We start from the raw sequence: 72089 nt of genomic DNA on the forward strand, positions 1-72089 counted from the left end.
CTCACTGTGGCACTGATCTTTAGAAGGTCATCCCCAGGGAGCCCCTTGAGGAAATCTTGTCAAATCTCTTTCTTTGCAGAGCTTAAGGAAGCCCAACAGTTTTCCCAAGATCACGCGATACATTATCTCTCTGATAGATACTAGACTCACTCTAAGAATCCAGAGTCCAAGTCCAGTTTATGAATGGTTGGTTCAGTGAAGTATGGAAGACTTTTCTCTTCTTGTTTGTAGCTGTAACTCCACAGTGAAATAGCAATCAAGAAGACAAAGGGAGAGGTATAGAGTCTAAACCAGAAAAAAAAACTTCACTTTTTTTTACATTTGTGTGTGTGCACACACACACATACGAGCGCGCGCACACACACACACACACGCACACACACGCACCTTTTAAAGTCTTCCCTTTAAATATACAATGCAAGTCCCCAAATGTCCTAGTTAACTGTCAACTTGACACAACCTAGAACAAAGTCTGAGAGCAAAGTCTCAACTGAGAAGTTGCCTAAGTCAGACTGGCCTGTGTTTGAACATGGCTATGGTGAAATGTTTTGATTATTAATTGATGCAGAAAGGCCCAGCCCATGGCAGGCATTACCATTAGTAAGCAGGTAAGTGCTTGGCTGCATAAGAAAGCTAACTAAGCATGAGCGTGCAAACCAGACAGCAAGACAGGAAGCAGCATCTTCCATGGTTTCCTTCTCTGAGTTCCTGCCCTGACTTCCCACAGTGAGGGGCTGTGATCTGAAAGTATGATCCCTATAAACCTTTTCTTCCCCTAAGTTGCATTTGGTGTTTGTCATAGCAACAGAGTAAACTAGAATGAGTAAGAATGGGGGTAGGAAGCACCGAGCTGACATTGATGAAAGGGACTATGGGAAGTGGGGGGGGGGGGGCAAGGCTTCATGCTGGAGACATTGCACACCAGAGGAAGGGACAAAAGGATCTCATGCAGCTCTAGAGAGCGCTACCATGAGACGAGGATCTAAGGTTGTCCTCTCCAGCCTCTTTCCAGTCCCGGCTTCCATGTCTCTTATTCGAAGCAGGGGCCCAGTGTTTCCAGCTTGAACTGCCATGTCAGACAAGGAAGGGCACATGAGTCTGCACGGTCAGCCCTCCACAGGCCCAGCCTTTATTCTCTTTTTCTGACTGTTCATGCCTCCCACACTGGCGGCCACCTTCTCCGTGCTTTTCTGCTTCCTCCTCTTGCAGCACAAATCGCTGGAAAAACTATGCAACGATGACCTTTGAACCCTTGATCCTCCTACCCCACCTCCTGATGGCCAGGACATCAGGCGTGTGCCACCACACCAGGTTTTATACAGTGCTGGGCATCAGTCTCTGGACTTTGGTGTGAGCTAGGTAGATGCACTACCTACTAATGACCTACCGCCTCAGCTGTGAAGATGGCCTGTAGCATTTTCCTGGTTCTGAAAGGTCCGACCCTTTGAACATCATCATTCAGTGTGGACAGAGTCTGGGGAGCCAGGTTCTGGGGATTGAGTCAACCCTCATGCTTACACAGCGGGCACTCTGATCAACACAGCCCTCTCCTCAGCTCTCATCTTTATTTCATTTATTTATATTTTAATACATTTCTAGGTAATGGGTAGCATGATTTGAGTCACATTTAGCAATCCAATTTCCACCATATCATGAATTTTAATATACAAGATGTGCTTTCTAAAGGTTCTGGTCTATGGCCTCCAGAGTGTTCATGCCTTTCTTAGTAATAGCAGACATCGCCCTCAGACCCACGTGGTTCTCACATTATATGCTTTTATCCAAAACTACATATGGTTCTCCTCAGTGGGAAACAATTCTGTTCAATGGATTAAACTGCCATTTTTGCATTCATGTGGAAGTTCTTAATCCTAGCTTCTTTGTCTTCACACTCATGACCCAGCAATCGAGGCTTATCACCCTCAGACAAAGCTCTTCCAGAGCTGGCTGGGCCCCGGGCCTTAGCTGAATTTTGGTTACATGAATTCCAACTTGCCTCTTGTTCGAAGGTTCCGACTTCTTGTATACTGTGTCCGTCTTAGTTTCTCTTGCTGGTGTGTGACAGCATAAACCTCTCTAGGGTGTGGTCTCTTGTGGTTCTAGACCAAAGCTGCATCCCAGTAAGGACTGGATGACTCCATGTGGTGGTAGGGTTTATACAAGTCCTAAGGCACTTACACAAGCCAGGAGCTTGTGTAATACCCATAGGCTGTATTGTGAGGACCCGTCTCTGGGACTTCATTGGCTACTCTCTGGCACCATTAGGCCCAGGAAGTAGGAACTAAGAGACTTGAAACAGATGATCAACTATGGAGGTGAGATTTAGGCCCAGGCACTCTACACCCAGAACCCGGGTACCAAGTCTTGATACTACTCTGTCTAAAGTAGCCATGGATTAAGAATGAATGCATGACAGCATTTAATCAAAAAAGGAGAAGGTCACAAATGAAGAGAGAAAATTCGGGCTAACACTGGGGCTCATGGTCAATCTTCAAGGCAAGAGACTCAAGGGTATATCCACTCATCTTGAATTTTGCACCATTTGTAGGTTCACAAGCCAAATCAGGAGTGTGTCTGGTTTTGTTTTTTGGGTTTTTTGTATCTATTTACTTTTTCATCATTCTCCTCTAGGCTGATAACAAGATAATGTGGTCAATTTCATCATAGCTTTCCTATCGTTACTTTCCCTCCAGGCATCATTGCTTCTGTGTTCACAAAGTTAGAGGCAAGGCCCCCCAGGGTTTTTCTAAATGTACTGCACTTTCAAACTGAAACTTGGAGAGGTTTAGACAGTCTTATTTTTTATTCTGTATTGCAGCTAAACCTATGTCTCTAGACACTCAATATGTGAACACACACACAGGATAATATGAGGTAAAATCAATGGAAAGGCGATGCTTGCTAGTAGCTGAGCCTTTGGCCCAACTCTGTGGTTCTATCAAGTTGAGCTTTATTGCATCTGTCGTTTTATTATCCTGGACATTGGACTAGAGGAGGAAGAGGAGGAGGAAGAGGAGGAGGAAGAGGAGGAAGAGGAGGAAGAGGAGGAGGAGGAGGAAGAGGAGGAGGAAGAGGAGGAGGAAGAGGAGGAGGAAGAGGAGGAGGAGGAAGAGGAGGAGGAGGAGGAGGAAGAGGAGGAAGAGGAGGAGGAAGAGGAGGAAGAGGAGGAAGAGGAGGAAGAGGAGGAGGAAGAGGATGAGGAAGAGGAGGAGGAAGAGGAGGAGGGAGGATCTACAACTAGACACTAAAGCATCATTCAAGAATAAGGAAAGATGGATCTAGTAATATCTACCAATCCCTAGAATGTGTTCATTCCAGGATGTACAGTGGAGAAGATGGGGAAAAGAATTGGTAGTTACTACTCAAAGATGTAAATTCTCTCCACCTTACTGAAAAGTCTGTGGAAAAGACCATAAACTGAGGTCCCAAGTTTTGAAACATTTAAACATCATTCTCCTTGTTCAAACGAGTGATAAAATGGAAAACAATGAGAAGACCCGAGAGAAGCCAGAGAGCTTCCTACAGAGGTTGGGAGTTCTTCGGCCTTGACCACTGGTGTTCATTCCTACACCTCAGGGACACTTGGGGACAGTGATATGCATTCCTACACAGCAGAGGCAGTCGGGGGCGTACAATTATAGGAAACCACCATCTTAAATTAACCAAAAAAGCAAATGAATTTGTTAGATTCTGGGGTGCCTTCTATAGAATGGAGAACATGGGTCTGGAAGTAGGTATGAACCACAGGTCCCCAAAGGCACACATGGTCAAAGCCACTGTGAGTCCTTGCTGTACTGTGACCAGCTTCTGTTAGAATTGTCACCCCACATCATCATCCCATCCACGTCTCCACTGTTTCAAATTTCCACAGATAAGCAGGAGCACTTAAGGAACAAGTTTAGCTCATTAACCAGGAAGCAGGAGGATTATCTGACCTCATGGCCTGCCCCTTGCTGGAGGCTCCATTGGGTGAGCTAGCTGAGGCAGTGCTGGCGAGCTCGCCTGAGTAGCAACAATGAGGGAAAGCTGGGCTGGCTGACCATCCCAGCTACCACCCAGGCCCAGAACCAAGGCTGTGAGTTAGCTATGAGTTAGCCCACCCATCCCAACGTCCACCACATCTATGAAACTGGAGCGAATGAAGGGGCCGAACCTACAGATCCAAAACTGCAGGATCTCCAAGACACAGGACAGCAATAAGGAATCCAAGAGGAGCTCCAGAGAGAGCCCATTATCACTAGTGTAGCAGAAGGCAGAAGCCTCAAACCAGGCCAATGATCCTTAGCAACGAACACTTGCAAGTAAAGAAGAATAGACTAAAGGGAAAACTGTGTGACTCGATGGGCCACACTATAGTTTTTTATTTTTTTTTTATTTTTTTACTTGCTTGTTTAGTTTTGAGTTTTCTTTTCATTTTGTCTCATTTTGATGGGGAGGTGGCATGGACAGAGGCTGGAAGCGAGGGGACAGGGAGATAAATAGGATCAGGATACATGATGTGAAATCCACAGAGAATCAATAAAAGTTGAGAAAAAACAATAAAAAGAACAAAAACCAAAACAAAAGACAGAAAACAGAAAGGTACTATTTGAGGGTGGGGGAATCAGTAGGAAGGAGAGGAAAAAATATCCCAGCAACAACCTCTGATGAAGAGTGAACATCAAAGAGCTGAGGGACCAGAATTAGCCAGACATATGTGTAAGTACATAGCAAGTGACCATCTGTGTCTCTCACCAGACTGTGGCCCCGGGAAAGCAAGGCCAGTACCAGCTCGATCACTAGTGGATTCTCAGGTCCCAGCCCAAGAACAAATACCCAAGAGGTACATGATTAACACACAAAGAAATGTTGTGGGCCAGCGAGATGGCTCACAGGCTAAGAGCCCTGCATGTTCTTACAGAGGACCAGGGTCTGTTTCCAGCACCCCCGGGGCAGCTAACAATTGTTTATAACTCCACCTCCAGGAAACCCAAAGTCCTCCTGTGGAGTCTACATACACTTACACACAGGTAGTAAAAATATACGCATTCAGGCACATACATATTTATATAAAAGATATTTAAAATATTTTTGAAAAAGAGTGTCTGGGATGGAGATTCCGGGATAGAAATGTAAGAAAGTTTCAGGATTTAAAGGGGCTATATTTTTTACAAAGGGAAAATAACAGAAAGAAGAGAAGCATCCAGCCTTACAGGAGAAGGAACAGAGAAACCCAGCTTAAGGGGGAACAGCGACAGTGTCTATAAACAAGAAAGGCTGAGATCATTGAGAACTTCCCAGGTCTACAAGCACAGGGAAGGAAAGGGGAGATGGGCAGTGGCGCAAGCAGGCAAAAGAACCTTGGTCTAAGTACTGCCATTTCGACTTCAGACTCCACTTTACCTGCAAGATGAAATAAAGTTCAGGTTCCTAAGGCCTAGGGGAGCTGAGAACTTTCCAATAGCTGACCAATCTCCTCCCTACACCATAGAAACAGGCATTATGCATCTTTAGCTCTCTGGGAACTTTATGGCTGTTCCTAACAGCTGAAGGAACAGATGAGTCTGATTGGTTGATGGACCAAAGAAGCCCCTAATCTCTAAATCCTGATTGGTGAAAATTGTAACTGTAACCTAGCAACAGATGTTTGTGATTTTTGTGCTTATAAACCCCACTTCTGCTCCTGCTCAGGGCTGTCAGGAGAAACAAGGCTCCTGAGTCCTCGTCTTGCAGGTCTGATTCATCAGTGACCTGCTTATGTGGTGATTTAATAAAACCTTTGGAATCTGTAAGTGTTGTCTCTCTCCTTCTTCATGGCTCGTAAGGGGCTAGGTGTAACAGAGGCACCCTGTTGCCTAGGTAAGCTTCCTGGAGGAATCACTGAGGTCCAATGAGCTCCTCAGGTCTCAGGTACATCCAAACATCTGTGTACACTTGTGAAACCATCACCATGTCAGACACAATCAACACAGTGAGCATATCCTTTCGCCTGGCTTCCCATCATCCTCTCTTTCAGCATCTTAATACTATTTTCTCACCTCATCCCAGGGCACGCACTCAGCTGGCTGTCACCATTATCTGCATCTCCTAGAATTATATATATATAATATTATATATATTAGTAATCTAGTAGTTTATATATGTGTGTATATATATAAACTACTAGATTACTAATTAAATTATTAATATCGAATATATAATGTTCACTACACATATTGAATTATACAGGTACTTAGACTCTGATTTCCTTCTGTTGGCACCGTTATTCTGAGACATAGCCTCGGTGTGCATCAATAATTGATTTCATCCTACTGCAGAGCCATAATGACTCTATGGACACACCTCCACTTGTTTATCCATTCAACAGACGTGGAAATTTGGACTGTTTCCAGCCCGCAGGAGTTACAAAGTGACAGGTGGGGTGTGTGGAAGCCCAGGAACGGCATGCTTGTGCCAATGTGTGCAGCTCTTTAAGACACTGACAGACATTTCATTTGTTGTTTGTGACTTGGCGAGCCCACCAACTGTGTCTGAGAGTTCCAGCTGCCCGCTCAGCCTCACAGGGAGACAGTCGGCTGTTGGCTCTGAAGGACAGGAAGTGTGATGACAGGGTTCTGATTCATGTTGCCCTGAGGAGCAACTCATCTGTGTGTTTCTACCTATACTCGACTGCATGAGGTATCTGTTCTAAAGATTCAGCTCTACCTGCCTCTTCTTACAGAGACGCAGGTCTCGTGTACTCCAGAATCACCTTGAAAACCTATACATATCTAAGGATGACCAGGAACTCCTTCCGCCTCCATCTCTGGAGTAGGTGCCGAAATGATAGGCATGAGCTACCAGGTCAGATTTAAGTGGGGCTAGGAATGGAACTCAGTATGTTGTGCACGCTAAGCAAGCACTTTACCAACCAAGCTGCATCCCCAAGCCTAACTCTGCCTTTTGGGTGGGGAGGAAGAGTTGTAGGACCATTCATTAAGTATGAAAGAAAAATCTCAGCACAGGCAAGCTGTAAATCCCATCAGGTGCTGGGATGAGGGAGATGGAGAGGAGGAGAGAAAGGTACGCCTTTTGAGTTAGGATCAGCAATGGAGACTTGTAAGCAACTGTAGCCAGGTGGCAGAAGGGAGGATCTTCAGAGAAAACACCAAGAAAATCCAGAAGCATGCTCACAATTTGTATCTCTGATGGAAGAATACATTTTTTCTACTTTCTTTTAAAAAATTTAATGTATTTTTTGAGAATTCATATGTGAGTAGTATATTTACATCATTCCACCTTTCTCTTTCCTACCTCCAGCTTCTTCTTTTTTTTTTTTTTTTTCAGTGCAGAATTCTACCAGAATTTTTTTTTTGGTTTATTTTTTCTATATTTAAAAATTTCCATCTCCTCCCCTCTTCCTCCCCCTTCCCTCCCCTCCCCTCCACCCATACCCCCCCTCCTTCCCTCTTCAGGCCAAGGAGCCATCGGGGTTCCCTACTCTATGTTAAGACCAAGGTCCTCCCAACTCCCCCCAGGTCCAGGAAGGTGATCAACCAAGCTGAGAAGGCTCCCACAGAGCCTGTCCATGCAGAAGAGTCAAAGCTCAGCGCCTTTGTCCTTGGCTTCTCAGTCAGCCTCCACCGTCGGCCACACAAAACGGTACACCAAAAAGTTACACTTCTGAGTTAGAACTCAGAAAAGCTGTCAGGCTAAGCAGTGAGAGCGCCAGACTGCTGCCAGTGTATACTTAGCTGTGTGCAGGTCTGTGTTGTAACTGTTGGGTGCAGAGACATCTTATGAAATTCCTGACACAAGCCCATTTTCTGCAGCAACAGGCGCATCACCTGTTGCTGCAGAGTTACCATAAAGCTCTCACTGTTTGCTGGCTCTGCGCTGCTTGCTTCAGCTTCCTCCATCTCTCCACACTCCTTGGAGGAAGATCATGACAATTACCAAACTTTACAGACAAGAAACCCGAGTTACCTCACTCAATATGGCTTTTTCTAGATCCATCCATTTGCCTGCAAATTTCAAGATGTCATTCTTTTTTTACTGCTGAGTAGTACTCCATCATATAAAAGTACCATATTTTCTTTATCCATTCTTCAGTTGAGGGACATCTAGGTTGTTTCCAGGTTCTGGCTACAACAAATAACACTGCTATGAACCTAGTTGAGCACATGTCCTTGTGGTACAATTGAGCATCCTTTGGGTATATACCCAAAAGTGGTATTGCTGTGTCTTGAGGTGGATTGTTTTCTAATTTTCTGAGAAATCACTATACTGATTTCCAAAGTGGTTGAATCAGTTTGCACCCCCACCAGCATGGAGGAGTGTCCCCCTTATCCTCCATCCTCTCCAACATAAGCTGTCATCAATATTTTTGATCTTGGCCATTCCAACAGGTGTAGGAGGGAGACACCCACCCAGCTATGATGCCCATGGACCACATCAATGACCAGCATGGCGAAATAACCTTACAGGTGAAGTAGTGGTACTCATTCCTTGGTGGGAATCAGCAGCTCTCTAGTTGGACTGAAAGACATTCAACACGAAATCATGCCTGGTACTGGAAATTAACATTAATTAATGCTAGTGAAATCATGGTTATTGGAGGAAAATCCATAACCACTAATTTTCTAACCAGCATAAACCCAAACAACAATCTGTAAACATTTGTCTGAAACCCACCACGAAGCGTAGTCTTTACCGCTCATCAAGAAACTTCTCGTCGCTGCAAATGGGGGCCACTTTACAAAAAAAAAAAAAAATCGAGTGTGGAGCCCAGTCCCAATGAATACATCTACAAGACAATCTCACACCTAAAGCTTGGGGAACATTGTGGGAAGGGGACAGAAAGATTGTAAGACTTAGAGGATCAGGGAGTTTGCCGTGTGATTGTGTCTCCTAGAAACAGCAGAAGCTATACCTGTTAAGTTTTACCAACATGACTTCCCAAACCTGACCTGGACAAGGAGAACACCAATGAACATGCAAAACTGGGTGGGAAAAGTCTCAGGAGGACCCAACCCTACATGAAGAACTACAGAAAACTGAGTAAAGTTTGAAGAGGGAAGGTGGTCCTCCCCAGAGGGTGATCCTCCCCAGAGGATGGTCCTCCCCAGAGAAGAGCACACCAGTTGGTTGTTCAGTGCCGAACGGTCAGCCCTGAAAACATACACACAATAACAGTGCACATCAACATGTTATACTTAGGATTATGTGTATAAGTGTGTGTATGTGTGTATGTGTATGCATACAATAACAATAAAAAAGAGGCCATGCATTTGAAAGAGACCAGGGAGGGGTATATGGGTGAGATATGAGGGAGGAAGCAAAGGGATAATTATAAAATAAAGAAACCTGAGCATTTGAGAGATTAAATCTCATGATTAAATAATTAAATTAGGTGATAAGAAGGGATAAACCTAGAGCTCTCACCCCAAAACTGCACTTTTAAGCCTCAGTTCAAGAGCCTTAGGTAACTCAGCCCTCACTAGGTGTAAGTTCTCCTAGAAAAAGGGAAGCAAAGTATTTTCCACCGCCAGAGAATAGGCCTTGTGCATAAATACATTTCCTTATATGGAAACTTATCTCAGAGGGCTTCGGAGAATTTGACCTGAGTCTCCCTGATATATGTTGCACACTGAACTAGGCTCTTAAATGGAATTGAGGATGAGGTTAACCACAGCTCTGATGGAGGAGAGTTATCTGTCTATGTTTCTTTCATTGGTTAATTAATAAAGAAAACTGCCTTGGCCCTTTAAGAACAGAAAATTAGGTAGGTGGAGTAGACAGAACAGAATTGTGGGAACAAGGAAGTAGAGTTGGAGAGATGCTTCAGGCAGTCACCATAGTGAGTCTCCATGCTGCTGCTCTCCGAGATGGACGCAGGTTAAGATCTCTCCTGGTAAGCCACACCTCGTGGTGCTACCCAGATTACTAAATATGGGTTAAAGGAAGATGTGAAAATTAGCCAATAAGAGGCTGAAACTATGGGCCAGGCAGTGTTTTAAAAGAATACAGTTTCCGTGTAATTATTTTGGGTAAAGCTAGCCGGGTGGCGGGATACAGCTGCCGCTTCTCACTACACAGCTCCATGTCTAACATTCCTTCCTCGGGTAAGCACAACTGCGCAAATCTACTGCCAATCTACAGCAATGTGGAAGGTGTCATCCACACCGGAACAGACGCAAGAAATGAAAGTGAGGTCACTTTAAAATCTATGGTGGGGACTAATCAAAATGCAGAGAATAAGTGACTATGGGTGCCTAATCAACACTTCTATAACAACCCTTACCCCTGAAGCTCAGAGAACATTGCAGAAGGGGGGATGTGCAAGAGCCAGGACCAGGATATTTGCTGTAAATAGCATCATCTAGGTATGATGGGGAAGCTACACCCATGAACTCTCAGTGACGAAGCTGCCTAAACAAGATTTGCATAAACACGAACTGACATCTCAAAGAGGATGAGGGAAATTGCACAAGATTCCACCCCTAGAAAAGGAGTTACAGGCAACCAATGGGTGCTGAGGAAGGGAGAATCAGTTCCCTCCAAGAATGAACTCTCTGTGAGAAGTGATCCAAACCCGAGTGATCATCCATAAATACCTACAAGCAACACTAGATGAACCCAGTAGTGAGTGTGTGTGTGTGTGTGTGTGTGTGTGTGTGTATAGAAACTATATATAAAAACTATAGAAAAAAGTATAGAAAAAGAGGTCATGAATTTGAAGGGAGTAAACAGGAGGAGTGGGGAAGAGGGACAAAGGGGTGAGTGACGTAAATACAGTATTTATGTATGAAATTCTCAAAAGAGTAAGAAAATTAAATTAAAAGTTTTTTCTGTGGAGGAACAAGAATCAGTCCCAGAGCAGTGGCTAGAAGCTTTGGCAAGAACTTATCCACAGCCTCCTGCAAGAACTTCTCCTTTTGACTGACTGTGCCTTCTTACAGGCATCCAGAGAACTCCTGGTCTTATAATAATTACTACCTCATTATTCTGTCGGTTTTCAGTTTACAGGATGGATTTTATCAAGCATCTCATTCAACTCTCTTAACAGCGGCAGCCAGATGTGATTATCCCCACTTCACATTAAAAAAATGAGCAGAGAGGTAAATGATTTTTTCCGCTGCTTCCCCTCACTGCTTAATGGCAGAGATGGGAACTGAAATTAGAGCTTGTAACTCACGATCCAACAGTTCCCCCACTATCTCCATGGGTGTCTGGCGCTAAGGAGTGGAGAATCTGGATGGGAAGACGTAGGTACCTGAAACTTTTTAAGAGCAAAGATGAGGGATGAAGATGAACAAAAACTGATGTTAAAAAACAATGGCAATGTTGAACTATTCCTGGAATGAAGGCGGTTGAAGAATCCTGAATGTTTTTGATCAAGTAAACCCCAGACATCCTTGGTCCCAACTTTGACCTTAACTATACCAGCAAGTCCAAGCCTATAAAACCCTGCTCCCTACACCATACATCAAAACTCAGCAACATGGACATTATGCTTTAAGTAGATACCTCAGGCAGAATCTGAACCTTCCCCTCCCTGCCCACACATACTCAAGGACTCATTCAGTCTGCACATTCACAAGATCCCAAAGATCTCCTGCTATCGTCCAGATGAACTCTGTGCGTCTGTTTATGTGAGGATGTAGCTGTTATCATACACTCCCCTTCTAACTCTTTCAAGACTCATTGTAGAGCCTAGTTTTGACTGGGGGGAGGGGTAGTAAGATGATTTGAAGGATAAAGCTGCTGCTGCCAAGCCTGATGACCTGAGTTCAAGCCCACCCTAGGACCCACCTGGTGAAAGGAGAGAACTGACTCCCACAAGTTATCCTTTGACACAATACACACACACACACACACACACACACACACACACACAAAATGAATAAGTAAATAAATGTTTAAAAGTACGAAGATTATTCTTGTTTTCTACAAAGACTCCTTTTCCTTCAAATTTCATTTCATTTTCTCCTCCAGTTTGTGTTACTGGGAAACCAGCGTTCTCCCATTAATCCTGCTTCTCTCCTGGCCTCCCGCCAAGGCTGTTTAGTCTCCCACCCCCTACAGAGCACGGGGGAGGCAAGTGGTCTCCTCTCTCCTCAGTCCTTTAGTCATTGTTTCTTCCTTCTCAGGGCACAAGCTCCATCCTTTGGAAGTGTATGCCGCCAGCCTCCGCCACCTATTATCCTCTTCTTCTTCATCAAAAACCTAAGTCTCAAGTTCGTGGTCTCATCACCTTCGCCGGCTTTCACCCCACCACTACTCCGTTTCCTTTGTTTCCTTTTCTCTCAAGCGTGTCAACACCTTGCCTCCATTTGGCTTAGTGGCTTATCCAACTGACCTAGCTCAACCCTATCACCTGCATTTGCCTTCAGTCAGGGCCATTGGTTGAACCTTGATCTCACCAATCACTCAACTCTTCTTTCAAATACATGGAGTGGTTTTCTGGATATGTTGTTCCTGTTGTTTTGAGATAAGGTCTTGTGTAGACCGAGTTGGTCTTGAACTTGCTGTATAACCAAGGAAGACCTGGGATCATAAGCCAAATAAACCCTTCCTCCTCTGAGTTTCTTTTGGTTAGGTATCTTATCATCGCAACAGAAATGAGACTAGGACAATACCTTATTCATTTTTTCACCCTCTCTGGGTTCACCTTCCTCATCACCACCATACCCAAACCACTGCTTACAGGGTTACAAGCAACTCTCAGCTTCAAAACAGAGTGTGGGCTCTCTAATGCTGTCTGCATTTGCCCCCCCCCCCTTCCTGGGCCTCTAAAACCCCAGGAGTCTTCCTGAGTCTTGTCTTCACTTGCTTACAACCATTCTTAATGATCCTGAATAAAGTATTTATGTCTATCATTTAGAATGTTCCTTATCCAAGGGAAATGCAAACTTATTAACAGACTCATTAAAAACCACAAAAGCAAGCAATCCAAAAAAAAAGAGACTCCCCAGAGTGATATTCTTTATGCCATTACAAAGTGCCTTGTCATTTATTAACTGTGAGGATACAAAAAGAGTCATATCTGCTTCTAGGTCCTCTGTGTCTCCATGAGCAAAAAGAGAAGCCTGAAGCTGGAAAACAAAGACTTGAGAAATTTTGGAATTCTTAAGAGTGGGGTGTGTTATCAGCCAGTGGTCAAGCCCAAAACAGAAATATGAGACAAAGAACAGGCTGCATCATGGTTTGGAAAAAGACATTATAATCCTCTGGTCTCCCAAATATGAAGGACACTGGAGGTCATCAATATGGCAGAAGACTGGAGTCTAGAAACTGAGATATGTCACGTTATCTTATGTGATATTCCATGACCAGTACTCAGCTGTTCTCACACAGCCTAAAGCAGATGCCTGTGCCTGCCCCACCATACCCTATTCACGTTGGCCTTTCAGAGGGGGACAGAATCTTAAAGAAGACAGTACAGACTTCTATTTTGTAGACAAAGACATGGAAGTTGGCTATGCGGGATAGAATTAATGCAGATTGCATTGGAATTCTAGAATTTTCACTCGAGTTTTGCAATAGGGAGAAAATCATGCACCCTTCCTGGTGACCATGAGGCTATGGAAAGCTCTGCATGCCTGACTCACTTCTAAGATTTGCTTTGTTTGTTCACATTACTGGAGCTTGAACCTAGGGCCTCATTCATGCTAGACAAAGCAATCTACTCTTGAGCTGTCTCCACAACCCCCTCTTAGATCTTTTGCTAATATTATCTGGTCTCGTAATGAAGGAAATTATCTGAGACTATTCCTATCATTATCCAAATCACATCCTATTTAAATCCTGGCTGATGAGGCTGGGAAGAAGACTAGGACTGTGCATTTCCTGGCACAGCCACGAAGACCCGAGTTCAGATCCCCAGCAGCCACCAAAAAAGGCTCACTGGCCAGCAGTCTTAGCTGAATGGATGATCTTCAGGTTCTGTGGGAGGCTCTGCTTCAAAAATAATAAGGTGGAGCTGCGGATGGAGAGATGGCTCTGTGATTAAGAACACTCGCTGCTCTTGCAGAGGACCTGCATTCAGTTTGCAGTGCCTCTTTTTTGGTTCACAACAATCCATAACTCCAGTTACAGAGGATCTGATACCCTCTTCTGGTATTGCATGGTGCAATACTAGACAAAGGTAAAACAATCACACACATAAATCTTTAAAGAAATGGAGAGTGAATGAGGAAGACACCAAAAGTCAACACTGTTTTCTCTCTCCCTCTCTCCCTCCATCTCTCCCTTCCATCCCTCCCTACTCTCTCTATACACACATGCACGCACGCGCACACACACACACGTACACACAGATACACACACTCAAACATTTCCGCTGTCTCCAAAGATAGCTGTGAATGCAGATCTTCCTGCCAAAGCTGAGCTATATGTCATCTGGAAAAAAAGGAGAAATTTGGAGAAGCCATGCTGGGGAAATTCCGGCAGGCCCAGGAAGGCTGGCAGATGGCAAACACCATGAAGACATTATTCTCTTCCTTTATGCTTTCCAAGGCAACTGTGGCTCCCAGGCCACAGCAAAATCACCCCGCACACAGCAATGGTCTGAGATATTTGTTTACTAGCCAGACACGCAGAAGCTTGTTTCCCCTCAGAGCATGTCAATTTTCTAACACGAATATAAATTAATGGATAAATACAACCATGAACCCAATGCCATTGCCAAGTGCCAGCAGCTGCCCAGGTCGAGGGATGGAAGACAAACAAACTCGATAGGGTAGAAACTATTCCAAGTGGAAAAGGCTATCCAGTCCAATCTCTTCATTATAAAAATAGAGGCAACAGAGCCAAAAAAATGGGCATTGGAGGAATGCAGACGCACACTGTGAGCTAGACACATATCTAAGACAAGAACTCAGACCTTATGATGCCCAATCTATTGTCACCCTTGTATAAGTTTTGACTAATGGGTTCCCCATACAAAACTGAATGTGAGGATCAAGAAAACAGAGGAAAAATACAATAAAGGATGGAGGGGGGAAGGAAGGAAGGGAAGACGGATATCTGGAAGTGATAAATGAGAGGAAAGGTGCTATCTCAGAGGAAGGGTGCACTCCCATTGACAGTATCAGGACTCAGAAGGGCAGACAGTGATGTAGAGCATCTTCATGTCCAAAGAGAGAATAACTCAGAGCCTCATTTGCTTCTTCATTTAGTATATTTTATTGAGTGCTTAGATGCCAGTCATGGTAAAGAGTACCAGAGGTAGAGCCATACATAAAATAGTTCCAATGTCCATGAAATTTGCAATGCTAAGAGGAATGAAATACACCAAGTGAATGAAATACACCAAGTGAATGAAAGAATGAGCTACATTAGAGTTGCTGATAAGTGCATGGGTGACCTAGGAGTGACTACCGTTGAACAAAATGACCTACCCAGCATTGATAATGGCCTATAGACCCTGAAGGGAGGGTCTTGTGGTCCACCCTCTCCCATCTTGTGCAGGTTTCCTGAGGGTAATCACAGCTGCCAACTGCTCAAGAGAGCAATGTCTACATTATGTCTAGAGGAAAACGTCCAACCCCATTTGCTGTTTGGGACCAGTTCCATCATTCTAATACCCCTTTGGAGAGCTTTTATAGGAGGGAAGGAGACAAGAGGGGCCCTGGCTCTGGCTACTGACTCTTCCTGTTCAACCATGGTCCCTAACTTGGGATGAAAGAGAAACATGAAGATGAGACACAGGGTTGTCCCAGGTGGACCTTAATCACTATTGCCTCTCTGATCCTTCCCTGCCTTCTCCTTGCAGGAAATGGGCCCTCTGTTAGTCACAGATGAAACAAAAAATCAAAGCTAAACCAATCTCATTATTTCTGGGGAAAATTTAACTCATAAGCAGAAATCCAAAGAGAGAGAGAATCTAGTTAGTGTTGAGCTCAGAGGACGGAGACCAAGGTCACTGAGTGGTGTCACTGGCAGGGTGTCAGCGCCATCCTGGCTCCTCTTCTCTAAAGCTTTCCACCCAGTGACCCCCCTCCATGCTCTGGCATGCTATAACTAAATAAGTCATGTTTGCTCACATGCTGGCTTCAGCAGCAGTATGAATGTCTTCCATCATAGAAAATTAACTAATGCAATCTACACAATGAAATTAACAGACATAGATCAGATTTTTCTAACCAAAATATATCTTCTTCCCAAGTTTTCATACATTAACAATTATAGTTGAGAGGTCACAAGGGGGATTTGAATAATTTTAAATGATTATAATTATACAATCAATGTCTTGAGACAATAAGAAACTAAAATTGGTGATGGAAAAAATGCCTCATCTGTCAAAGCTCTTGCTGCTCCAGGATAGAACACAAACTCAGTTCCCAGCATCCACATCTGGCTGTTCATAATTCCCATTAAGTCCAGTTCCAGAGGCCCTGATGTCCTCTTCTGGCCTCTGGGGGCACCTGCACATGTGTGCATGCATAAACACACATATATGCTAACACACACACACACACACACACACACACACACACACCAAATAAATAAATGAATAAAATAAAGTAAGGCTTAAGAATTGTGGTGGTTAGAATAGGAATGGCCTCCAAAAGCCCATATATTTGAATGTTTGGTCATTAGGAAGTGGCGATACTTGACAGGGATTAGGAGGTGTGGCCTTGTTGGAGTAGGTGTGGCATGTTAGAGGAAGTATATCACAAGGAGTGGGATTTGGAGTTTCAAATGATCAAGCTAGATCCAGTAGCTCTTTTCTTCCTGCTGCCTGGGGATCCCTGTGTAGAACTCTCAGCTCCTCCAGCACCATGTCTGCTTGAATGCCATCAAGCTTCCTGCCATGCTGATAATGGACTACACCTCTGAAACTGTAAGCAAGCTCCAATTACTTTCCTTCCTAAGAACTGCTGTGGTTGTGGGGTCTCTTCACAGCAATAGACCACTGGCTGAGACAGACGTTGGTACCAGGAGTGGGGTATTGCTATGACAGGCCTGACCATGCTTCTCACTGGTGGAATGTGGACTTTGAAACTTTGGATTAGAAAGCAGCTGAAAACTTTAGGTGTTGCTTTCTGGGCCATACTAGTAGGAACAGGGAAGACAGTGGTGCTGGGAGCAATGTAGATTATGACATCCTAGCTCAAAAGGTTTTAGGGGAGAAAAATATTAGTAAGTGGCCTAGAAATCATTCCTGTGACATTTTGGTGAAGAGCTATTTTTAACATTGTCCAATAAGTCAGCTTGAGGCTAAATTGAAGAGTTTTAGCTAATTGCCTTGGCAAAGGAAATTTCAAAACGGCCTCGTGGTGACTGTGCTGTCCGATTATTAGTTGCCAGTCTTATACAGTCTGTAATGAAAAGGAGCAAGCTGATATGCACAAAGTTTACAGTCTGAGGAGAAAGGGGGCACCATGGAGTATAGTGGAACTAAGTCCAATGCTCAAGGAAATAAACAGATTAAAGAAAATCCTGATCTTGGATATAATAAAAGGAGTGATAACCTCTTGGCAAGACCCCACCCAGCTAGGCTTCCAACTTGCGAAAAGCAATTAAAGAAAGGCTTAACCAGTGAAGGAAACTATTAAAAAGTGAAAGCTGATACAGATGTAATTGAATGAGGGGGCCATGTTCTAGCCCCAGCAAGCAGCAGAACTTGGCTGCTTTGACCACATGATTCTGGCTTTAGAGTCAAAGATACAAGAAGAGGGTTATGGAATTTACCCCCGCCCCCCCCCCCCACACACACACAACTAAGGAAAGCCACTTTTTAAATGTCACATTTACTTGCTTGCTTGTTAGGTGTGTGGGGGGTGATACCCCTGAATAGGGGCCCAGAGAGGCCATTGTATAAAGGTGTGACTATAAAGCCTGAATTGTCTTGGAGACCCCAAGATGTTGGAGATGTTAGAAACTGGGATACCCTCCGTGGAAAGCTGCAGAACAGGTATGGAACCAGTCCAAGAGAAAGAAGTATATCAGTCAACAAAGTTGAAAGGAGTTGGAGATCTGAAGAGCATTTTGACATCAAGCATAGAGATACAGAGTTTGGAGTTTGCCCTGATGGTTTTTGGTCTTGCTGTGGTCCAGCATTTTCTTGCTATGATCCCTTTCCTGCCTTTTGGGATGATAATGTGTATTCCATCCTGGTATATGCTGGAAGTATAAGATCCACTTTTTTAATTTTGATTTTACAGTGGGTTACAGTTAAGAGATTACCTTGAGTATCAGAAGAGACTTTGAACTTTAGATTTTTAAACAGTGTTGAGACTGTTAAAAACTATGGGGATTTCTGAAGTTATACTAAATTCATTTTTTGCATTATGATATGTCTACAAGCCTATGGGGGCCAGGGAGTGGAACATGGTGGTTTGAGTAAGAAAGGCCACATAGGGACATACGTTTGAATGCTTAGTCAATAGGGAACGGTGCTATTTGACAAGTATTATGAAATGTGGTCTTGTTAGAGTAGGTGTGGCCTTGTTGGAAGAAGTATGTCACTGGGGATGGGACTTCAAGTGCTCAAGCCATGCCCAGTGGTTCTCTTCTTCCTGCTTCCTGGGGATCCTAAAGTAGAATTCTCAGCACCTTCTCCAGCACCTTGTCTGTCTGTGTGCTGCCATGCTTCTACCATGCTGATAATGGACTAAACCTCTGAAACTATAGCCAGTCCCAATTAAATGCCGTCAATTAAAAGAGTATGCTGTGGTCATGGGGTCTCTTCATAGCAATAGGACACTGGCTAAAACATCAAATAATTAGACACATAAATACTGTAAATAACTTTCAATTAAAATATTATGGAAAACAAAAGGCAATATTACATTTATCATCTACAGCAAATTATTCGTTGAATTTCCAGTTGTACCAGTGAACTGGCCTTTAATCAAGCCATTCCATTAGTGGATAAGCTTTTTTCCACTTTCATTGCAGAAATACAGTACTTATTAGATTCTTACTGTGTAGCAAATGTCACATTAAACTATTCTCTATCTGTCACCATTTGTCCACAACAATCTCAATGAGTTTGGAACTGTTAATCCTGATTATCTTACTGACAAGAAAAATCTATCATGATCTCGTCAATCTATTGACTTCTGTCTATACGGAAGCAGACTGTTGCCCCAGGAAGAGTCCTAAGCACATGGGACATGAGTCTAGAAGCCTGGTATTGACAATGAGAGACAACAGAAAAGGCCGGGACTCTGCAGGGGGCAGCCTGAGACTTGCCTTTGAAGTGTACAGGCCTATGGGACAGGAGGACAGCTGCATAGATCCGCTAAGAGAGATGCTGCTCTTTTCTGCTAGAGAGACTGTTAGGACAGTTATGAGCTTGGAGCTGTGACTGGCTAGAAATCTCAAGCTGTCTCTAGTGGTGCAAAGCACGGCATTCTGCCTGAGAGGAGGACAGTGAAGCAAATAGCGCATGCCCAAGGAAGGAGGATGCATAGTTGTCTGTTTTATTTTAGTTTGGGACATGGATCTTCTGACCCTTGTTAAAATTACAAATGACTTCTAACTTGACCTAGCCTGGGAAATGTGAATGGAATCACCATCTGTCAGTTCCGAGCACAAAGTATTAGAGTCAGGGTTCCCTCTGAGCATTTTGCTAAGGAATCACTGACTGAAATCTACACCGGAGTGTGAAAACAAACAGAGCAGAAAATACCAGGTAATCCTTGGCAGGTGTGTAGAATGAACAAGCAGTATCTCTGTTTATCTTAATCTCCTAAATGTTTGGACACTGTTGTTAGAAAGCATGTATTAGTCAATGTATTAGTCAGGATTCTCTAGAGGAACAGAACTGATGGAATGAATCTACATACACACACACACACACACACACACACACACACACACACACACGAATGACTTTCGGGCTCTGGTCCAGGTAGTCCAGCAATGGCTGTCTACCAATAGAAGGTCCAAAAACTCAGTAATTGTTCAGTCCACGATGCTGGATGTCTCAATTGGTCTTCAGTATATAATGGAATCCTGAAGAAGTAGGCTCTAATGCCAGTGAAGGAATGGATGGATTTTCCAGGAGCAAACAGGCAAAGAGAGCTTCCTTCTTCCATGTCCTCTGTATGGGCTGCCAACAGAAGGCGTGGTCCAAATTAAAGATAGATATCCCCAAAGCAAAAAAAAAAAAAAAAAAAAAAAAAAAAAAAAAATCCAGATTAAAAATCTGAAGTAGGCCTTCCTACTTCAAAAGATTTAAGAAAAACTCCCCACAGGTGTACCCAGCCACTTGGGTTTTAGTTAGCGACAGGTGTGGTCAGGTTGACAATCAAGAACAAGCATCACAGAGCATAACGTAGCCCAAATGACCGATACACTGTGCAAAAAGGGACAGATCCACCAGGTCCCGTTGGTTCTTGTGCTTCTTGTTCCCCCTTTGTACTGACAGGGATAAGGGAAGATAACCTCCCAGATCCTGTTGCCAAGGGCACAAAGCTGGTACACATAAGACACTTTCAACAATATAGTGCATATCATATAAGCTGAGAACAGGTGCTCAACTAGTATAGTTGCTGCTATTTCTGTGAGGTTGGTAGGTACCACTAAGGCCCTGTGTCACTGGTTTTTCCTCTCCCTTCAGCAGCTGTTGTTGCTCAGGCCGCACCATCAGTCCCCAATGCCCTCCTATTGTTCCGCTTCCTAATCTTCTCTGAGTGATCTAGGAATAATTCATTGAGTTGCAGGATTCCTGCTCCAACAGCATTCCTCCCACAAACAGGGGATTAAACTGTAGGGGTGTGGGAAGAGCCCCAGCTTCTCTCAGATGAACATGAATGCTTTAAGGCTTCCTTGTATAGTACTAGAAAATTCTCATGGAACCCACTCTCTGATGTTGCCCCCAAGACTTTGCACACATGAGCTTCTCCTCCAGGTCTGGATACTGGCCAAGCATATGGTCAGGTCCTCGGAGGTGACTCCGTGATCCACTCTGCTGAGTCTCCTTCAGGCAAGCCGTCTCTATATGAATGGTTCTGCCTCAGTTCCTTTTCCTGTTCCTGCGATAAGGTATCCAGACAAAAGCAACTTAAGGTAAAAATGGTTTGTCTCACAGTTCAATTCCATCCATGGAGGCAGGGAGGTCACAGTGGTATAAGCTTGAGATCGTTGGTGTACTATATCAGTATTCAGTAAAGAGCACTTACTGCTATTTCAGAGGACCTGGGTTCAATTCCCAACACCTGTACTTCCACTTCCAGTAGATCCAATGCCCTCTTCTGGATTCAGGGGACTCCTGCATGTACATGGCGCACAGAAAAGCACACAGGCACACACACATAAAAATAATAAATAAATCTTCCAAAAGAAAAATAAAGCAGAGCAATGAATACGGATTACTCAGTTCACTTTCTCCTCTTATCTTTCTAATCGGTCTCACCTCCTTTTTATACCATATAAGAATATATGTATATAGGGAATGATGCCACCCAAAGTGGGCAAGACTTCCCACCTTAACTAATGTGGTCAAGGTAAATCCCCATAGGCATGCCACAGACACATCTCCCCAGTGATTCTAGATCTTATCAAGTTGACAACTGAGATTAGCCACCACAGGTCCTCCCAGGACATTGGGTCCCTCATTCTTGTCATCATTGCATAGCTGACTATAGGTCTAGACTCTGGGCGGGGGCGGGGGGGGCACGTGTCCATATACTTTTCCAGCAGCTTTTGCACAAAAGTCCATTGAAATTCAGAGGTCTGAAGGACAAGGCAACTTGCTTGTAACTCTAGCAGTCTTATGTGGAGATGGAGAATAAAGCACTAGAATCTCTGTCCATCCTGCTTCCCTGGGGCACAGAGCAGCAAACAGCAAGAGACCATGTCTCAGACAAGGTGGAAATCGAGGATTGACGCCCATGGTTATTCTATGACTTCCACACAGGCTTTGCGGCATATGCATACCCACAATCACTCAGGTGGACATTGCATGAGCATGCACAGGCATATCATAAACACACATACACACACTCATTTCATCTTTACATCAGTCACTCCAAACACAAACCGTGTGAACAGGTTGTAACTGTCTGGCTAGCTTTTTGAGAAAGAAGTTCACTGTGAAGCCCAGGTCTAGAACTCACTGTGTAACCCAGGGTGGCCTCAAATGTAATAGCCCCTTTTGACCTCAGTCCAAGTAAACATGCTCAGATTTTTTTTATTTCTCATGATTATTATCCTATTACATATCTTATTATTAAATTTTGCTTTAAACTGCATAACTTTAAATAACTCATGCTGAATGTTTTTGTAGTGCTAGCGATCAGACCCAGGACTTTGTCCTTACTAGAAAAGGCCTCTAATGTGGGGTCACATCTTAGACTGATATTGAACACTTTTCCCAAGAGCTACTCAGCCTCCACGAAAACCCTGCGAGGCACTGCAGCTAGTTTATTTTGCAAATGGAAAAACTGAGACTCATGGAAACTAAATACAATTCTGCCTTTTGCTATTTGAAATTTTAATAATTTTATGCAGTGCATTTTGAACATATCATCACCCACTCCTCTCTCCCAACTTTATATTTGCCTTTTTAATTTACTTTTTAAAATTCAATTAGTCACTCTGAAACACAGGCTACCACTACACAGACAGGACCTAGAGGTGAGTGATCACGTACACAGCGGAACACCCCACTCTATAGGCCCTCCACAGTGGGGCAAAACTCAGAGCCCCTCCCCCACCTGCTTCAGCTTCTCCAGCCATCCAGCAGGCAAGCTGCCTGCAGGTAGGCTGCATCAACACCCCATCCCATCAATCGGACCCTGTAAGCTATAAGTCCCACTCTACCCCCAAACTCTTTATCCCCTGCGACCTCAGAGGAACTCTGAAACACAGGCTGCAACTACACAGAGAGGTTCAAGAGGTGAGTGACCACCCACCCAGTGGGGCACCCCACTCTCTAGGCCCTCCACAGTGGGGCAAAACCCTGGGTCCCTCCCCCACCTGCCTCAGCTTCCTGCAGGTAGTCACATTCGACACCCAAACCCTCCTATTCCCCATGACCTCAGAGGAACTCTGAAACACAGAGAGGTCCAAGAGGTAAGCTGCTCCAATACCACGCCCATCGATCAGACCCTATAAGCTACAAGTCCCATTCAACCTCCAAATCCTCCTACCTGCCCCTCTCCCAGCGACCTCAGAGGAACTCCAAAGTACAGGCTGCAACTACACAGAGAGGACCAAGAGAGGAAGTCTGAAGCACGGGCAGTGACTGTACACAGTGAACCAAGAGAGTGATCACATCAAGAGAGCCAGCCAAGAGAGGCCTCAGTGGCTCCCTGAGACACAGACAGAGACAATACAGAGCAGACCAAGAACAGTTTCCAAAGACACAGACAGCCGCTGCAAGGATTGGGCCAAGAGGCAAAGACACTGCAGACAGCTCAAAGGATTGGAGTGTGTCCCTTCCGGGTGGCTCAAGCTGGTCTGAGCCTCTTCCAGGCAGCTCAGCTCGTCTAAGAGTGTCTCTCATCAGCCCCAACTGTTTATGCACTCTTGGAGTGTATAAATCTGGTCAGTTTTGGAGACTTCCTGAAACTTTCCAGTTGTTTATCTCCTGAGCTTAATGAGCTTCCTTGGAATGCTTTACTTCCTCTTTGAATATCCTGCGTCCACCCAGGGGGTGGTGGCGCACACCTTTAATCTCAGTACTCGGGAGGCAGAGGCAGGTGGATCTCTGTGAGTTTAAAGCCAGCCTGGTCTACAAGAGCTAGTTCCAGGACAGATTTCCAAAGTTACAGAAAAACCCTGTCTCGAAAAACCAAAAAAGAATATCCTGGGTCCTAAGGAGCTTCCATCCAAGATGGGAGGTTCAGTCTTGGAGATGGGAGGTTTAATCTCAGGGAACTGCTACACAGCACTAACCTAGGGGTTCACCCTCTTTTCATCACTGGTCAGTTCCCTGTTCTGAAACTTGTTTCTGCCTCAGGACCTTTGCCCTTGATATCCCTTTTTTCCTGGGGATAGCCTTTCTTTAGCCTTTCTGATCTTGGTCTCAAAGACATGTGCTGAAATAAATCTTCTTTGACTTCCTTGACAAAGTATTTATCAACTTTCATCTGGAAACATGTATTTACTAATTTACGGTTACATTTTCAGAAGCCCTAACAGGAAGAAAAGCTCTAGGGAACAGAGATGCTCACTGACTGTGGGGGTTCGTCTTCACTGTCAACTTGGTTGAGTTCAGAATTAGCCAGGAGACACATCTCTGGCCACATCTGTAAGGGACCCTTTCTGACTGTGGCTCCATGTTTCGATGGACCAGATGCTTCACGTTTCTATAGCCATGCCTTCCCCACCACGGCACACTGTTGTAGACTTTCTTAAACTGGGAGTGAAGCAAAGTTCTTCCTTGTTTACTTGTTACATGCCACATTTATTTATTTGCTTGTTCTCTCTCTCTCTCTCTCTCTCTCTCTCTCCCTCTCTCTCTCTCTCTCTCTCTCTCTCTCTCTCTCTCTCTGTGTGTGTGTGTGTGTGTGTGTGTGTGTGTGTGTGTGTGTGAGAGAGAGAGAGAGAGAGAGAGAGAGAAACAGACAGACAGGGAGAGAGAGAGAAGGAAGGACAGACAGGAAAGAGGAGAGAGACAGCAGGGGAAAGGAGGAGTCTGAAAGTTCTATTTTCCTAATTTCTAATGACCTGGTCCTGAAACCGCTTCCTTTCTGAACTGGGAGAGATTTTTAGGAAAGGACAAAACCTAAAAGCTGATTTTCAGTCATTGCGATCCTCCAAATCACATCTCAGGCTTTCCCCAGATGGTTATTCGAAGGAGTAATATCTGAGAAATCGGTTGGTCTTTCACTTTTTGATATGACATCCAGGGGTCAGAGAGAGAAGGAGACCCTGGCTTAGCTGTCAGGTTCCTCAGTCCTTCCTGGGTTTCTTCCCAGAGTCCCACAACTCTGAGACTGGCCCTGCTGGGAGTATTTGCTCCTCCGGTGGCCCCAGCTCATTCTGTGTGAGCTGATTCTCTGGCTGCTTCCAAGCCACAGGGAGGTCCCTCCTCTCAGACTCCCCACACACAAAGCCTCACGCCAACCTGCCTGGCTCTCCCACGGTGCAGCTTAACACACTCATTGGCCTGCAGCCTGCCGGGGGCGGGGCTTGGGTGGTCCTCAGAAGGAATTAGCTGTGTGAGAGGAGCTCTCTGGAGGCTGATGCTCTTCTTTTCTTACTCTCACCCGGTCTTCAGGAGCCTCTGCTTTCAGGGTTGTCCCCGCTCTGGCTCAGCTTGGGACGGAGCCTCAGATCAGGGGACACCTGTAGCCTTGAATTTTAACCTCAGCGATGGGAAAACTTGAAAATGCTTCCTGGATTTACGATCCTCTCATGAAGTACCTGAACAGCACAGAGGAGTACCTGGCTCACGTCTGTGGACCCCGACGCAGCCACCTCTCTCTCCCGGTGTCTGTGGCCTATGCGCTGATCTTCGTGGTGGGGGTGACGGGCAATCTTCTGGTGTGCCTGGTGATCCTCCGACATCAGACCTTGAAGACACCCACCAACTACTACCTCTTCAGCCTGGCCATCTCAGACCTGCTGGTCCTGCTATTTGGGATGCCTCTGGAGATCTATGAGATGTGGCACAATTACCCCTTCCTGTTGGGGCCGGTGGGCTGCTACTTCAAGACCGCCCTCTTCGAGACTGTGTGCTTTGCCTCCATTCTTAGCGTCACCACAGTTAGCATAGAACGCTACGTGGCCATCGTCCACCCGTTCCGAGCCAAGCTGGAGAGCACGCGGCGGCGGGCCCTCAAGATCCTCAGCCTCGTCTGGGGCTTCTCGGTGGTCTTTTCTTTGCCCAACACCAGCATCCATGGCATCAAGTTCGAGTACTTTCCTAACGGGTCCTCCGTGCCCGGCTCTGCCACCTGCACCGTCACCAAGCCCATGTGGGTGTACAACTTCATCATCCAAGCCACCTCATTCCTCTTCTACGTCCTCCCGATGACCCTCATCAGCATCCTCTACTACCTCATGGGGCTCAGAGTGAGTATCCAAGGTGACTGGTTTGGGGCAGCATCCCTCCTGTTTTCACCCATTTTGAGTTCAAAGGAAGACTTAGCATGGAGGAAAGACATAAAATCAGAAGTGGGCTTGGGGGATGACTGTAAGTGGGGGAATTAAGAAGCAAAAGTTTGTAAGTATATAAAATAGTTTAATGTGTAACGTTCACACGTGTACTCAGGATGTAGCATCTCACAGGTAAAATCAGTTTGGTCTCCTTTTGAACAGGGGGAAATTGCCACAAATGAAACAGCAAAACCACAACTCGTTGACTTTCTTTACGTGGTATCCATCATCCTCTCTAGGCTTGTTCACCTGTGATTCTAAGAAAGTGCTAGAACTTCCTAGGGATATCAATATAACTATCACTCGTGGGAGAATCTGCCTCCAGGGTCTTGAGGAGAAGCCTCACTTTGACTGTGCACAGGAAGTTACCTAGGGTCAGAGGGTCACATTCTAGGGGGACCCTTCTGCATCTGCTACCTCATCGCTGCCCCCTTACTTTATTTTGAAGTTTTTCGCTGTACCAGCTTGTGCTGAGGGTATTGGGAGTGTTCCCTGCTTAGCAGTCTGGGACAGACAGACAGCTGTGAAGGTCAGTATTTCCTTGTGGCACACTGCCCTTTGATTGAAATATCAAGCTAAATATAAATATTATTTATATTTCATATACATTGTACATACACACCTATATATATCACATATATATCACACATATATATCACATATCACACACACACACACACACACACACACACACACACACACACATATATATATATATATATATATATATATATACCTTGAAACCAATTTTATAGCAGGTAGGGTCTGAAGGGTGGAAAAGTAAACAGAACTGATAAGTTAGAGCAGTATAAGGCGTGATTAAGACACATGTGGGTCTCTGGGGAAATCACTCAGTTTTCCCTATATCTTACATTTAGAGGTTCATTTTCTGAGCTTGTGGACATAAACATTTTTCCCTTTTCTCTGGCTTCAAATTAGATGAGAGAATTTGTTTTTGAGACATGTAGGAGTGAATCTATATGCTTCCTACTATATTCTGTACCCATATTCCTAGATGTGAGTCCTCACAACGATAATACTTTTCTACTCATTTAAGGAAGTGGCTCGCGCAGTAAACAGTTATGGCGTTATTTAGATTCTCAGGTGCTCTGCTGATGTGTGCCTTTAGGCAGGCTGCACATAATTCTCCTGGGATTGCTTTCCCATTTGGAGAATGAAAAGGTCACATCACATCATTTTCTAAGACTTCTTCTGCCTCTAACAGTCTGTGGTTCTTTTTTTTTTTTTTTTTTTTTTTTTAAAAAAAGGCAAAGAGATTATGGGGTAGACATGAGCTATAAATGAAAGAATTAAACACAAACACACATTCCATCCCATCCTCTGGCACTGTAACTCCAGATGCAGGGTCCCATCCCAGCCCATCTCTGAGAAAGGTGTTTATCAAGAAAGAAAGGATCTTCTTTGAATACCGACTGTCCCAAAATGAATGGCCATGCTTGAGTAAGAAGAGCTTAATTTCAGTGTCATAGACATATAGGCACCGGAATGAATCTAACCAGAGAGTAGTGGTATATTCCCCCAACATATATGTCATGCTAGACCTGCTCAGGCCACAGTTCCAGAATGTCCTGTGTATCTAACCCAGGGGAAAAGACTTTCATACATTTCTAAATATCACACATCCCCTAAAACCTTCTCGCCTTTTGTAACAATAGCATCTTGTTCAGTGCTAAACAATCATTTGTCTCGTGTGAGTTTGGGGGACATGCCTAAGTTGAACAACAAACATAGAGTTTTGCCCGAGTTTCATTGTGTTCCAGTCTTGTGAATCCACAGTGTCTGTGTCCCAAACTGGGGCAGCTCAGAGAACAGCCACCCTGCGTTGTGTGAGTAATGCAACTGATGACATCCTGTGCCAGAAAAGATGACGTAGCAGTGAGTGGACCAGAGGGCACCAAGAAAGGACAATGGCTGATTTGTCGTTCTGAGAATTTAAACAGCCCTATGTCAGCGGCTGGCAGAAGCAAGCTCTGGTCTGCTGTGGGGCAATGGTCTGTACCCTGTCAGACATCTCGGTTAACACTGGTTAGGTGTCACAGCCTCTGGAACCCTTTTGTTGGAAGGTTCCTGCCACCCACCACCACACTTCCTTGGCATTTTTGACTCTTGTCCACCCTTTCAGCTATGCTTTAAGTGCCATGCTGCAGCTCTCCTAGACCCCCCTGAACTGTCCCACCTCTGTTGTAGATGTCATTACTTCCTGTAACTTCCTTGATTACGATTTACAATCCCACATGGACTCTTTAAGTTTACTCATTTCTCCCAAACCAGACTAAGTTCACTCAGGAGACGAGGCTGAATTACTTCCCTCATAACTGAGCTTTATCTTCTCCACATTTAAGACAAAAGACTTGAAAACATTGCCTCAAAGATCCTTTGAATTTTCAAGATTTAAAGACATCCAAGTTGGAATGCTATCTGAGTTATTGAGTCTATTGAGAAGTCTAAAGGTGTGATTGAGTCTGGTTGCCTTCAGGAGGCAGCCAAGACAATGCTGACGAAGGCACAGCACAAAAGAAGCCCTGTGTGTGTGTTCAAGGCTAACGTTGAACATTCACCGATGCTACCTCATTCCAGTACATGAATTTCCACAGAGATCCTCAGATCATCATGGAGACAGAAAGTACATGATCCAAGAGTAGCTTCCCAGTCGTCTAGGAGGAAGTACTGGCAAAGTCTAGCCTAATCCTTGTCTCTCTCACACATGACTTTTATGTTGATGAGGGAACATGTGTGAATTACATAAAAGTCAACTATGCCTGATAGACTGCAAAGAAGCAAGATAGTGATGGATGGATGGATGGATGGATGGATGGATGGATGGATGGATGGATAATCAGAAAAATGAGTTGATAGAGAAGTTGAAAGACAGACAACTAAGTATAGATCAGGACAATGTGTATCTACACCTATACTCACATATACACACATATATACTCAAGTGTACATCACACACACACATCATACACCACACCACACCGCACACACACCACAATCACCATGAACAGCTCATCAAGACAATAACCTGAAAGGCAATCAGCCCATGAATCTCACCTTGGTGTTTCATCGCTGGAGGTGTCAGATGGGTAAGTTTCTAAGCTTCTGAGCCTTGGATCATCCCATAGAGTGACAACAGTGTCTCATTCCTCCTTGGGTCTGACGGCAGAGTTCACACCATTGATGACTGAGTATCATGCCGAGCACCTGAAGTGAAATGGAAGCATTTAATATGAAAGCATCATTTAACATTAACTGGACAAATGTCTTAGACTCTGTGTGTCAGACATTGTGAACCCTGACGGACACTTCACTATGCATATATTCAGTCCACCTCTTCCTTAAGTTGGCTGGTTGTGACATTATAACCTGAAGATACATCAAGGTGAGAGGTAATTGATAAGTGGTTTTCTTTGGGTACTAACTACAATGGCCAGGACGCTAGTTCATAAAAAGAATTATCTGGAATGATTGCTTGTGTTTGATTTAAAGAAATGTCTTGCAGGAATACAGACTTCCTCCAAGAGCTATGAAATTCAGCCATGAAGTGACCAACCTTTCAATATACTATTTGTTAAAAAACAATTATGGAACAACAAAAAAACTCTCTCTTACAATGACCACAATTTTAGAACCAGAATTAAAATCATTTATTGCCGGGCGGTGGTGGCGCACGCCTTTAATCCCAGCACTCGGGAGGCAGAGGCAGGTGGATCTCTGAGTTCGAGGCCAGCCTGGTCTACAAGAGCTAGTTCCAGGACAGGCTCTAGAAACTACAGGGAAACCCTGTCTCGAAAAAACCAAAAAAAAAAAATCATTTATTATTATTTTCCCCTTTACTAAAAAATAGATCCTTTTCTCATACAATATATCATGATTACAATTTCCCCTCCCTTTACTCCTTCCAGCTCCTCTCCACCTCCTCTCCCATCCCAGTCCACTCCTTATCTGTCTCTCATTAAAAAAGAACAGGCTTATAAGAGATAATAACAAGGGGCTGGAGAGATGACTCAGTGGTTAAGAGCATTGCCTGCTCTTCCAAAGGTTCTGAGTTCAATTCTCGGCAACCACATGGTGGCTCACAACCATCTGTAATGAGGTCTGGTGCCCTCTTCTGGCCTGCAGAAATACACACAGACAGAATATTGTATACTTAATAAATAAATAAATAAATATTTTTAAAAGAGATAATAACAAAACAAGAAAAAAAACATAAGATAAGCAAAAACTATCACATTGAAGTTGGACAAGGCAAACCAACAGAAGGAAAAAAGCCCAAGAGAAGACACAAAATTCAGAGGCCATTTGTTCACATACTTAGCAGTTTCATACAAAACTAAAATGAAGGCTACACACACACACAGGACCTGGTACAACCCCAGGTAGGCCCTATGCTTGTTGTTTCAGGCTCTGAGTTCACATGAGCTTTGCGCAGTCGATTCAGAGGGCCTTATTCTCCTGGTGTCTTCCATCCCCTCACTTTGCCTCCTCTTCCACAGTGTGTGCTGAGTGTTGAGGGGAGGAATTTGATGGTGGTATCCCGTTTACAGGTGCATGTTCCAAGGTCTCTCTCTTTCTCACTGAATAATGTCTGGTTGTGGGTCTCTGTATTTGTAGAAGGAGCAGCGGGCTGCATTCCCTCCTGGCTCCCGCACGGCTAACTTTACACCCAAAATAACAACACACAAATTGTATTCATTTAAGCATTGCTTGGCCCATTAGCTCTAGCCTCTTACTGGCTAACTCTCACATCTTGATTAACCCATTTCTATTAATGTGTGTAGCACCACGAGGTGGTGGCTTACCGAGAAGATTCTAACCTGTGTCCATCTCAGAGAGGAGAGCTATGGCATCTGTCTCACTGCCTTCTACCCACTGCCTTCTACCCAGCATCCAGTTCTGTTTAATCTGCCTACCTAATTTTCTGTCCTATCAAAGGGCCAAAGCAGTTTTTTTATTTAACCAATAAAATCAACACAAAACAGAAGACCCACCTATATCATGTATTTATTCCCCCTTCCCAGGTGACTCCAGGTTTTTGTCAGGTTTATGGCTGAAGTGAAGGCTAACATCTGTCAGACACAACACACCTGAGTTAGAAGATGGACATTTTTACCAGAAGAGATTCAATAATCTGCATAAGGAGATTCATAAAGACAAATAGCTGTCCTTGGGTATTTCAACCCATATCATGTCTTTGAGATGTGGAACAATAATGAGAACCAGCAGAAGAGCAATAGTTTAACGCTCGCTGAGTACCTCATATCTTGCTCTGGCATTCTTACCATATAAGGAACAATTTATCATCTTCATGCAACCCCCATTCATTTTTACACCAGTGCAGGATTCCCTCAGTTTTTCTAAGGTTCCAGGTGACCCTAAAATATCAAATCTCAAACGACTTTTAACACCTCACTTTCTAAAAATATAGATTTTATGTAGAGAGCACTATTAAGTCCAAAAGACAGGTAGACTAAGTTACCACACAGGTAGGTGCCTGGGGCCCACATATTCCTGTGGGCTGCTTGATTTTAAGGAGTGTGCATTATTATAGAGACATAGGATATGGATTAATGGACCATTCTTCAAGTTGTCCATCCTTGAGAAGACTTTCTAATGATAACTTGCATCCCAGGAAGATTGCTCATGGTTCATCATCACACGCAATTCCACTCATTTTTCATTTACTTAAAAACATCTCCATATAATTCAGTGGGTTAGTTCTAATGGAGCCTGAGACTGTATAGAACAATTCAATTTTCCTTTCACTGGATGATCTCAGTTGATCCATCAGGACCCATGTCATCACCAGTGAAGGAATCTCAGCTTGACTGTTGGCACATGAAGGGAGGCTTAGACATGAATTCCACAAAACAGGCATAGCTCTCAGTGAAAGTTTGTTCAGGAAAATACATGAGGCTGTCACATACCCAGCCTCTTTTCTGGTTTCTAGGGACCTTAAAACCTGCACACTATAGTGCTGTGAGTACTTTTCTCACGGTGCCACACAAGAGACCATTGTAATTCCCACCTCAGAAGCAGTGAAGAAGGGGTTCCTTCCGTTCTCAGGAGGACAGAAGCAAATATGTGAAACCCCATTGGCTCCAGTTACCCAACTATTGGAACTAGGGAATGGGACAGTCTGGTCTGCTAGGTTATTTGGTGACAGGACCAGGAACTGGAGTTGGGACTAACTCGGCTTAATCTTCCCTGTCATCTTGTTTGGATTTGGAATCACCTAGGAGACACACCTCTGGGCATTTTTCTGAGGACATTTCCAGAGAGGGATAACTGAGGGAGGAATACCCACCCTGGATGATGGTAGCATCAGCCCATATGTGGGGGTCCCAGACTGAATGCAAAAAGGATGCAAGAGAAAGGGAATCTAGCACAATATTGGTCTCCCTCTGTTTCCTGACTAGGATGCAATGTGACCATCTGCTTCATGCCCCTGCCTCTGTGACCTCTTCTCCCTCTCCCTAATGGACTTCCCTCAAACTGTGTGTCAAACTAACCCTTCCTCCCATAAGCTGTTTTTTTTTTGTTGTTGTTGTTAGGCATTTTGTTATAGCAACAGGAAAAGTGACTAAAACGCCAACCAAACTACTAAGCCAGCATAGAGAAGGAATAAACAGCCTGAGAGAGACTTGGGGTGCTGCTGGTGAGAGAATAAGAGGGGAATGCCAGAGAATTAACAGACTCTGGACTTCTAGGTGTGGATTGGTCTCAGGTCATCAGAATTTCTGTCTTTTGGTACAACATCCACACAGACAGAAAGCAGATCTAACAGAGAAAGATTCCACCACCAGATGGATAGCTCTCTGGTGCTTGTGGACCTTGGAGGAATAGGAGAACAGTAGGCTGGAGCTGCTGCATCTTCAGGAGTAGGTGGGTCTGAAATAGGCTAGTAGAGATGGCCTGTCAGGTCATGCTGACATTCCAAACTTACATTACTACAAGGATCACACTATAATCCAATTAGGATAAATATATGTCAGTGCTTAAAATTCTGAAGGATATGCAGTTTTATCAGTAGAATTGGACAATCAGCATGTCCTAAATTATGCTTGTCAGGACAGTGTCAGGGAATCTGCCGAAAAGGGCTGGGAATGTATTATTCAAAGAAATGTGGCTCTTTTTCAACTAAGGGAAGCTTGTGAGATACCAGTGTGGACAGTGGGGAAAGGGATGCATCAAGCCCTGGAAGATCCACATTGCTGCTCATGAGCACATTCAAGATGCCAAGAGTCACACAACATAGTGGCTTGAATGAGAATGTCCCCTATATGCCTATATATTTGCATGCCTAGTCCACAGTTAATGAACTGTTTGGAAGGTTTGGGAGGTTTGTTCTCTGAGGTTTCAAATGCCCACACCAGGCCCAGTGTCTCTCTTTCTCTTTGCCTACTGCCTTTGGATCAGGATGCAAAGCTCTCAGCTACTACTCCAGTACCCTGCCTTCCTGCTTGCTGCTATATTTCCCATTAGGATGATCATGGACTGAAACTGTAAGCAAGCCTCCAGTTAAATGCCTGCTTTTATAAGTCCTTAATTATAAGCATTGCCTTAGTCATGGTGCTTCTTTACAGCAATAGAGCAGTGACTAAGACACACAACAGATAGCCTAACAGTCATGAGATCATAGTATTTTGTTTTCTGGAATTTCCTATCACGTGGAACAGAGTCTTGACTCTAATGATGTGTCTAACAAAAATGAAAGAAATTAAGTGACAGGAAGGGCCTCGCTAGTGTTTTATTGGTATTGTTCACTTCAGGATTAACCATCTTGGCCGTGTGTGTGTGTGTGTGTGTGTGTGTGTGTATAATATCTGTTAACACACTACAGAACTAGAGCTGCATACAAGTGCTTATTAAAAACTTGGTTTTTCTGTATCTTGCCCCTAGCCCTGTCCAGTTGAGTCAGAGGACCTAGACTGAATTCTGCCCCCCAGTGAAGTATTTAAAAGTTTAAAAACATTTCTTTAAGTGCTTTTGGTATACCTCCAAAGTCTTCTCTTCCTAACCACCTCTCCACTTCTCTTTCAGCTGAAGAGAGACGAATCCCTTGAGGCAGACAAACTGACTGTGAGCATTCACAGACCCTCCAGAAAATCAGTCACCAAGATGCTGTGTAAGCTGCTTGCTTTCTTTCAGTGTTTGTTTACTTTTGTTTAGAAGAGCGAAAGACTTGTGTTTGGCACTGATGTGCTAGCCAAGATGCTCTTCTTGGTTTCCAGAAGGTTCTTTGACTTGCCTGCTTTGTTTCATCTTTGGCTTTGAGCGTTCAAAACCCTGTGCTAGGTTACAGTTGCCGAGATGCCTTCCAAGTGCTATGAAATAAATCACGCTGGCACGCCGAGCCTGAGCACGGCTCTCTCTGTAAGATGCAGTGGGGGTGGGTTCTGAACCTGGTTGTGTTTTCCAGCATTCTTCAGACATGAGGTACAGGTCACGGTGGATCCTGCATGCACTCGCAAATCTTTACACACACAATGTTTTATAACTCGCTTCAGGGGATTGTGACCTCCCAATGGCCATGTAGACTCAGTGAATCCTTTTAATTCCAGATAAAGAACAACTAGCCATGAATTCTTCTGAGTAAATCATTCCACCTAGGACATTGTATAGCCTTGCATCAAAACATCATCCTGTTTAAAAACAAAACCGTAAAAATAGTTTTTTTTATTGGAAAATACACATTCTTGCAAGAGACAAACTATTTTTAAAAATCCAGGTACTGACAAGCCTCTCCCAAAAGGATGCTTGACAAGTCGGTGAACCTATGGGCTGGGGAGGTTGATCAGAAGTTAAACCCTTGCCATGAAAGGATGAGCACTGGGGGTCCAGTCCCCAGAGCCCACATAAATGCTGCTGGGAGTGACTACCCTCTTATAATTCTGCTCTTAAGACAGCAGAGAGCAAGTTGGCTATGGAGACTGACTGTATCAGTGCGCTCAGGGTTTCACTGTGAGATCCTGCCTCAGTGAATAAGGTAGATGAGAGTGAGTGAGGAAGACTCCTCACTCAACCTTGGGTCTACACACACACACACACACACACACACACACACACACACAAGTGGAAAAATGAAAATAAAAAACACTAAGCGAAGCAACCCCAGTCTTCTAGGAGAGACACTGAGGAGGCGTGTGGAACATAAACTTTTTAAATCACCATCTAAATTCAGAAAGAAAAGAATCCCCGAGTTAATGTGCACACAGAACATAGAGGCTGTGCCCTCTGTGAACAAAACCCACAAGTTGCTGGCCTCCTGAGGATTTGACACTTAAAGTTGCTCTTTCTCTCTCTCTCTTGTGCACACGTGCACACACACACACACACACACACACACACACACACAAAGACACATGATACATACATAATAAAGGAAAGATTTATCTTGGAACAAGTACTTTGGGCCTATTATGAGGCAGAATATCACTGCTATATGAGAGACAGATGGAGGGAGGGAGGGAGGGAGGGAGGGAGGGAGGGAGGGAGGGAGGGAGGGAGGAGTTTATTCAGGGGTGGATAGCTGCCATCCTGTCTTTTTGGAGCTTTTGATCACTTGCCCCTTCAGCTTTAGGCCTATGATGAGGCAGAACATCATAATAGGGCCTGTGGTGGAGCAAAGCTGCTTACCTCACAGTGTGCAAACAGAAAGGAAAGGAGAAGCCCCCGGCCTCCCCTCAAGGCATAGCAAACGCCTGCCTCTTCCATCTAGAGTCTTCAAGTTTCCACCCACCCCAGACAGCATCATCTACTGGGGACCATGCCTTTGAGGCATGAGGTTCTGGGCAGCTGTTAGAATCCAAACCCTAAGAACTCGCTGAAAACCTGTGAATTTAACTGTTGAGTTATTCCTAAAACAACCTGATCTAATCATGTATAAGTCTCTAAACGTATGCTGAGAGCATGCTTTGATTTCCACAGTCAAGAGGTTTTGGAACTTTGAAAAATACTCAGTTCTATTTGAAATATTCTAAGGAGAAACATACAAGAAATCTTAAGGAGATGTCTCAGTGATTAAGAGCCTTTGATATTCTTGCAGAGGATTCACGTTTGACTCTCAGCACCTACATTGGGCAGCTCACAACCTCCTATAAGGCTCTCTTCTGGCTTCCACAGGCACTGCAGACATGTGGTACACAAACAACACACTTATGTATAAGTAAAAATAAATATTTTTTAAGAAAAAGAATCAGTCAATCAATCAATCAATCCTGGGACCAGTGAGATGGCTCAGAGGGAAAAGGCACTTGCTGCCAAATGTAAAAAAATAAACTTTAAAAGAATATGTAGGCAGTTGTATAGAAAACTGACCCCAGAGCCATATGGTTAATTCTTATGTTTGACTATTCTTTATCTCTGGGAGTTTATCTGCCTGTAGCAGTCAGCACTCAGCCAAGGTGTCAGGGAACCCTGATGAAAGAAGGAAGCAGCTAGGAAGGAGCATCACATCCCTCCCTGGCCTACTCCGTCATCTTAAGGAAGCTGCTAGGAAGGAGCATCACATCCCTCCCTGGCCTACTCCGTCATCTTGTCTCCCACTTCCTTTTCCAGTTGTCCTGGTCCTCGTGTTTGCTATCTGCTGGACCCCCTTCCACGTGGACCGGCTCTTCTTCAGCTTTGTGGAGGAGTGGACCGAGTCCCTGGCTGCTGTGTTCAATCTCATCCACGTGGTATCAGGTAAAGACTTGGTGGGCTCAGGGACATAAGGGTTCTGTAGCTTTTCCTTGGCTCTGCCCTGAGGCATCACCATACAAGCAGCTCACAGAGACCCGGACTTCTGTTATGGGAACAGTGGGAGCTGATTGTATTCAGGGATTAAAAATGTTTTGAGGAAAAACCCCAACTCTACATGTGCGTGTGATAACTATGGCAGGAGAGTGACCCACAATCATCAATATGACAGCAAAAAAACACACAAGAAGAAATGCTTTCCCCAAAGGTACAAAGCTGTAAGACGAGTGAAAATGGGACTCAAGTCCAAGCCATTGAATGTCAAGTTCAAGGTTTTTTTCTCTTGGATTCAGGGTACTTCTGCCCGCCTGCTTCTGTTGTCACTGGCTCTTTCTGGGGACTCTCAAGGACATAGTCAGAGGGTAAAGGTTAGAGGCTGACACGCAACAGCTCAGGCAAGAAGGAAGGATGGAGAGAGAAAGAGAAGGAGGGGAGAGAAAGACCATACTGGATAAAGCCACCAGTTCTCCCTCAGAACATTTGTACCCAAATACACGTTCTTTTCCTTCATCAACTATCCATGTCAAGGTACAGCTGGTGTCATTCACCTCCACTGAGTGACTTCTGACCACAGTTGTCTTTTAGAATAGAGTAACTGCTGTAGCCTGACTGTTGATGTCATACACGCTCCTAGGAGATGGCATTGTGTATCCCTGTTACTAGCTTTGCCTGGGGTCCTGACTCCGCTACATTCTTCCAAGTACTTGGAGGGAAAAAAGTCTAAATCCCCTGCCTTTCAATGTGCTTTGAGGTTCCCAGAATGCCATAGTAAGCATTTGATCCATGTCCAAATGAACAGACATGTCTTCTGTCCCAGAGAGGGCACCAACCATAGATACAAAGAAGGGATTCCATCCAAGTACAGTTTGTTAAACCAATGAGTCACTGGGGTTACTAACAGGAATGAGAGCAATTTATGGGCAGCTATATCACTGAAAAAATACATCTCTCAGCAATGGATAACTGTCTATAAACCCTTGGAAGGAGCACAGCCTCTTAAGCCTCTCCCCAAACAACTGTTAACTGTCTAAATCTTTGAGGAAAGGCAGGCAAGCCCTTCCCCTGTAATGGGAAGTTAACAGGGACACTCTTGGGTAGTCTCCAATGGGTGATGGCAGTTGACAATTCTAGAGGGCCATGGCCATGACGGTATCTTGCTTGGAGGATGCTATTTGACAATACACAGCTTTCACCAGAATATCCTGCCCCTATTTTCCAGAAGGAATTAAAGTGCCGTGTTTATCTAAGGGCACAGAACAAAGAAGAGCCGCGGTCCTAACCTCCCTTCAGCTCCATTGGTGTCTTAGAGAAACAGACCAGGCTATGATAATAAGAGTGGGTATACGGGAGCTGGAGAGATGGCTCTGTGGCTAAGAGTTCGTACTGCTCTTACAGAGAACCCTACTTTGGTTGCCAACCCCCATATAGGTTTCTTACATGCCTGTAACTCCAGTGCCAGTGGGTCAGACACCTTCTTTTGGCCTCTGTGGGTACTGCTACTCATATGCGCACGTGCACACACACATAACACAGAAAAGTAAATCTCTGAAGAGAATGTATGTATAACAAGCAGAGAAATGGCAATATACAAGCTGCCTGGTGGACAAAATTAATGGTAATATATAATTACTCAGTGGAAGAGCTATCAAGGGAAGCAGGCGTGGGTAGAGAAGGGACATGGTGGGGGGAGGGGTGATCTCACTATGAGAGGTTTTCAGTCGAATGAGGAATCTCAACAGGGACCATGTGCTGACTGATTTACCCAGCTTCACCACTGTGGCCTCAAATAATAGCTCTAACTGAGAATCCAATGAAGAAGCAAACCTCCTTTCTCTGATACTTGAGCATCTCTTATTGGGGCACTATCCAGCTCCTTGGGAAAGCTGTGGCTCTTTCATGGTTCTGTGTTCAATTCTCGAGTGTGTCCTGTATACCCCACTGCTTCCAGGAGAGGCAATCCCAGGGTTCCCAGGCCTTTGCTAAATATGTACGCTCTGTCCTCCCTTGCTGTCATGTCTTCTTCAATCCGTCATTTGCAGGTGTCTTCTTCTACCTGAGCTCAGCCGTCAACCCCATTATCTACAACCTCTTGTCAAGACGCTTCCGGGCGGCCTTCCGGAATGTCGTCTCTTCTTCCTGCAAGTGGTGTCGTTCCCAGGATCTCCCATCAGGACCTCCAGCCCAGAAGATCATCTTCTTGACAGAATGCCACCTTGTGGAGTTGACAGAGGACACAGGCCCCCAGTTCCCCTGTCAATCATCCACCTACAACTCACAGATCTCCACAACCCCTGTGCTGGACAGGTACCATGAAGGGAGTGGTCAGAAGACCACGTCAGAAGGCCTGGATTCTGTGGATTGACACCCCTCTAAACCCCAGCACAGCAAGGAGGGACATCCTGTCACCTGTGCCTCCTGTGCGGCATTAGGAAGACAAGACTCTTAGATCCCACATACTCGTGACTTTGTTGACGTAAAAGTATGGACTTCGTTCTAGGTCACCGTGCAGACATTGCTGATTTAGACACTCCATCTTTCTGTACTGCGAGTTTTCAAAACTGTGATTGCGATGCCCCATGTGAGTCTTACTTAAAGACGCTCTCATAATGGTTGAGTCTAACGGAGCGAAGCATGGCAGAGATGCTGAGCAGCGCGGCCCAGTTAGCTCAGCCTCCAAAGCCCAGGACTCATAAGGAGCTACTGGAGTGAGCCAGTGACTGGCTCAGAACTGCTCACAAAAAACTTCCCCCTCCAATAGTTAGGACTTTTGCAAGCTTGTTGTCGAATGAGCAATGGCTTGAAATCAGTCATAGGAGAAATATTTAGGCTACAGGAATTAGCAAGCTCCCCAAGTCAGGGCTGAATCATTTTTATCCCCTGGAGAGCTGGCCCGGGAGCAGGTTGAGAGCTATTAATAAGCTGGCACTTTGCCAGCCTGATGCAATGTGTGTGACTTGTTTTTAGACCAAACACTGGTAAAGCTGTAATTAAGGACTACTTAGAGTCCTGGTTAACTCAGTTAACTAGATTTTTGTTTTTAAAACCTGGAGTTCCCAGGAACAAAAAAAAATAATGAGCAAAACCCTGATAATTAAACCAATGGAAGCAGCATCAGCATTTTATAATTAACCTAGAGTCGAAAGACTATTTTTGGATGCCATTCATTAACATTAGCGCAGAAAACAGCAATGGACCGAGTGTTGTGTTCCCTCTCACATCTATGTTTCCAGAGTCCACAAGACGTGTTGTCAAAACAGGCAAATGCCCCGCATTCTCTACTTGGCTTGGCTGCAGACTTATTTCCTTCTTAACACGGAGAGACATGGTTAGTGGGTAAAGGCTCTTACCACCAAGTCTTGGGACCTAAGTTCCATACCTGGAATTCACATGGTTAAGGAAGAAAAGTGACTCCTCAACCTGTCTTCTGACTTCCAAACATGCACCATGACATATTCTCCCCACATGCCCCTACACACACCACACTAAATAAATTCATATAAAATTTTTAAAAAGTATAATATAAATCCATAGTGTGGAAGCTAACGACTATACCATCTTCTAGAAGCCAAGCAAATCAAAATCATAGACAAAGCAGCCTTTAACCCCCTCCTTTCCCTTCTCGACCTCAGTAGATGACTGAACGCCCTGTGGACTCCACTTCTGACCCCCACCTGTGGAACACTTATGGAAGCTTTTCAAGGCAAGGTCAATGTTTAGCAGTTTTGACTAATTTATGAATGGGATAGAGATTGTAGACTATACCTACAATATATTGGTTTTGCTGTTAGGAAAATACATTCACTATGCAAAACAGACTGCTAGCTTAGAGAGAGTGATGGAGAAGTCTGGCCAAGAAAGCCAAAGCCAAGGACTACAGGACAGAAGGAAGCAGGGCTGGAGAGATGGCTCAGTGGACGAAGACGTTTGTGGGCAAAGCTGATGAGCTGAGTTCCAGAGGCTGAGGGAGAGACCCAGCACCGGAAGTATTCTCTGACCTGGCATGCTCACCGTGACTTGTGTAGCAGCACCCATTCAACATAATAATAATAAAATTATTTTTTAAAAAGGAATTTACCCTATCAAGCACTCGCAATGTCTGTATACCATGAAACCACATGGAGGCATAGATAAGGATGTTTGTGAGTAACAGTTATTTTGAAAATACAGCTTAAAAGGTTTGATAGAACCCACTTACTTAATATTTTCAGAACAGAAAAACCACCTTCTATTGACATTTTATGTTTTGTTTTATAAATGCTGAACATGTTAGACCCTGGCTTTGATGATCAATTCTTCAATAACAAAATGGAATAAACACTATCCTGTGGACATTCATGTGTCCTCTTCACTCCCTGATTCCCCCATCTTACTGAAAGATAAAGTATTACTGTGTGTGCGCATACACACACACACACACACACACACACACACACCAGCCCTGTCCGGTTGACAGCAAAGAGTGCATTCTTAGTTACACCTGGGAAAATTGTACAAGCAATCTCAATGTCTCTGAGGCTATAACAGCCCTCATATCTCCTTCAAACACCTGCAGCAGCCTGGGGTGGCTAGGCTGGCATCCTCAGAGGTTTGAGGCTTACCCATCTGACTTTGCCACCTGCAGAAGCCCCTTTTTTACAGTGCTTACAAAGATTGGTGAGTCCCTACTGTGGGTCTGTTGCCAGGTGCCCAGATTCCAGAAGGGTGGGTGCCATTTCTCCCCAAGGAAATCTATAGACTAGTGGTTCTCAGCCTGTGGGTCCAACCCTTTCACAGGCCATTGGAAAACACAGATATTTACTTTACGATTCATAATAATGAAATTACAATTAATTTTATGGTTGGGGGTGACCACAGCATGAGGAATTGTATTATAGAGCCACAGTATTAGGAAGGTCTGGAACCACTCCTATAGACATGGGTTGCCAGACAAAGTCCTGGCCTCCTACCTATGTAGCTCAACTAGAAGTACATCTCCTCTGTTTGCAAGTGACCCCCTCTGATGTGGGAGTCCCCTCTGTGTATTCTTTGTATTGGTTAATGAATAAAGAAACTGCCTTGGCCTGATAGGGCAGAACTTAGGTAAGCAGAGAAGACAGAACTGAATTCTGGGAGGAAGAAGGCAGAGTCAGAGAGACGCCATGGATCCGCCAGAGACAGATGCTGGGAATTTTACCCAGTAAACCACTGCCATGTGGTGATATACAGATTAATAGTAATGGGTTAAATTAATATGTAAGAGCTAGCCAATAAGAAGTTAGAGCTAATGGGCCAAGTAGTTATTTAATTAATACAGTTTCTGTGTGGTTATTTTGGGGCTAAGCTAGCCGCCCTCCTACACTCCTCACTCCCCACCTGCCCCTCACTTCCACCTCCCTCTCAGTCACCATCACTCCTCACTCCCTACCCCCTCTTCTATCCCACCTTCCCTTCACTCCTCCTTCCCTCCCCCTCCCCCTCACTCTCCCACATCCTCAATCTCATATTCCTTCCTGGAAATTTACTCCCTTCCTTCTCTGGAGGCTCAGGAATCAGGGACCACTTGGCTTCAGATATTCCTTGTGAACCCTTACTCCTCCATCTGAGACTTGTAAGAAAGGTCCTACACTATCCCCAGGGGACTACCTATTCTCATACTGCACACTATGCTACCGTCTGTCTGTCTGTCTGTCTGTCTGTCTGTCTGTGTCTGTCTGTCTGTCTGTCTGTGTCTGTTTGTCTGTCTGTGTCTGTCTGTCTGTCTGTCCATGCTGTTAACAAGTCTTCTAATGAAGCTCTAAGCCAAATCTGGACCCTTTTAGTACTGTACTGTCAAGGGGCACAGTGGCCACCATGGGTACTCACTTCTCTTGGTAAACAAGCCCCCAGGACTCTCAAAGGCAGAAGCAGCGTGGAAACACGCTTTCTAGGAGGTTGTGGCTTCCAAGGAGATCAGCACGGGTGCTATTATTACATGAAGGCCTGATTTTGAAACATTTCCTCAACTCTTGGAGTCCTTCTTGATTCTCTCAAGAGCCTGAATTTCAGGTAACAAACTAACAGCCTTGTGACCGTCGGGTATATCCTGTAGAACACACTAACAGAACCCTGGCTTCCAACCAACCAAAGCGCTGAAGATGCTGTCAGTTGAGGTGACACTACAACATTCTTAGTTCTGCCTTAACCATCGACTTCCTGTCTCCACCGACGTGTTTGGAAAGTGCCTTGATTTATGACTCTCCTTGCTCTGTTACTATAAAAACTTCATCAAACTGTCACCATGTTTGAACATGGAGATTGGAGTGGCTCGAATCTGTGTTCCTGGGCCATGGTAACTATTTCTTTTTAATCCTAGAATGAGCTCTTCTCCACTGTCAGGTGACAGCTGTAGGTTTTTTTTTTTTTGTTTGTTTGTTTTGTTTTGTTTTGTTTTTGCCATGCAAACTAGAAAGCGGAGATGAAATCAGGCCTGGGGCTTTCATCCACTGGGGCAGAGCCAAAAGTCCAGAATTACCTGACCCTCGCTCTTAGTCTGTACCCTGGGCCATGGTCACTCACATTTGGCTCCAGAGTAAACTCCCTCTGTGAGGCGAGAGCTATGACTTTGCACTAATACTTCTGTGCCAGTTAAAGAAACAAGCAATACTGAAAACCAGAGAAAGGAGCCTGGCCACATGAAGGCATGGAATAAAGCGGTCAGTGGGCCCCAAACTCCATCTTTGGGGATCATCCCGGGACATTTAGGTATAAATTGAGGCCACGAGGTGCAATTAACTAAGCAGTACTGTCAAAGTTCAGCTTACTCCATCATCACCTGGGCTCCAACCCCCAAGGTCGGAGTTGTCAGAACTGTGTGAAATTCTCCTCCCAGGAGAAGAGCGCCTCCTCTGGCTGCACCAGACTTCATCGTCTTCCTTCTCCCAGGGCGAGATGCCTGGGAAAATTTCTTGTGGTCTATCATTTCAATAGTCTGATAACCCAAGAGTAGAGCAGGAGTGTCTCTTTGAATAGCCTCACCCCTGCCAGGATAGTTACTTCAGGATAGTACTTAGGAACACTATAATAAACGTCTATAGAAAAACAAAATAATAGTAATGATAATAATTCAGGAATAGGGATGTATTATTCAGAATGATAGGTTTTGATAGCACTTTAGAGTGCTTTACTGGTTTTGAGCGGACATTCTGGCTGTACAGCAGCTTTCTCAGAATTGAACCTCCACCCCAGGAAGGAGTCCAAAGGCTCATGGGATTCAGGAAGTAAACAAACCACAAGTCTCAAAAGCTGAAACTCCCAGGTTTTAAGATGCCCCTCAGCAGTGTTTGAGAAGTAGAAAGCAGCTGCTGGGGTGGAGGGCTTTGACCATCACCATGGGAGCTGTGAAGAGAAGCTTCTCAGGGTCCTACCCCCAGCTGCCTGCAAGCTGCACAGAGGGCACCAGGTTCACAGCTTCCAAGAGTCTCATCCATGGAGGAGGGGTTGTCAGTGAGCCCGTGCCCTCAAGTTGCCCATGTTCCCATAAGTAACCCCTCACCTGCTCTCCCATAGGAACCTCAATAAACTTAGTGGCTCACCAAGCCAGAGATGCTGGTATGATGTTTATTTCGATCTATTGTGGGTTTCCTGGAGTGGAGAAGTGAGGTGATGGGTGTTCATAGCGACCCAGGAAAAATTCAGCAATACCTCTCTGGGGGAGTACTCATCAAATACACAAACCAAATGAGTCATGCTGGCACAAAAACACAGCCCTCACCTCTCATGGGAGAAGAGTTTCCTCAGGAGCCAAATGGAGTGACTATGGCCCAGAAACACAGATTTAGGTCACCCCAAATTCCGTGTTCCAACATGAGAAATTTTTAATGAGAGGTCCTTAGAGTAAGAGAATGCGAAGTCATAAATCCAGGTGTTTCTCAAGCACTTTGGTGGAGATATGAAGCTGATGGCTACGCAAAGCAGGGAGGCTCTGTTGTCGCCTCCCGTGTATCACATGACAAACTTAGCTTTTTGATTAGTGGAAACTAGGGTCCGATAATACATTCCCAAAGGTTTCACCCGATCATAACAAGGATATTAAATCACACACAGACATAGGAGAAGGGGAGCTCAATTTTAATTAGGTTCTGGATCTGCAACATTCCAACCTCCCCTACAACCTCTGAAGTCCTAATCGGCTAGTTACTAGACCTGGCAGAACATTCAGCGGGTTGTGTGGCTCCTTTCTAGAAACCTTGGCTCACAGCAACATCCTAGGAAATTTGTCAGGCTTTTTAAAAAACCATTCTTCATTTCCAATCAAAATAAACAAGCTCCCTAAGATTCCACCGCCCACTGCTAGGACTCGTGAATAATGAAGGCCCAGACATGTGTTACAGATTGCTTCTCCAGTACATGAAAGATTAATCAATACAACGGCAGGGCAGTCAGCAAAACGAGGAGCCTGGAATGCTCAAAACAGCAATGCATATTAATTGAGTCTGAAGGTCTTCAGCCTCTGCCAGCTGAGAAATGAAATGTCTGTGATTTGTCTCTCAGAGTCAGAAGATAGAGATGAGGACAATGACCATGTGCTCATCCCTGCCTGGACATCGAGGTCAGAGATGAACGAGGAATGAGTGTGTGTGTGTGTGTGTGTGTGTGTGTGTGTGTGTGTGTGTGTGTGTGTGTGTGTACTCACATGCAGAAGGCATATGCACACAGCCCAAGTTGATATTGGGTGAATTCATCAATCTCACGTTACTCTTTGAGACAGCCATCTCTCACTAAACATGGAGCTCATTGGTTGTTTAGACCGGCTGGGCAGTGAGCTTCAGAGATTTGTCTATCTCTGCATATCAGATATTTCCATTGTGATTCATAACAGTAGAAAAATTATAGTTATGAAGTAGCAATGGAATAACTTTATGGCTGGGGGTGGGTGGGTCACCATAACATGAGGAACTGCGTTAAAGGGTCCCAGCGTTAAGATGTTTGAGAACCACTGGTCTAGAGCTTGGTGGCCCAAGTGTCTAAAACTCCTTGGGGCAGTATGAGTGGCATTTGCCTTTATCCTGGAGTCCTGGCACCTGAGAAGTCTGTGAGGGCATGAGATTTGCAGATGGGCTCTGGGTATGGACTTAGATTTCATTCATAGCAGCTGTAAGAAAAATCAGCTGCAGGTGGGTGTGGCCTGACTAATTTATAGCTTGGAACCTAACAGATTGTGAGTCAAGACCTCAGGATTCTAGTTCCAAACCTACCCTGCCCATCTAAAGCACAAAGAGGTAAGCTGGCTGATACCCAATTAAAGGATGAGCAGCAGGGGGATGCTGGAGCTGGCTCCTCTATTTATAGCTCATTGCATTTGAGTGAAGGAAGAGCACCTATTGCCTGGTGATTAGGGGATAGAAGAACACAATACAATTAGCATAATTCTTTTCATCAACCATAATCTCATTAATAAGCCTCCTTTCTAATTCAAGTAGTTTCAAAACCTGTTTGTATTCCCTGTACATAGGCCAATTCTTCACAGCAAAAAGATTCAGCCTTAAAAGCAGGCCTGAAATTTCAGTTCACACTGAAACTCAAAGATAGTGGGTATCAATTTGATCCCAATTGAAAGAAAGTCTAAGAATTTATTCTCAATGCAGCCCATACAATTCTTGCCTACTTAAGCCATATATAACTGCATCAATTGTATAAAAGAAAAGAATCGCATTGGGGATACTTTTTAAAAATGGCATCAAGGAAGAATTCACTGTCTGTGGCTGTAATAAGGAGGGTGTGAGCTGAAGCCCAAGTAGGTCCTAGCCAGCAAGAGTTATAGCCAGCATCAGGGTGAGGGAAGGGATGGGAAAGTCGGTGGTGTTTCCAAGCAGAGACCTGATTACACAGAGGCTGAAGGAAAGGCATTTGGAGGGTGTCAGTGCAGAAGGGACTCTGTAAACACCTCGGCAGGATTCTTTGCTGTAACTAGACTTAACAGGTGGAAGAAGCCAAGGAGAGTCCTCACTGATACAAAAGCTCCAACTCACTTGAGTGAAATTTGGTGCAGAGGCCATTCCTTGTTTGCCAGTCCAGAAGTCAAGGAGGGTCCAGGAAGGCCCTGTGACAGACAAGTACATGGCCAGGATATGAAGTGCCAGGCCCTAGAATATAACACTGAAAAACGTTAGGGTTTCTCTGAAATTCTCTCCATCATCCTTATTTCTTCTAGAAGCTTTCCATGTCTGTATTTCTTTTTCTTATGCATCTCAGGATTCCTACCAGGCAGAGATCCTCAGAGAAACACAATAGGCATGATGGACAGATGAATGGATGGCCCACAGAAGGATGGACGGGTGTGTGGATAGATGGTAGATAGCTAAGTAGATGATTAATACATAGGTAGATGACAAGTGACAAGTGATAGAGATGATGATGATGATGATGATAGATAGATAGATAGATAGATAGATAGATAGATAGACAGATAGATTAGATAGACTAGATAGGTAGATAGGATAGATAGATAGATAGATAGATAGATAGATAGATAGATAGATAGAGGACCCACAGACAGAAATTGGCTCATGTGACTGGTCCAATTAGAAGCTAAAAGTCTCAAACTTTGTTATCTGCAAGTTGAAAACCCAGAAAGTTGAATAAAAACTCTAGTCTGACTCTTAAGGCTGGAGAATTAGTAAAGCTGATGCTTGAGGCTTAAAAACTTTGTGACATGAGTTCTAGTTGCAAGGAGAAGAAAAATATATGTCTCATTCAAGCTGTTATATGGGAATTCCCCCTCCTGCTCAGACTTTGTGCACTATTCTGGTTCTCTACTACCTAGATGAGGCCATATTAGCTAGCCAAGGTGATGTGTTTTACTCATTCCAGATTCAGTGCTAATCTGATCCACACCTTCTCAGATACACCCAGAGAGAAGGTTGACCAGATGTCTAGAATCCTTTTCTTCTAGAAGTTTCTTTGGTTTTCTATAGAATTAGCATCATTTATTCTTTTGTTTCTTTTGTTTTCTATAGAATTAGCACAATTTATTCTTGGTCTGAATAACATGCTTTTTCCATTCTTACCCTCTGACATGTCATTATAATCACCCTCCCACATTGAGACCTTGAATATCTGTCTCAAGAATCACTTTGGAAAGATTAAACAGATGTGGTCTTTGGCTTACAATGGGTTAGGTCTCAATAAACCCATCAGAAGTTGAAAATGCCTTAATGCAGCTAGCTAGGCTGCAACAAATCCTACTTGTAATGGTTAATTTTGATTATCAATTCATTAGACCTGGAATCAACTAAAAGACAAGCCTCTTGTGGGTCTATGAGGACATTTCTAGAAAGGACTGACAGAGGGAGAAAACCATTCCACAAACGGCTGGCCCTTTCCGACAATACTACTACTACTACTACTACTACTACTAATAATAATAATAATAACAATAATAATAATGTCCAAGGGAAAAACAACATTGCTTGGTATAAGAATGTAACTTTAGAACCCAGCTTCTTCTCATACCTCCCTTCACAGACACCCACAGCTACCCTTCTGGGACATTAAGAATTCTCTTGCTGGTGCCACCAACATCTCACTGGGAAGTGAGTTTATACCAAAGGGGGTGTCCCCCACTTACCCCACACTTTCTTTCCTGCCTCCTCCCCCTGCCTGAGAATCAGAGAGCCTAGGTACAGGATCCTTCCATGAACCCTATCCCCATCGGCAAAAGCATTTAAAAATCTCTTTCCCCTGCCATATGGACTTTGCTGCACTTGCTATGCCACCTGTCTCTGGTACTGGAGCCTCTCCTCAAAGCCCCCTCTGTGCTTTGTTGTTTCTGTGTCTGTCTCTCTATGATGCTAAGAACTCTTCTAATTAACGCCTTATTAGAATTAATTCTAATTCTAATTCCTCAGTTTACAATGAGTTCAATCCCAATAAACCCATCAGAAATTGAAAATGTCTTATACATTTAAGCTGCCTTGTATCATACTTGTAATGATTAATCTTAATGTTGATTTGATTAATCAAACATATTAAATCATCTCAGTGCCCTCTTGAACTACCTGCCTCATTGAAAACCTAACATTTGGCCTGCCTGTCTTTGTCCCTTAGTGGTAAGTGCATCTATCCTATTGCTGTTGCTGCTGCCACCATTACTCAGTTTCCTTGGCCTTCCAGCCTGGGTTGAAGACAACCAGCATTTCTCCAGGAACCTCTCAGGCCTCCTCCAGCATCAGATAAGGACCACTGAGCTGTCAAGCTTTGTAGACTAATATACTTCCTGCTTCTCAGCTTTTGCTAATGAGGACAGTTTACTAAATGCCTTTTTAGAGTATGTATTCATCCTCTGGGCTCTGCTCCTCTAGAGAACCCTGCCTGATAAAATGATCTGGGAACATAGAACACTGTAGCCCATTGGTAGTTTTGTGGTCACATGACTGACAGGAGCTATAGTTCACCACTGAAGAAGGACCTTAGCAAATATCACTACTCCCAAATTGCATCAGAATCAAACTTCATTTCTGTGGAATTGGATCAAGTTTGTACCACTGGAAAATTTGGATCATCAACACATGTAAGTTATGAGCACCTATGGATTAAGTTATAAAAAAATTTTCTTGCACTCACAAGACATGTTTCCTTCACTCAGGATTGTGTATTGAATGACTCTGGGTTTATCACCCCCTCCCAACAATGAAGAGTTATCCAACCTCAAACAACTTAAGTAAAGAGAGATGGACTTATTAAGGTAGAATTTGACTGTTTGCAGAAGAGGATAGAAGCTAGAAGGGATCAGATAGAATGGGAAGCATGATTTTTGATGGCCGATGTAAGGTGCCGGTTACTTGACCATAAAATAGAAATCTGATGAGCCAGCGAGCACTGCCTGAGCAGTGTTTCCCAATGTGGAATCATTTAGAATAATCTCTCTGTAAAGTATGTGCCCATGTTAATTAGTGGAAATATCGAACATAGTACAGTGATTCCACTTGTTGGCAATCAGGTTCCCATATGGCGTATTTCTAGTTAACATGGCTCCCACACCAGCTTGTTTCTAACAGAATATAGCAGAAATAATGGGAGACCACTTTCTGGTTAAGTTAACAAAAGACCGGTTGGTTGGTTCTCTCCTCTTCTGAGCATGCTGCTCATCCTTTCCTTCCTCCCTCCCTCCTGCCTTCCCTCCCTCCTTCCCTCCTTTTTCTCTCTTCCTCTCTCCTTCCCTCTTTTTCTTTTCAGAATTTTATACAATATAATTTGACTATATTCTTTCCTCTTCCCCGAGTCTTCCCAGATCCTTCCTACTCCCACCTAACTTCAAGTTCTCTCTCTCTCTCTCTCTCTCTCTCTCTCTCTCTCTCTCTCTCTCTCTCTCAAACAAAATAAAACAAACAAATAAAGCCCACCAACCCCATGCATGCATGCACTACACGCACGCACACACACACACACACACACACACACAACACACACACACACACACACACACACACAAAACCATGGAGTCAGGTTTGTATTGACTGACTAGTCCTGAGTATGTGAATGGGGGGAACATGGAAGACAAAACAAAACTGATTTTCCTTCTCCCAGCATCTATTCATTGCAAATGTTTTCTTGAATAGGGGTAGGACTTTGCACCTACTTCTCCTTCTCTGTGTTTTTTCTCTGGGATTTTGTCTGACTTGAACCTGTGCAGGCCCTATGCATGCTGTCACAGTCTCTGTGAGTTCATATGTGTATCTGCCCTGCTGTGTCTGGAAAACTCTATTTCCTTGGAATCGTCCATCACCCCAGGCTCTTACAATCTGCATAGACCCCCGAACCTTGAGGGTAAGAGTGTATAGAGACAGCCCACTTAGGGCTCTCTCTCTCTTTTTCTCTTCCTCTCCCAGACACTTTGTTCTATTCAAACAGCTATGGGGAGCTTGTCAGTAGATCCCGTGCCCCTGCCCCAGCCATATCCTACAGAGACTGCAATCTTTGAACGTCTTCAGTGCAGACATACAAGAGACCCTGAGTCAGGCCAGGAGTCCTAGTATGCCATATGGAATCCTTGGGCTACAGAAACTGTGGGATAATACTGAAGTGTTGCTGTTATTCTGGGATGTGTGTGTGGTTAGTGTATGCACACATGTGAGCATGGAATGGTTCACAGTCACACATGTACCCACAGAGGGCAGAGGAGAACATCAGATGTCCTGCTCTGAATCCCTCACCTGATTCCTTTGAGACAGGGTTTCTTACTGAACTTGGAGCTAGGTTAGTGATGGAAAACACCAGTCTCAGCTCCATTTCCTATAGTGCCAAAGTTACCAGCATGTGTATGGCCACTTATGTTTTTCCATGGGTGCTGGGACTCAGACTCAGGTCCTCCAATATTACAGGGTAAATATTGTGACCCTCTGAACAATGTCGTCTGCCTGATGTGTTTATCGCCACTGTCTTGGTGTAATTCATTAACTTAACTATTGTTAATATAAGGATGTTGTAATCTTGAAGCAGTTTGAGGAGAATAATTCAAGCATTAGCATAATTCAATCATTAGCATACCATCATCATCTAGAGCCTTGCATACCATCTTGAGACCCTCTTATTGAATATAGTTTATTATAGTTGGACCATGATTATTGATTGAACTCAAATGTTGTTCAGCCTGGACCAGTGTGACTGTCCATTTTCTACAGATGAAAACACTTCCCAGCATTTTTGCTCTCTGAGCCCTGCAGTCAGATGAAAACTAGAAAATGAAGTCTGTATGGTTCTTATTGTGTTTATTTATACTCTAGGAGAGGTATCATTTGCAAAGAGAAAAAAAAACTGCACCTCCAGTGGCTTCTGCTTTCCTCTCCTCTGAGGCACTCGCAGAGAAACTAAAGACTCCCTAGAGACACGGAAAAAATGCTTTACTACCCCCAAGTGGACACACAAGTTACATTTTTTACAGACTCGAAATGTAAAAGCGGTAATGTCATCCAAACAAAACAGATGGAATGCGCTGCCATGCTAATAGATTAGACTGGGGGATCTCAGAGCTGCAGAGACATAAAGCCTCAGGAGCCTTACATTTCCGGCCCTTAGAAGCACTGCAGTCTGCTCCAGAGCTCACCTTTGAGGTCAAGCGAGGCAGCTGCTCTTCAAATCGCTGCATCAGGGTTGTCCTTGTAAGTCTAGGCTTGTCATTTGACACTATCTACAAACAATGGGAGATTGCTTCTGGTCCTATGTACCAGTAATTTATTAATTCATTCATTCATTTAGTTATTTTGGAGGCAGAGTCTTACTGGGTAGCCAAAGTTGGCTTAGAAATTGCTATCCTTCTGCCTCGGGTTTCAAGTTACAGGTACATGAGACCACGCCTGGATTTCATCTACACAATTATTAATTTTGTCAGCTACTTTCCAGAATAAATGGTGTGCAAGAACAAAACTCAAGTCCAAATGGATCAAAGACCTCAACATAAAGCCAGACACACTGAACCTCATAGAAGAGAAAGTGGTAAGTACACTTGAATGCATTGGCACAGGAGACCACTTCCTAAACAGAACCCCAGTAGCACAGACACTGAGAGAAACAATTAATAAATGGGACCTCCTGAAACTGAAAAGCTTCTGTAAAGCAAAGGACACAAACAACAAGACAAAACGATGTCTATGGAATGGGAAAAGGTCTTCACCAAACCCACATCAGACAGAGGGCTGATCTCCAAAATATACAATGAACTCAAGAAATTGGTCATCAAAAGAACAAATAACACAATAAAAAAGTGGAGTACAGACCTAAACAGAGAACTCTCAACAGAGGAATCTAAAATGGCTGAAAGACACATAAGGAAATGTTCAGCATCCTTAGTCATCAGAGAAATGCAAATCAAAACAACTCTGAGATTCCATCTTACACCTGTAAGAATGGCCAAGATCAAAAACACTGATGACAACTTATGCTGGAGAGGTTGTGGGATAAAGGGAACTCTTCTGCATTGCTGGTGGGAGTGCAAGCTGGTACAGCCACTTTGGCTATCAGTGTGGTGATTTCTCAGAAAATTAGGAAACAACCTTCCTCAAGACCCAGTGATACCACTTTTGGTATATATCCAAAGGATGCTCAATCATATCACAAGGACATGTGCTCAACTATGTTCATAGCAGCATTGTTTGTCATAACCAGAACCTGGAAGCAACCTAAATGCCCCTGGACTGAAGAATGGATAAGGAAAATGTGATACATTTACACAATGGAGTAATACACAGCAGAAAAAATAACGATACCTTGAATTTTGCAGGCAAATGGATGGAGCTAGAAAACATTATTTTGAGTGAGGTAACCCAGACCCAAAAGACAATTATCACATGTACTCACTCATAAGTGGTTTTTAAACATAAAGCTAAGAAGACCAGCCTACAAATCACAATCCTGGAGAACATAGACAAAAAATGAGGACTCTAAGCGAGAATACATGGATCTAATCTACAAGGGAAGTAGAAAAAGACAAGATCTCCTGAGTAAATTGGGAGCATGGGGACCATGGGAGAGAGTTGAAGGGGAGAGGAGAGACAGGAAGGGGAGCAGAGAAAAATTTATATATATTAAAAATAAATGGTGTGGCTTTCTAGACATCACATTCAAATAATACCCTGGAGCTGAATCATCCACATTCACACAACTAGTCATTTCATTCACGGATGCTGAAGCACCAAGATTTTCCTGGCCCCCAAGCCTCTCAGAACATCCAAGCCATGCCTCTGAACTCATTTTGCCGTGGTTTCAGACTCAGGTATAGGAACCAGAGATGCCCAGCCTTCTGGCACAGAGGCATCAACGGATGTGTTGCTCCCATTCCTAGCTATTGTCTTATGCTGTTTACCCCTACCTACAATTAGCAAAGAACAACGAGTCAAGTATCAGATGGATGGTTCGGGACTCTTGAGTCTTAAATGGACTATCATGACTTCATGCAATCATTGTCCATTAGAAGCATAACCATGGTCCAGCAAGCAAAAGTACTTAGAGCCCAATCCTCAAGAACTGACTTCAATCCACCACACACATGAAAATGGATAGGTATAAATGGCTCCAAAAAGTTGTTCTCTGGCCTCCATATGCATGCCATGGTTTATGTGTCCCAATAACAACAGCAACAGCAGCAACAACAATAGTACATTTAAAATATAAACACAGCTCCAACCCTCTTGCAGATGCCCACTGCGAGCTACTGCTTCTCTGCAGATATGGTTGTGACTACTCCCTCCTCTCTCTACCTCCTCTATAAACACAAGCTATACTAGCCCCGGCTTGTTCTACTAATCTGACACACTGACCTCCAACTATCCCCTTTAATTTCCTTTATCCATAGCTGGCATAAGACAGTACCAAGATTGGAATCAGGAGCAGCATAGGACCATCTTCTGGCTCTTAGAATACAAATTGGGTTTCAGTATGATCGTTCACAAAGAGGCCTACTTTGGGGTACTAGGGTTTTTCAATGCCATTTCTAGGTATGCTGGAGGAATCTGATCCCTAATCACCCTGCTGTGCCTATATGATCTCATCCTTAATTCTAGAAAGCACACCAAACCGCCTTTGCAGAGACTCACAGCTCACACTGGTGTATTAATGCTTCCTCTCTCCGCAAGCCTCACACTGAGCAGAGATGATGAATGTCATTTGCTAAGAAGTTTTCCACCTGTGCATCTCATGGCTCCACTGAGGAATTATTGTGGAAAACATCAGTGTACCTTTAAAGTCAGGAAGCATGCTCTGTAAGAGCCAAGGAGTAGATGTCTCCGGCTTTTTAAAACCACCCACTATTATGACGATTCAATACTGCCACCATAGCAGGAAAGAAGATATCAAAACCACATGTGATTGAAAGGGTCAAGATGGTGGGATGGAGGAGAGCAGCACTCTCCAGCCTCTCTGGGACCTTGGAAGCCAATGGTCAGAGCAGCTCCTCAGAGACTTGAGGGAAATGGGTGCACTGAAGGTCAAAGGTTGGACAGATGGATTTAGAGACAGACCCAGAGACTCTGGGTATTGGATGGGGAGAGGGGGTCAGAAAGCATAGTTAGCCATGGGTCACAGAGTTACCAAAGGGTGGGCCGACAGAATGGCCAGAGGTGAAGTTGGCACAGAAGCTTCTGCTATGACAGAGGACCCGGGATAGATTCCCAGCACCCACAGTGTGGCTCACAATCATCTGTCACTCCAGTACCAGGGTATTTTACTCTCTTTTAGCCTCTGCAGGCACTGGAATACACACTGTGGACATACATGCAGTTGAACAATTTCACTAAGACACGCAAACCCACTATAACAGAAGAGGAATAAAACCCACTTAATTCTAGTCTCTGCACCCTCCTTTTCTTGGACCCTCATCAATTAAGCTGTCCTTTCCTTTGCTTCAAGTAAACCAAGGCTTCCAGGATCAATTGTCAACCCTCTTAAGCATTATCACTTTATTTAACCCCCTCTACCACTGAAGCACTTTCTCTTTGGGTCCCGAGCCATCACTCTCACCTTCTGGCTGGTGCCCAAACATGATGTAGGAGGTCCTTCTTTCTATGTGGTGCTTGTATTGGTTAATGAATAAAGAAACTGCCTTGGCCTGATAGGGCAGAACTTAGGTAGGTGGATAAGATGTAACTGAATTCTGGGAGGAAGAAAGCAGAGTCAGGGAGACACCATGGATCCTCCACCTGACACAGACACCGGTTAGAATCTTTGCCGGTAAGCCACTGCCATGCAGCGATACACAAATTAATAGAAATGGGTTAAACTAGTATGTAAGAGTTAGCCAATAAGATGTTAGAGCTAATGGGCCAAGCAGTGATTTAATTAATACAGTTTCTGTGTGGTTATTTCGGGACTAAGCTAGCCGGGCAGCTGAGACAAACAAATGACCTCTTCCACTCTTTGCAACACAAACACCTCTGACTGCTCTCTCCCTCTCTGCCCTAAAGAGATTTTAAAAAACTGATTTACTGATTCTACTTTTTAAAAATCTCACCACAAACTCTTCTACATACAGAAGATAGTCAAGGTTGACTTTGTGCTTCAAAACTCCTTAATCTGTCCCAAAGCTACTAATACTACCCCAACACACTTAGAGCCAAACCAAACCCACTGCTTAGCTTCCATCAGCCCCAGCCCATATAAAAGGAGTCCCAGCTTCCTCGCCTCTACTCCCCCCCCACACACATTGTCTACAAGTCGCACCTGCCTCCTCTAGTTCATCCACTTTCAGGACCTGTGTGCTTGTCACACAGACTGCCTGGCATGAGATACCTGGACTGGTAGTGTCTTCAAGCCCTGCAGATGCCCACACAAACATCACAATTCAGTGATGCTTCTCACATACTTCCAAGAGCTAAACCACTCCTGTGCAGAGCCCTCTCCTGCTTTCCTTCCCTGGCAGGTGTCAAAAGCTCCTTAAATATGCACTCATGTGCTTATTGCTTTCTCTTCCCCAGTGCAAAGCAAACCCCACTTCCCAGAACATCCCTTGGACAAAGATGTCCAGTCAGTGATCACTACACAGTCCAGATGGTGCTCCCAAAGCACGATATGTGATATTAGGATTCTAAAGGCCTAATCTGAGGCACAGAAGAAACACTGGAGACATACCATACACACAGCTACAAAGGTAGACAGCAGACAACCTAGCATGAAAGAGGACCAGGTAAGGTTTGCTGAGAACGTGATTGGATTTAAAATTTCCTTGAATAAGGGGAAGGACTTGCAGAGCAGATGAAATCACAGATATTTTGTCAGAAAGAAGAATGGGCAGCAGGAGAAATGCCGGAGAGTTAAAAAGCATGCTCAACAATTTGTTTGATGAATATTTATTGATTTTTTATTATAACCCTGCCAGGTATTATTCTAAATGCCTATTCCTGAATAAGACAGGAATGAATAAGATAGAGAAGACTACCAATCTTCCTTTCAAAAAGTTTCCCTTCTATGGGGAGGAGTTATACTGTGGGAAAATAAGCAGAGGAAGACTGGTGAGATGGGTGGGGGAGAGGGCTTAGTGGGAGAAGGGGCTTGCTGCACAATCTCAAGGACCTGAGTTCAAGCCCCCGCAACTCACATGAAAGCTGGGCATGGTTGTGAGTTCTTTGTATCAAAGATAGGCTATCTCAGGGACTTGCTGGCCAAATGGTAAGCTCTGGCTTCAGTGAGAAACTGTCTCATGGTTAAATTAAAAATAAGCTGGAGAGACAATCGAGGGAGAATGCTGATGCCCACCACTGGCCTCCATGTGTATCCACAGAGGCAGGCACACCTGCACACATAGGTACACACATGCATGCACCGCACACAAACACACTCCCACCACAGAAAGAAGAAATAAGCAAAAAGCTATGGTAGTTTCAGTTGATGAACTTAGAGGGTTACAATGGCACACTGGGGGATGGGTTGGAGAAGAGCGAGAGGCACTGCTTGGACACAGGTGGTACAGATGTCCTCACAGGGAAGATCTGGGAAGATGAGAAGCATCAGACCTACAGACAGATGAGGGAAAACTGCATTAAGCTAAGGGCACATAAAGGGCAACAATTCCTTCTGGTACAGGGATGCAAACAGTCATTACTGACCACCGCTTGCTGATGGTTCCTGGCTGGCCTCCTGCAAGGCATGGGCAGGCAGGCATGCCATTGCTCTTGCGCCTTTGTACTTAATTCAGGCCTCTGAAGCAATGTGTGCGGCCTAATTGCTGACATGAAATCTGGCAGAGTCTGGCTTCCCTCTAAAATAACAAGCAACAATTATTAGCAGGAATCCTGGCTGCTTTGTGGTTCTCAGTCCCAAGTGAATTAAAAAACAGAGCTTCTATGATCCATAATGGAAAAAACAATACCTGGGTCCATTTGCTTATGTATTTATGTATGTATGTATGTATGTATGTATGTATGTATGTATTTATTTATTTATTGCATGGTTGGCATCTAATGGGAAAAACTAATACTTGGGATCATTCATTTATTGACCTATCTATTTATTTACCTATTGCATTGTTGTCATCTACAGGAGAAAAACTAACACTTGGATTTATTTATTTGTCTATCTCTCTCTCTCTCTCTCTCTCTCTCTCTCTCTCTCTCTCTCTCTCTCTCTCTCTCTCTCTCTCTCTCTCTCTCATGTGACTCTCAACTAGGAATAGAATTATTAGCCATTACTCCATGGTTAACATTTTAAGTACCCTCCAGTCTCTCTCCCAAGGGGTGATCTAATCTGCATTCTCAGAAGCAACACATGGATGTTCTGATTGCAAACACATAGGGTTCTCTTTAAGAGTGTGATGTCCAATAGGTCAACTGTGTTTCATGCAATGGTCCCAATACCTGAGTATATGTACAGCACAAATTAGACTTGATGGATTAAAAAAAAAAGGTCATAAAGTTAGGTGAGTTAGGGTGAAATGGAATGGATCTAGGAGCAGTCAATGAAGCAAATACAATCAAAATACATTATATAAATTATTTTAAAATTAGTAAGAATAAAGATAACCACCATCAATAAAAAGGCTACATGGGGGCAACCTGTCTCTTCCCATTACCAGGCAGAAAGCTAACTTCACAATGTGGAGTTAGTGGTGAGTCCTTCAGTGGGCCAGTCCCTCAGACAGGTGACCTCCCACGTGGAGTTAGTGGTGAGTCCTTCAGTGGGCCAGTCCCTTAGACAGGTGACCTCCCACATACAGTTTAAGTCATTCTGGTTCACTAGTCCCTCACCCCTCCTTTTCTAACTGTATTTCTGATGTGACTTGCTTTCATCCCAGGATAAAAATTAAGAAAGCATCTATAAACACAAAGTCATTTTACTAATTACCCAATGCATAAAACCTAGGCCATGAGAAAGGAAGAGTTAGGTCCATCCTTCTCATCTGGCTACACTACCATTACCCATAAGTCAGCTGTGGTTCAACTGAGGAACCTCCATAGGTTCTGAGAAACACCCAGAGTATAGCTTGTTTATTGTGACGTGTGAAGTTTGCTAAGGATCTTGCATTCTGAGTTCTTCCCTGAGTGTCTCATGCCTCAGAGGCAAGCTCTCAATGATGTTCTCCTGGTCCTGAGACCCATCCTTGCGTCAGAGCCTCTCTTTATATCTCTTTCTAAGACCCGTTCCTGACACTGACCTACAGAGGCCACCATCCGGATATCCCTGGGTTTCATCCAAACCTAAAGTCTTCAGAAGGAGGCCCTGGAACATTCAAACTTGGTTGGAAAACTTAGGAGGGAAGGTACATTGGTTTCTCATGACTGAACAGCAGAAATCACTCATTCCCAGTTCCAGCAGCAGAAGTTCAAAATCCAGGTGCTTTGGGGACCATGCTCCTCCCAAAGGCTTTCAGGAGGAGCCTTCCTTACTTCCTCTGCACCCCTTGCCCCACATATCCTTCAGTTAGTAGCACAAAACTACTTTCTGCTGAAGTCTTCACCATACCTTCTCTGCTCCTGAATCTCCCAGTTTCCTGCTAGAAGGACATTTGACCTGAAACCCTTCAGATAGTTCAATATGAGCTCATCTTAAGATCCTTAATTAAATCCACAAAGAACCTTTTCCCTAAATAACATCAAATTCAATGTTACTGAGTGCTAACTTGGATTCACCTTGGTGAAAGCCACTGTCAGTTTGCCTCCCAAAAGTTCCTTCACAAAACTGTCCACACTGCTAACCTAGCTATGTAAACAGAGGTTTGAGTCTATCCGCAGGACCAACCATTGATCATAACCAAATGATTGAACAGAAACCAAACAATGACCTAGAGAAGAGAAAGGCATATGAATAGCTTGCCTTATCTATGAACCTACTGAGTCCAGGGCATCAGGGAGGTTGCCAATGGTCTTTCAGAGAAGTCTGAATAAACTGATGGGCCTTCAGAAGAGAAAGCAGTGTTTAATTAGGGTTGAATTGTATTAACTTCTTAGAAAAAGTCAGAGTTTCTTATTACTACAGCACTAATCAAATGAATTGAAACAAAACAGTGCTTTTACTCTCTGGTGTGCAAAAGGAGGCCTGGAAATGAGTCTTAAGGGAAACAGAAGCCGGGGAGGGTTCTGGGCATCAATTTTCAGCTCATCGCTATATAGAATCACAAGAGTCCCCCCCACATCAGCATTTATTGGATGAGGGTTGACAAACATCAGAAGCATGGGCTATCAAGACTTATGACATTATCCCTTTACTAAACTGTGTAATGGTACATTATCTGAATGTGAAGAAAATTACATTATATATTATATAGAATCACTGTTAATCATGAACTATAAGCTATGGATGGAAGCTACCCATCCCCATGAAGCACTAAGATCTTTTCAGCCAGACAATGTCTGTTTCGTGCATCTATACCAACTGTCAGAGCATCTGAGATACACCTGGAGATATGGCCAAATTTCACACATAGCCAGTAAATAAAGACATGAATTTTCAGCCAGATCCTGAGTCTAATTAAATCACTAACATGGTAAGGCACCTGGGCCTGTGACTGCAAATGTTTCATTTGGTCAAACACAGGACATCATCTCTAGGGGTCACTTTATACAGATTTGGGAAACATTAGAATATTAAAGTCAACTAAATTTGAAAATTGTAGAATATATCCCCTTCTTAACTGTTTTCAAGCCATGTTAGTGCACTAATGGCTTTGAGAATCGCCCAATGAAAGCATAGTCATGGAAACCATTTGAGATTAAAACAAACTGATTCTAAACATTATATGGAAAGTCGGGAGACTATGGTTGCTGGATGAGGGTTGAAGGATTGAGGGGCTAGGTGTTTATCGTGAGGTTGAGTACTTGCCTGGCATGTATAAAGATTTGGATTTGAACCCCTCAACTAACTAGCTAACTAACTACAGTGATCTGGATGAGAATGGCCCCCACTGGATCATATATTTGAATTCTTAAGCCATAGTTGGTTGGTGGAACCAGTTTAGGAAGGAATAGGAGGTATGGACCTGTTGGAGAAAGTGTGTCATTATGGGGGTGTGTACTTTGAGATTTCATTAGTCCATGCCAGGCCCAGTTTCTCTCTCTCTCTCTCTCTCTCTCTCTCTCTCTCTCTCTCTCTCTCTCTCCCTCCCATGTCTACTTATGTGCCACCATGATCCCATGATGACAATGGACTAACCATCTGAAACTGTAAGCCTCCAGTTAAATGTTTTCTTTTTATGAGAGTTGCCTTAGTCATGGTGTCTCCTCACAACAGTAGAACAGTAATTAAAACACTAAATAAATAAAATTAGTTAGCAAATAAAAATATAAATCAGATGGAAAGATGTAAAGAAAGGTTCACATTAACCAATTGGAAAACTTTCTATGAAGGTGTGATAATTACGATGGGATGTAATTAATGAAATAGTGAGACACAATCATTGGAATGGAAGTCATACACACACACACACACACACACACACACACACATATATATACAAACAGCTGATTTTTTAAAACAAAAACTCAATTCAATAGACAAAGGATAATTATTTCAACTAATGGTACCAGAAGAATTGAACGCAAATGAAAGATACAAACTCAACCTCAAAAAAATAAGCAACCTAATTACAATTATTAATACTTCATGAATAGAATCCTCACCAAAGAAGCCATAAAATTACAAGAAAATGTTCAGTACTGCACATCCTTGAGGATATGAAAACTCAATCAGATGCTATGACATATCAACTGGAAAGGTTAAACTTTAGAAGATAGAAATAACAACAGTTAAAAGACACTTTACCAAACCAATTGCTGGCAAAGATAAGAAGTGATGGAATCCTCATCTGGTTTTGGCTGTTATAGCCCCTATGTAGTCCACGTTAGGGCATCATGTTGGGGCAGCTGACCAATCCCTGCTTTCAGGGGCATGGCTGCTCCAGGGGAAAAAAGGTACCTTTAAAAAGAACCGGGTTGGGGATAGGCGGCCTTGTTTCCTCCCGCTTGACTCTCTGCTTTGCTGGAACCTTGGCTTTGTAAGTGTATCCCACTTTCTCCTTTTATTAAAACTGATTTATTCTAAAAGGACTATTTTTGGTTATTCCCAAATTCCTCCGACCGCCAATACAGCATCATCTGTCAGAGTCCAGCCTTGATGGGTCATGAGGACTAGAAATGTTAGGCAGAACAAACAGAGATACAAAAGAAATACAGAAACATAGGATAGTACCAGAAGGGCAAGTCAGTGAATACTGAATCCTGAATATGTCCACGTTTATTTTCCATATGCTTATATATCCCAACCCACAAAGGGGGAAGAAGGCAAAAGGCTGCTTTAACAAGACACAAAGGACAAACAGAACAATTATTTGTTCAATACTTGAAATATCAAGCAGCTGTATCCTTTAGTTAAGTATTCTGCTTAAGCAGAACATGAAATGACCACACTTTAGACCAAGTATCCTGTAGGCAACTACTCCCTGTGTCAAACCTCCTGTCTTAAAAATGAAGGCATAGGAATAGGCTTGAATGCTCTGGCCCTTGGTCAAGGTGGTGTGGATCCACCTCTATGGGCCATCTTACTATCCAAAACACCAAGTAACCACACCCTAGGTCAGGATATCTTGTTTGTAGCCATTCCTTAAGTCAGACTTCTTGTCAATAACCTTGAAAAAAAGGAAGACTAGGCTTAAGCTTTCTGACCTCCAGTTAAGGTGGAGTGGACCCAGTTCTGTAGAACCAGAAGTGTTGGTGGGGTTGTAAAGAGGCATAGACACTTTGGAAGCTTCTTACAAAGCTAATCACACAATCAAGCAATCTCACTCCCGATTAGACATTTCATATCCACACAAAAACCTGTGCACAAAATTTTGAGGCATTTTGTTGACAATCTCAAAACCAAAACAATCAAGATCCCCTTTAGCAGAGAAATAAACTGTTGTATGCCCAAACTGTGAAATACTATCCAGCTCTAAAAAGGAATATGATGCCGGGTGGTGGTCATGTGCACCTTTAATCCCAGCACTCAGAGGAGGACAGATCTCTGTGAGTTCAAAGCTAGTGTGGTCTACAGAGCAAGTTCCAGGAAGGGCTCTAAAGCTATACAGAGAAAGCCTGTCTCTAAAAACCAAAAAGAAAAAAAAAGGATATGTTTTTCAGCTTTTCAAAGTTGTCAACACCTCGATGAATCTTAAGCATGTGTTGCAAAGTGAAAGAAGCCATTCTTGGAAGAACAGTGGGCTAAGGAGATGGCTTCTGGGTAAAGTCCCTGTCATATGATGACCTGAGCTAGGGTCACCAGAACTCATACAAAGCAGGAGGCAGCAGCATGCATCTGTAACCCCCGTTCTCACACAGCAAGGTAGGAGGTAGGGGCAAGCGATTCCTCAGAAGTCATGGGCCAGTTAACTTAGTCTAAGCAGTGGTGAACAAAAAAAAAAACCCTGCCTTCACCACTGTGAAAGGCAGAGACCTGACAACCTGTATTGTCCTCCGATGGCACACACTCCATGGCACGCGCATGCCCTGCTCTCACACAAATACTACACAAGTATGCATGCACACACATAAACGCTTTGCATTTATTACACAGACTAAAAAGATTATGGGCTGTGATTAATCTTAAGTGATGTACAGAAGAATTAACATAGCAGATATGAGACTTGCTACCCCCAGAAAGACCTGCTAGCAATGCTAGTCCTTGGTTAGTGTCTAGGATCTTGGACTACATGAATGTTTTCCTCACTTAAGCGCTGGTAAGCTCGGTTTACTGTGCCCAAACTTTGTAAACACTTTGGGGTTTGTTCCTCACTGTTCCCCTTCTGGGAGTCTGGCAACCTAATGCACTCCAGGCAGTGGACGTCCAAGTGGTCAGCTTCAATAGAAATGCTAGGTGTGAATGTCCAATGACTGTTCCCCAAGACGCAGCTCATACCTGTTCTCATAACTCAGAGTTGAGGTAAGCTTGCCATGTGTGGCGCCCCTGGGGGTGACCTTTGAAGTTTAGGCCTGGTTCCATTTGGACTGCCCCACATCCCCTTTCATCTGGATGACTTTGGTTCGCATAGCTTCACTGGGATGATTTGTAAAAGCAACAGGATGCTGAATCTCAAAAGCTCATTCTCTGGCATTGGGAGTGCAACTTAAACAGCCACTTTGGAAATCAGTATGGCAATTTCTCAGAAAATTAGGAAACAACCTACCACAAGAACCAGCAATACCACTTTTAAGTATATATCTAAAGGATGCTCAATCATACCACAAGGGCATGTGCTCAACTATGTTCATAGCAGCATTATTTGTCATAGCCAGAACATGGAAAAAACCTAAGTGCCCCTTGACTGAAGAATGGATAAAGAAGATGTGGTACATTTACACATGGAGTACTACACAATGGAAAAATTAATAACATCTTGAAATTTGTGGACAAACAAATAGATCTAGAAAATATCATATTGAGTGAGGTAATCCAGATACAGAAATACAAATATGATATGTACTCACTCATAAGTGGCTTTTAGATATGACAAAGAAAAACCAGCCTACAATTTACAATCCCAGAGAACCTAGACAACAAAGAGGACCCTAAAAGAGACATACATGGATCTAATCTACATGGGAAGTAGGAAAAGACAAGATCTCCTGAGTAAATTGGAGTGTGGGGTTCATGGGAAAGGGCAAGGGGGAGATGAGAAGGCAGGGAAGCAGAGAAAAATATATAACTCAATAAAAACAACTAAAAAAATCCATGCCAAAGTCATCCCATTCTGTCTTTATTTGGTGAAGCTCCACATATTTGGCAGTTCTGAACATGATTAGTGATAATGTACTGTTGCGGGCTATTTGATCACACTGTAAAACTCCAAGACTGGGTTAATAAAATTAACCTTGGATCAGGAGTGTGGAGCCAGCAACTAGTTGACAGGAATTAGCCATAGAGAGAAAAGTGGAACCAGGAATAGGATAGAGAGACACATAAGAAGGACTAGGGAGGGATTTAGAGATTCACAGTCTTTTTGGTTTGGGATGAGTGGAGAGTTGCTTCTCTTGCTGGGTCTCCAGCCAAAAAGGAAGGTGAGTTGGTTGTTTCTCAAATGCTCTTATCTAGCAGGTTTTCACCCCAACATCTGATGATCCCCAAGTCTTTATTGGTAAATAGAATGAGAGAATCTTAGTTAAAACCTACATTTGGCAATGGTCCTTGCCGGTGGGACCAAGCCAGATCTGCGCAGCTGGGTGCTAACTGCAGCACTGCTGGACACAGACAGTAGTTAAAGTAGTAGTCAGAACCGTGAGGGATGCGTTCACCCACTGAGACGGCAGGACAGAACTAACGGGAGATCACCAAGTCCAGTTGCAATGGGTCTGATGGAACATCTGACCAAATCGGACTCTCTGAAAGTGGCTGATGGTGGAGGCTGACTGAGAAGCCAAGGACAATGGCGATGGGTTTGGTCTCTATGACAAGGACGGGCTCTGTGTGAGCCTTGTCAGTTTGGTTGTTCACCTTCCTGGACCTGGAGGGAGTTCGGAGGACCTTGGACTCAACATAGTGTAGAGAACCCTGATGGCTCTTTGGCCTGGAGAGGGAGGAAGTGGGGGTGTGGGGGGAGGGGAGGGGAGGAAAGGGTGAGGAGGAGGGGAGGAGATGGCAATTTTTAATAAAAAATAAATAAACTGGAAAAAAAGTGTCAGTAAATTCAGGTGTGGCCACTAAGCCGACAGAAAAGCAATGTGGCTTTAAAACTAAACAAATGAATTAATTAACTTAACAAGGTAGCCCTCTTCTCCTGAGAAGCCTGCTCCTTGGCCTTAGATGATACAACTGTCATTTTCTTAAGAGGGCACTCTCCTCTCCTCTCCTCCCCACTCTTCCCACTTCCCTGGCTCTGATTCTCCCTTCTCTCTCTTCTTCCACCTGCCCTCTTTCCCCTTCTCTCTCCTCTCTCTGTCCCCCTCTCTCCCTCCCCCTTTCCCCCTCTCTCTTCTCTCTGTGCATCTTCCATCTCCCTATTCTCATTCCTGTTTCCCACCCCCTCTCTATCCTCAAACACAAAGAAGAAAAGAAGATATTAATGAGACTGACAATTTACTGACAGCCTTCACTATGCAATCCTGTGCTAAGCCATATCCAAACTCCTTCATTCAAACCACAAATCTGTTCTCAGAAGTTATCATTGCTATCCCCCTTTCTCCTTCCTCCCACACCTAACCTACTCCTCCTCCCCCCACCTACCCTACTCCTCCTCCCCCTCCCACATCTACCCTGCTCCTCCTCCACCACAGTCTCCACCCTTGACTGCTGCGTTTTCATGAGGAGAACACTTCTGTAATGAGCATCCTTGAAACCAAAACTGGTGATAACTAGACTCATTAGCAGCACATCTTTAGTTTATTTGTCTGAATGTGAGAAGTAAATCTGTTTCCTAGCAACCTGTCCTCTGCTTCCACCATCTTCCTTACTCATTATCCTCCCCATGATCAGCCACAAATGAACCAAATTATGGGTAGAGTTTAGGCCTCCAGGAAATTGAAGGGGCACTTAAACACATTTGTTTGTTCTCTTCTCTTGGCAGGAAGTGGCTCTTTGAGCTGGTACTTACTAGGAACAAAGCACAGTGACAAACGTGGCATCAGCCTCAGTGTGTCTACAGGTACGGAAGCCAGCTAATCTGGCATGGCCACGTAAGTGGCATCTTTTAGCCATTTCATGGAGAACCAATGCTAGCTTCAAAGGGAGCCATCATTTTGATTAATGTTCCCTAGACACTTGTCTACAAAGCAGGTGGTCATTTATGGTCATTTTACACATAGTTCTTTTGAGTCTTGCGTCAAAGCCCTTACCCTTTAACACTCTAACAATCACATAACTGTTCAAACTGACCTGCCAAACCTCTTTTTGGAGAGATATGGGAAAATATTCTGTGCACCAATGGAGAATGCAAGGAGGGACCGAGCCAGCCCATTCTCCCCCGGGCTCTCTCCCAGCCCAAGGCTTTCTAAACATGAATAATCTGTACTGGGTCTCAGATGGCATCTCGATGGATGAAAGTGCTTTCCACACAGGCGTGAGGGCCCAAGTTCAACTCTAACATCCACCTGAAAACCAGGCGTGGTGTGATCCCAGTGCTGGAGAGACAGAGATGGGGGAATACCTAGTTCTTACCGCCAACCTAGCCTAATCTACGAACCCCACATCCCAGGGGGAGACCTGTCTCAAAAATCCAAGTGTTCAGCTCCTGAGGAATTACACCCAAGGTTGACCTCTGGCCTCCATGCGCATGTGTATGTGTACCCACACACAGGCAAACATGCACATGTTCATGAAATAAAGGAGTCATCCGTATTAATGATACATTTTGAAACATCGTCCTTTCATGGGCTCTCATCTATATTAATGATAATTTTCAAAATATAGTCCTTTCATGGACATTCTAATCAAAATGCTTTCAGAACTGCATGCAGGTAGGTACCAAGGTGAACTCTGGGTGACACAAAGTCTTATTTCATTCCTGTGCCCTTATTCATTCCTTTGTTTATCCAACACACACCCTCAAGCACTTGTCATGTGCCAGGCACCCTGTAGACACTGGTGCCATCCTCATTCAAGGCTGCATGAACGGACAGCCTCTTCCAGCTCTGTAGTAGGATTATATGTCCCTGCTAATTAAGGGGATTTGGCTTTGCCAGTGGCATATGGACTGTACCTGTGTTTGTCACTTTGGGGTAGAGACTTTAGAGCTAGGGTTTTGCCACAGTCTGCAATCATCCTGTCTTAGCCGTCATTCTGTTCCCTGGTGCTCAGGAAGTCCATAGTGGAGTCCCCCAATGATACGTGAAACATTACCAACAGCAGAGGCATTCTCATTGCCCCATGCCTTCTTTGACTGACAGAGCACCGTTGCTATGGACACATGGACTCAAAGTGCCGTCTCTTGCTATTTCCACTCAGTGAGGCCATGCTAACCATCTAGTCTGAGCACCGTGTTTGCATGAAGACAACCCTCATTTCTCTAATGTAGGGAGGCAATGTAATAACCTTCATCACCAGAAGAGGAAGCAGGAGGTCAAAGAGCCCCTCACTGTAGATCAGGAGGCAAAGGTCCTCTGAAGAAGGATGCTTAAAAGAAATCCCACACTAGCTCAGAATTGAGAATAATAGAGGGTTATTTGTTTGGGGGTAGGCTTACAAATCAGAATCCTCTGCTGTTAAACAGAGATCAGAAACCGAATCCCACAGCCAGAAAAGAGGCCGGACACATGCTCTACATCGGCATATATAATATAAGAGGCCACGTCCCAATGGGCAAGTAACCACTGGCTGTAAGACTTCCTCCAGCAATAGAGGGTTATTTATTTAGCGGTAGACTCACAAATCACAGTTCTCTGCTGGAACGGAGAACAGCAACTGAATCCCACAGCTGAAAAAGAGACCAGACATGAGCCTTACATTGGCATAGTATAAGAGGCCATACCCAAGTGGGCAGGTAACTTAAAGGCTACTGGCGGTGGGAATTCCTACAGCAGTCCTTATTGCTACAGGTTGGCTAAATGGGTGGCGCTTGCATGGAGATCACTCCTGGTCACAGAAGTCAGACATTTCAGAAACTGATGCTATATCACATTCATCCCATGATCCTTTGTAGAGAATTGCCCATGCGGGTCACTAGGCTTGAATGGATGCTGAGAAATGCACCCAGACGGTTGCTATGCATTTCACAGAATCCCCATCTCCGAGTCTAGTCATCCCTATTCTCATTACAAAGTTTGAATCCTGTTTTGAACTAAAGTTCATTGGACTGAATCTTGACATATACTCATCACTGTGTGTTAAGGACTCAGCCTGGCTTGGAAGAGATGACAGAGGGTGGACACATGACCTCTGTGACTCAGACTTCTATGACACACCATTTTCAGACACTGGCAAGCCCCAATTCCTTCTCAGAGCAATTTCTAACCCCACCCGCACCCCAGCTGGCCCCATTGGAGGGTGAATTAGGCTGCATGGAACTCAGCGTGGGACCCCTGCAGGCCATAGGCAGCTGCCCAAACTAACACCAAAAGTGTTAACCAATGGAAGGAAAGCTATTTCAAAAGTGACTGGGAAATCATTAATACACCACCTTTAGAGTATGCACAGAGAAAAAGAAAGAGACAGGGGAGTCTGGGACGGACACTGGTGAAGGTGGAACCTAAAAGTTCACATGGGCTTCAGAGGGAATCCGGCCAGTTGTTTTCTGCCCCCTTTCTCACTCGGGTGTCACCTGGGAAAGGCGCTGTAGAGAAACACCAATCTGCATTTCTAATGCAGCCAGAAAGAGGCAAAACCAAACCGAAGTGGAAATTCACTCCAGGGACCCTCTGAGCCAAGCACATCTGTCCCCAAAGTAAAGACCCCAGGGGAGTTTTGTTCTCACAAGAAATCCTCCTCTTCCCACCAGCCGGAGTGAGTTTGGTTCCACATCCGCCTTCACTGAACGCCTCTAAATAGTGAGCACTGGTCTCATTTGAGCCGGAAGCTACTGTTTGGTTGTGACCAGCTGGAGCTGACACCAGCATGGGCTGTCTTTCTCCACTAGCCTGTACCGTGGAAACACCACCACACTCAGGTCTGGAGAGATGACTCAGTGGCAAAGAACATGCGCTGCTCTTACCGAGGACCTCCGTTCAGTTCCCAGCTCCCACACGGCAGCTCACACCTGTCTGTAACTCCAGTCCCATGGGATTCCATCCTCTCTTCTGACCTCCACAAACGCTAGGCACACGCCTGCCTCAGACAGCAGGCAAAACAGTCATACACATGAAATATACTAATTAACAGAGGAGAGACAGAACACTAACATTGCTTGCTGTCCAGTCAATTTTAACAATGACAATATTTCAGCGAGACCCTTTTTTTAATTTCCCCTGCATTCTGTAGATTTCAGTTGAAAATAAAGAGCTAATTTGAATTAGCTTCATTGTTCTCCTGGTGCTCTGGAAAAAGTACTAAAACAATCAGCCTGTATCTATTTGACAAAGCATTAAATAGTTAGGGAGATGGAATATTAAAATTTATCCCATTGTAAGTGAGAAGTTTCTCCCACATTTTCTTATAAATTCAGCTGTGCCCCAATTTAAGGAAATTTATACTGAAAAATATGTCAACTTGTAATAAACCGTGAAGGTAAATTTGTGCTTCCAAAGCAATACTTCAAATTCAGAGCCCTCTTCTTCTTCCAGGCAGTAATCTATTTAAAGATGGAAGCAACTCAGAAGGAGCTGACGGGGGTGGGGGGGGGGAAGGGACCACCGAAGGTATTTTAGAGAGTTACAAGACTCAGGAGGAACTGTCAGCACCCGGGATCCGAGATGCCTCAGACTGCAATGAGTTTAGCTGGTGCTCATCTCATTCAAACCCTCTATACAGACGCTTGGGAAGTGACCACAACAATCTTCCTTCTGAGATTCATCTTCCTGGGATCTGGCGATGTAGGTATCCTGTTCCTGTGACACAGCATCTCAACTGTGAGTCCTCATGGTCTCTATGCTGTAATACACCAATTACTATTTTCCAAAAATTCAACTTGTCTGACTTGGGACAGTCTTTGCAGAAAGGGAAACCTAACCATCCAAAGGATCCTAGAGTTCTAGAGTCCTTCTTTCTCGAGCCACAGTTGTGAAGCACAGCCTTGGAAGCCTGATGTAGGTGCTAGGTACAGTTTTTACACAGCCTGTGGTATTAAAGGGTGACTAAAGCCAGCCATCTGAGCTGGGTGATGGCGGCGCACTCCTTTAATCCCAGCACTCGGAAGGCAGAGGCAGGTGGATCTCTGTGAGTTTGAGGCCAGCCTGGTCTACAAGAGCTAGTTCCAGGACAAACTCCAAAGCAACAAAGAGAAACCCTGTCTCGAAAAACAAAACCAGCAACAACCACAACAAAAAAGCTAGCCATCTGTCACTGTTACTTATATTTTTGTTAGTTTCCTGTGGCAGAGATCTACAGCTAGTCAATCTTAGGATAATTTATTATAACACATGGCTCTAGGTGTGGCCCTCCACTCACTTTTCTAAGTTCAAATCCCAGTCCTTCCTCACTAGATTTTGTTGTTTGTGTACAACATAAACATTTTAAGGTTTCGTGTCTCATCTTTAACCAAGGCTGTGATCCCAGCACTCAGGAGGCAGAGGCTGGAGAAGCAGGAGTTCACGATCGCCCTCAGCTACGATGAGAGTTTGGATTAGCCTGGGTTGTGTTATATTCCAGCTAAAAAATAACAAGAAAAGCAAAGCTAGGTGTGGCAGTCTGTGCCTATAATGCCAATGTTGGCTGTGGTAAGAATGAGGATGGGGTACACAGTCAGATCCCCAGAACTTGCTGACCAGCTACTCTAGCCAATTGATGAGCAACAGGCTTATTGACAGACTCTATTAAGAGGAAGATGCCCATCTTCAACCTCTGACTACACCCCCACACTCACACACAGGTACACTCACACACGTGCCTACAAACCTCCTCCAAACAAAGAACTTAAAACCCAGCTAACCTTACAAAATCCTGTGGGTTACACAATCTATGCACAGTGGTGGTGATCTTGGGTTGATTTGACAAGGTCGTAAGAATAAATCTTTGTTGTCTGCACAGGTCTGTGGGAAACACTTGTGTCCGTGGAGTGAGTTAAGCACAGTGCTGTCTCTGGTGCAGGTGGGCCTCCTCCATACAGGTGAAAGCATAGAAGAAAGAGGCTAGCCCTCTAGAGACGCTGGGAGCCACTTCCTCCTCAACCAGGAGCCGGAATATTGCTCTTTTTCCAGCCTTCCATGTGGGGCTAAGACAGTGCCTCATGTTGGGTCTCAGGACCAGAACTGACATCCTTGCTCCTGGATCTCAGGCCTTCCCACTCAGGCCAGAGCTCTGCGTTCGGGCTCCTGGGTCTGCAGTGTACCAACCACAGATCTCAGGACTTCTGTGCTTTTATAATCATGGGGCCGTATTTTGGAATAAATCTCAACTTCTCATCTGTTTTTCTTTGCCTGCTTCTGTCTCTGTGGTAGATGAGTTCTGTATTCAAATATGCAACTATCTGCAGATAAAGAATATGGGTGGTATGGTAAGGGATTCCACAAAGATTGGCCTTGCCCCATGCCTGGCACCACAAAGTTCATACAAATACAGTGACATGCAGGCATGGCATTTCAAAGCCACTGTACAGTCTCCCAATCTCTTCCCATTTCTCTGTGCTGGGGCATTGTCTCTCTTCATATTCTATTAGGCAGGCATACAGTGATTACACACACACACACACACACACACACACACATATATATTTCCTTGTCATTACTTCCTGTGAAGATTTGCTTAAATTGCCAGCTTGACACAACCTAGAATCAACTAGGAAGCGTCTCAATAAGGGATTGTCTACATTGCCTTGATCT

At 44.1% G+C, this 72089-nt stretch overlaps 1 protein-coding gene across 1 annotated transcript; it reads left to right on the top strand.

The window, feature by feature from the left end:
* The first annotated feature begins 25239 nt into the window (after nt 1–25239).
* Nmur2 (neuromedin U receptor 2) lies at nt 25240–39099 on the top strand. Its single transcript, XM_038329060.1, is given in 5 exon segments — nt 25240–25941; nt 34090–34174; nt 36607–36732; nt 38826–39071; nt 39074–39099. Coding segments are annotated over 5 exon segments (1185 nt in total).
* The last annotated feature ends 32990 nt before the right edge of the window (nt 39100–72089 follow it).

This window comes from Arvicola amphibius, chromosome 4 (genome assembly GCF_903992535.2).
Source record: "Arvicola amphibius chromosome 4, mArvAmp1.2, whole genome shotgun sequence".
Taxonomy (NCBI): domain Eukaryota; kingdom Metazoa; phylum Chordata; class Mammalia; order Rodentia; family Cricetidae; genus Arvicola; species Arvicola amphibius.